This window comes from Tripterygium wilfordii, chromosome 2 (genome assembly GCF_013401445.1).
Source record: "Tripterygium wilfordii isolate XIE 37 chromosome 2, ASM1340144v1, whole genome shotgun sequence".
NCBI classification, from domain to species: domain Eukaryota; kingdom Viridiplantae; phylum Streptophyta; class Magnoliopsida; order Celastrales; family Celastraceae; genus Tripterygium; species Tripterygium wilfordii.
In genome coordinates this window covers 7151550-7221666 of record NC_052233.1, presented here as the reverse complement: position 1 = coordinate 7221666, position 70117 = coordinate 7151550, and the positions used below count along the sequence as shown (strand labels likewise).

The window sequence follows — 70117 nt, the reverse complement described above, 5'->3', positions numbered from 1 at the left end:
CTAATTTGGATTAGAGTCCGGATAAGTAAATCAAATAAGATTTTTTGTGTTTAGATCCGATTTTAAATCAAATAAATTTTTTGTGTTTGGACCCAGATTTCATACGTATAATTTATGTTCAAACTTGATTTAATCTGGATCGGACAAATTCGATCATCCCAAATTGACATAATTTTGTCATCCCTAGATAAAGGTAGCAAATGTCACGCGCAAATGACAACAGGAATTGGGTAAGGTAAGAAGCGAGGACCGCGTGATTTCAACACCCCCCATGTGCACTCCACTACAACAATGTTAAATACGTGGGCCAATGCTTTTTACGCCACGTATTGCGTAATACGTGGCTGTGGCCTCTGTGGGGGAGGTACTTGGGCCTGACAGAGGGCTCATAAATCATAATGCCCTCTGACTATAGGGCGTGCGTCTCACGGGAGTTCTCATCATTTTTCCCTACCGAAGTCAAAATGCCGAAAATTACCATTTTACCCCACCATGTTTGGTGTATCGTATTCGTATGTTACTGCTACTTCAAGCAAAGCTATGGACACAAATTTGGTCCCGTGTGTGTACTCAACAAGACGACTAGTGTATGATCTTTTAAATTAAGTAGTCTACACCGTAAAAATATGGACATATACATATATAGATTTGATGATGTACAAAACAGGTCTTCCATCCTGGTAACATATTAGGCGGTAAAATTGATGTTAGATGTTGTATTCAATGTTGTGAAGGATAGTCTGCATAAGAATACGAGTGATCTAAAAGGGGGCTTAAGGGTGTCCTCGGGGCACCTCTCCAACTGTCAAATTAGTAAACTATCAACTGAGAAGTGCTCGATACTCAAAACTCTCTATCTTTATTTCTAGTAGCAAGTAAAGTGAAGGTTTTAGAGTCATTTACTTGTAGTAGGAGATCCCCTTTTATATGGTGTGAATGAGTTCTAGTTTTGATAAGAGTAAATCTCATTTCCGTCATCTCAGGCGGATTTATAGGAAGGTATCCTTTTGAACTCTTGATTTCCTTGAGTTGTTTGGTCATCTCTATGATGCTTGGTAATACGCTGAGGGGTGTCTTGGTCTTGCCGAGATGCTCTCTCCTCGGTGACCATGTCCTATATATGTGGACTCCTAAGATTCATTCTCTTCAGTGGGAGTCCTCGACTCTACCTTGGTCGGTAGCCAATCAAACTCTCCGACAGATGTATTAGCTCGGTTTTATACGTCACATGTCCAGATCCCAATAGAGGTTATTTTGATACTATCAAGATTAAAAAAAGATACTTTTGTCCTAATTAAGTCGAGCAGAACATAAACAAAATACATTTGATAGGGCCATCAACCCTTCCCTAATTAACACGACTCTTGGAACATGTTCTGTTTGGCAATTTATAGGGTTTGAGCATTTTTTACTTATCAGGCTTGTGAATCGATTTGTTATTTTCCTTATGTGTCATTGATTCATCTGACATCATTTGTTAATGCAAAGACGAATTGAATTAGAAAAGCGATTATGCATAAGACACTCACAAAAGGTTCAAATTTTACTTTGCTTCTCTAGGTGATAGATAGTTAAGTATATAATTAATTAGTCAAAGCATCAGTGAAACTGTGAAAGGGAACAAGTTGATACGTCTCAATAAGTATGACAAAATTAATTAACGAGTCAAAAGGACCTTTCATGTTTGTATATTGAATTTTGCAAATACTGGGTGGTCCAAAGTTAACTACAACTTTAGTTAATTAGCCGACAATTAATTAATTAGTTAGACATATATAAAGTGGTATATATATCTAACGTGTAATACATTCAAAATTAACTGCTTCTTTGCAAGTTGACTTTAATAATACTATATACGTGAATAAATTAGCATGCAAAATTTGCACATAATTAGTATTTGAGTTCCATCATTACCCTAACTAAAGTTCAAAGAATAACAAAAACACATGAGTGGTCAGTAATAATCGATATCCACTTTGTTTGATGCAAATAAGTCTGCTTCCATATACATACTAGTAGTAGTAGTTGTGGGTGGTCATCGACTTTTTTTTTTGGCAATCGAGAACGACCCCGCTCATCGTGTCATTTGGATAATTTAGTGGGTCTAATTGAGGCCATCAAACCAGCACACCACTCTGTTCACAGTTAAAACTGGGCCGAAATCTTTGTGCATAAACCTCACAGGTGGAATAAGCCCACGATGCGGATGCCACTAGAAAAATACTCTGGATGTCCGCACATACGAAACACCTAACAACAAGATAATCAACTGGGTTATCGCCACCGTGATTGTTGTCATGAAATTGGTCCACATAAAGTATGAAGTACCTAACTCATGACTGTTTTTAGGTGATGGCTGTGTTTGGCATCTGACCATTTATTTGATGACTTGTTTTAAATATTGGTTAAAAATAAAACTTCTCATTCTTGGCAGATGACTTTACGCAACTCTTCTTTTATTTCCACAACCACCAATATCCCAACTCTTGTTCGAGCGCGAATGTTTCTCAGTTTCTGGTCGCCTGATGGCACTAATTGAGGCTTGATTGCTGGAAAGTAGTCTTCATATAAAAACTCCATTGACTTCTTTTAAAAAATGATTTGTCTGTGTGAAATATGTTTAGGCTAGGTGAATGTTTATCTTCAGTCAACAACGAGTCATTTGCTTGGTATGGTGAATTTGACCGTGGTATTCGTCGCACAAGTGAGAGGTCGTGAGTTCAAATTTCATGAGTATTTTCATTATCGTAATTTGCAAGGTGAGTCATTGCTTAGCCCAACATGTACGAATGTCAACTTACATTACCTTCCTGTACTAAGACTCGAGCCACGTCTAACGTCTCAACTGGTCGATGAGGATTGCGGGTCTTCCATGTGATATGGGAATCGATTATTCGATAGAAAGTTAAGTGGGTTCCACGTTTAAATTTTTTTTTGTTTATCTTCAGTGGCGCAATATCGATCTATATGGCGTTGATTGTTGGTCACATGGGATGTAAATAAGTTCCTTGGGAAACTTTGTTTGAAAGAATGACATCACATGTAGTGTCACATATGAGAGAGAGAGAGATGAAGGTGAAGTTAGGATGAAGGCTGCAAATGCATGTGATAGAGAAAGAAAGGAAGATAGCGCAGCCTATTTGCATGTGGAAGGAGAGACCTTGCTAAAGAGGACAAGTTAAATGTTGCCCCCCACAACCATTTCCCACATCTCTCTCGTCATTCTTCCATGTGATAGATACATATATAGTCAAATATAAAATAAGAGACCCTTTATTACTTCACCTGCTTTTGTCAATTTTTGAGGGCTAAAGGAAGCATAGAATATGTGTAGGTGTGAAGTGTTTGAAAATTGAACATTAAATGGCAGTGGATAAGGTTATTTGAACGGTATAGATGACTATAAATTAAAGTATGCAAGTTGGAGAATTCCACATTGATGAAGCAAAAAGACCACATTATGCGGTTGTTGAGGTATTGGGCTACAAAAGCCAACCCCAGTGACTGAATTTCTGGGGCAGAAGTCCCTACTTTGTTAATAAATGGAGAGAGACTGAGACACACACATTGGGTAATAAATGGAGAGAGACAACACTACTGCCATACAGCTTATTGTTAAAAGGAGGGATTGTTATGTTAAAACTTTAAATCAAACCCACAACAAAAGATTGACTAAACCAATAAAAATATTCAAGCAAATCATCGATGTAGAGTCGAACAAAAGCGGTAAAGAACACAAGAGATTTACGTGGTTCTACAATAGCCTATGTCCACGGATAGAAGAGATCGAATTTCACTATGTTGGAGAAGATTACAATGAGAAAACAAAGTCTCTCTAAAGGGTTTGCTCTCACAAACTCTAACTCTCTCTCTATATCTCGCAGCTCTTACTGTTACAAATTAGAAACCCAAGCAACTTTTATTTATAACAACCGTAAAAATCCCGCCAGTTACATTTCTGCTCGAGCGACAATCTCCCCGATCTCTATGTGATGCTGCACTGATACCTCGCTCGAGCGACAAACCTGTTGTCGCAATTCGAGCACCTAGTTTGAGTCGATTTTCCTACAGGGACATGGTAGTCCATCATGGAAACTATTATTTGCTGCATTAATCATGCATTCCAATAATGCGGCTGGAACTTGGCCTGCAATTCTGTCGTGGTAAGGACAGATTTTATTTATGTGGTCAGAATGAAAATGTCCTAATATACACACTTTGGGTTGGGGACAAGGAAATTGATTTGATAAGTCTTGTATCATAACTAATAGTTCCTTACCCTTTTTTGGTTTAATGGACGACCATGTGCATGCTAAGATCAGTAATTAGTGTATCAAAATTGCTATGCAATGCAATGCGACATGATCATCTACGTCTCAGGCTGTTCTTAATCAGACCAATGTGATGAGTGTGGAGACTAATTTTTTACTACATCAGGCATGATGCACCCTACTTTAACAATACTCTGCATGCCTGCAGAGATGTTTTTCAGCTTTACGCCATCTCAATGAAGCAAAAAAAAAAAAAGTTTCCAAGTTTCTCAGGCAAGTAAACAAGGCATCATGATATCTAGCAACACCACCATTACTGTATAACAGTCCTTGCTTAATTGAAGAGTAGCTTCTCTCTTATTTCTCTTTCTGGGTTTCTTTATAAAAGTCTAAAGTACTCATACTCTTCCTTTTAATATTCCTACACTAGCTAAGTAATAGAGTAAAGACAACTACCACAACAACCGGCCTAACTACCTTCCATAATACTCAAAAGAGTCGAGAATATTCGTAGCCCCAAAAGCACAATATAAAACAAGGCAAGGCATAGCACACAGTTGAAAGAAATTATGGTTCAACCTCACCAATATCATTTATCTTCTATCTTCAACATATGACTTGATGGCAACCATTCATTTGCAAATCTTTATGAATAATCACAAAATATTTGTTCCACACCAACATTCCGACATTGCCAGGTGGGCATGTTATGCTTCTCACAAAATTCTATAACTAAGAATCCCTGCTTATTTCTAACCCATTTGTTTTCAAAAAGCAAGTACTTGATTAGAAACAAGAAGAAAACAAAAAGTTACTTGATTAGAAACAAGAAGGAAAAAAAAAAGTAATTGATTTGAAAAATGGTTTCAGCAGAACAATTTTCTGTTTTAAAAAAAAAAAGATCAAGAAAGATTATATACCATAGTCAACGGAGTCATTGAATATTCAAACTATAAATAGAGACTCTCGATGATCCATAGATCATTTGAAAAAACTAATTGACGAGCCAAGAGAAAATTGTTAGCGCCATGAGGCTAATTCAAAGCTAATATAACTCCACTATCACCCAGGTCTTTTAATTTAAAGATTGTGTAGTAAAGAAGAACAAAGCTGATGACTTATTGTCCTTATAAAAATCCTCAAGATCAAGGTGTACAAAATAATTTCTGAAGGAATGAAAGTTAAGATTACCTTGTGACAAAGAAGAATGCTCTCTACAGAACAATATGTATCATTTACAGCTGTCATATGGCAGCTGAGAACATAGTTGCTCAACCTGGGACGAGCTATGTTCTGACAGCATATACATGTTGCTTTTCTCGTAGCTTTTGCATGTCAAGTTCAGTTGACTCTCAAGTTCACTCGACTGCAACAACAATGGTTGACACATAAATATGTTTAAAGTAACCAATCTAGGGTAAAGCAGAAATGCTGATACATGTTATTATGTATGCTGCACCAACTTGTGATTACTTTGGGTTGCATCAGGTTCACCACCATGCCCCTCATTCCCTCTAGATTCCATATTCAGGATAAAAATTAGATGGGTGATTCTATCTGGAAAATACAAATTAGAAACTCCCAGAAAGAGAAACTGAGTTGAGTTCAGGTTCAGACTGCACACTCTCTCACCTCCTTATACTTGGACAAATAGTGGTTTTCATTATGATTTTTGATAGATGAAGTATCATCTAACTTAAGTGGAGATACAAGATATTACAAGTAGCGACTCAAATCCAAGCAATGGGGAAGGTTTGCAACATGAAATTTCCATTAATGCCTTCAAAGAAACACAAGCAATGGAAATATTTCTAATCAGTTGAAGTTTTCATGACAAAAACTCTTCTCCTTTGGAATAGTAAAAATTGTGCACAAGCTTTGTCTGTGCTTTCGACTATGTTCTATGTTTATGTCGTAGTAACTGTCATACAGATTACTGTGGTGACAATTTCTTTGTTTAACACAGTGAGACTCCTATAAAAGATGGAATGGTAGCAGAGCATTTTTCGAAGTCAGATAGTAGGAGGTAATGAAGTCTTCGTTAAATTATAAAAGATACGCTTTGTAACCATTTAGAAAAGGGGTTCTTTTAACAGTGGGATGGTAAAAATAAAATTGTCATGAATAACTTTGTGACAAACTTCGGGGTTTGCTTAATACAATAGTTAGATAAATCGGACCCTTATGCTCCATGGTTCATACAGTGACGAATCAACATGAAATAGGGGATGAGAGAACTCTGGGGGAAACCCCATTTCTATCACAATTTTCAACTCCTTAAAAATTCACCCCACACTTCCTTTAGCCATGGATCAATTAGTCTTAAAGGGCATTCTCAACCTACGTCTTAAAGCAATGGGGCACCTATCCATCTTGCATGCTTTCTCTTCATCTTATGAATATGTTGGTACTGAGCCTGAGCTTGAGGAAACTCTGGAATTTCCCAGAGTCTATAATTCTCATCAAATGGTGGAGGCTCCCAAACCACTGGATGATAATTGTATGAGAATTATACACTCTGGGAATTGAAGAGCACCTTGATCCAATATCTAAAAAGCTAATTAAAGTCATGTCATACGTTTTCTCGACTTTCTTGACAACCACAACAAGATTTCAATGAATTAATTATTTCGCAAAACTGCCATGGACATCATCTACGAGGGACACAGCTCAAATAATGACACCAGGAACAGTGATCATTCAAATCGGACCCCTTGGAAAAGGAAAACTAGCCCAAGAGTAAAACTCCCAATATCAGAAATCAAAAATAGAAGCATCAATCGAACTATGCAAATTCTGAAGAAGTCTATCTCGACTGCGCCAATCATCCAAATATTTACACAAGGGAACAGTGAAGTCATTTGAATTCAAAAAATTAGAAAGAATCGTTGAAGGAGCTTACCCAACAATTAAAAGAATCAGTGACATAACCCACAGCACGTAATGGTATGCCTTGTGCTTAGATTTTAGCTGGAGGTGCAATGTATCCTGGAGGACAGCTCTTTTGGTTAACCCGTCCAAACCAGGGGCAGATTAAAAACACAAATCCAAGGAAGAAGCCAGAAAGAAATCCTCCAATATGAGCAAAGTTGTCCATCATTACCGCTTCCCACCATATCAATGGAGAAAAAAAAAGAAAAATATCTTGTTCGAATTAATCACAGAAGTTTGGCCAGTCTGTCGGCTGGTGCCTGCCTGGTAGTGCTTGCTTTCATTTGCGAAAGCAACCGAATAGGCTGTTATGAGACAGACAAGCCAGAGGCCGGGTGGATTGGCATACACAAGGCCCAATTTATGCTTTCGGTCTCATGGGCTGAAACTTCAAGCTACAATAACAGCCCAATTTTGTTTTCGGTTCGGTCAAGAAAAGAGAGGCCCAAACTTCTTTTCATTTAAAATGAAATTGAAAACAAATTATATTTAATGAAATTATGGGTAATAGGGTACATGCAATTTATTCGTCCAAAGGAAGAGGATTCAAGAGTATGCATAAACTAGTTGTAAACCCGCGTTTCGGATTACATATAATTGTCATTATCATTTATATTGTAGTGTTGCCATGCTATACCTATGTTATAGAAATTTTTTCACTATAAGAGCAACTCCAGTGATAAAAACTATATCAAGCACTTCAAAATAATTCTCTCTCTTCTACTCTCTCCTACATTGCATAACTTAATTGGGTGAGTGGGTCCCACAATATACACTATTCATCAACACTTCATACTTTTCAACACTTCATATTCGTCTTCTTTATTTTCTCTCTCTTACTTTTTATCATCTCTTTCTTATTTTTCATCATCTCTCTCTTCCTTTTCATCACCTCTCTCTTCCTTTTCATCATCTCTCTTCACTATTCATCAACTATATACATACTTCATATTTCAAGTGTCATTTTTAACAACAACCTATATTTCAAGTGTCATTATCAAGAAAGTGTGTTTTCAAGTGTTCATTTTCTTCCATTGTAGAACTCTAACACTCTAAATTTTCCATAAAGTTCACTTTTTAACACTTGAAAATGTGTTATCAAGTGTCCATTGGACATGCTCTAAAGGCTCGATCTTGGTATCATTCTTCGTGCATTTATTATCCTAAGATCAACTTTCAAAATACGAAAAAATAGTTGATCTTCTCTTCCCTTACTCTAATATTTTATGTAAGTGATTGAATTGTTAACAAATTTGTTTGAATGGAGAGAGGGGTCAAGAACCCTATGTATAGTGTTCTAAGTGACCTAATCCATCAAAAAGTCATGAAATGTATAAATGACACTTGTCTTGCTCTAAGGTGAATGTATATTTTATATTCATTTTGATTAGTGCGATACATTAACCAATGATGATTAATATTTATGATACATGACTAAAATGATACATGAATTTAGTCAATGAATTTGTTTTTCATTTATTTATGTATGTCAATGTGTAAACAAATAAAACTTATTAATTTATATTCATCTTGATTAATGTGATAATCTTAGTGATACATTAACCTTTACATGAATTTGATTTTATATCTATGATACATATATAGAAATATGTAAACAAATAAATTTATTAATTTTATATTCATCTTGATTAATGTGATACATTAATCTTTATTCATGCTTATGTGGTCTCCTAGAAAATTCACATTGCACTCAGTAAGCTTCCATGTGATTCATCTTTATTAATGTACTACATTAATCTTAATGACGCATTAATCTTTATGATATTGTTCGCTATCTTCTGCACTAGACAGGAGATATCTAAATTCTAGCTGCTAGGGGATAGGAGTGTTTGGGTTGTTGATGATTTGTATTCAAGTATGTCAGAACTTGTTGTTAGTATAAAGATTCTTGATTTGGATATTCTTGCACTGAATATGACATTTTCACGAAATGAGTTGTGTGCGACCTGAGAACACAAGGTTGCTGGTTCGAGGCTTGCCTTCATGAGAAAATAACTTAAAATTTATCCAATGCCAAACTAAGAAAAGCAGGAGATATAAGGCTAGCACTAGAATGAAATGACTTTTATAAACAAAATGAAAAACGACACATCACTGTAATGCATATGAGATTTCATTGATTGGGAATACATCCTGAAATGTATTGAGGCGTGCTTTACAAGCTAAAAAAAAAAACATAGCCGCAGAGACTAACTGGAGCCATTGCTAAGAAAGCAGTAAAGGTTTATGGACGCGGAGTATGTGTTTGTAGATTTCTCTTCTTCTTTCTTTTATAGTCTTCATGATGATCATGGTGGTCTTCATCTCTTCTTCCTCTGCCACTTCCTTGACATGTTCTATCATGGGAAATTCTTACTGGCCGCTTGAATTATTGGGTCAAAGTCCTTCATAATCGCAACTCCTTCATGGTAATGGGCATCATGTTGAGAATCTCAAGTCGTGCTCATTCTTTAAGGTGGATGTGAGAGTGCTAAGAACCTGCATCTTTCTCCACTCTCCTAGATTGTAGGCCTTGTGCTTGTGATTGAGGGTAAATGGCTAACAATCGTCATATTATCAGTGCTCCTGTATGCTTGAACGTGACAAGGCTTCTTCTTTTTCAAAGTGAAGGACAATCATGGCTCTAGACTCTGGTTGTCATGCAATCGTTGGAAACGTGTTTTGAGATATTTTAGGAACATACAAGCAACAAACTCTGAATCTCTTGGATTTCTTTGCGTTTATCCTGCTAAAATATCGATTTTCATCTAACAAATTATTTTAGAATTGAATAAAACAATTATGACAACAAGACCTTTGATTAACTTTTTAGACATCACTTTTAAGACAATCCTGATTTTTAGCAACTGCCTCTAGGATTTCAGCTCACTTAACACTAGATTTACCTGCAAAATGAACAAATATTAATCTAGAATCTATTTGCCCTTGCCATGTGTCCATTGGTGATTGGTTGACCATTGTTATCACATGTCAGCAGATGACTGGAGGCTTTTTTTTGATACAAACATATACATCAATTTGGTCAATAAATTTTATTTTATATTTAACATGATTCATAACTAAAAATACTAGTTCTGTAGTCACGCAGAACATTAAGAGTTAACGCTAGACTAATAAATCTCTCGTTCATATAATATTTCTTTGACTTTTTTGATGTAATAATTTGCAACATAACAAAAACTTTGATCTAATTTCACTTTATTATGGGACAGACTAATAGCAAGTTTGGTCCACTATAAAGGTATAAAATTTCTTACTATCATGGAGATTTGTTCCTGGTGTTCATATTTATTTAGCCTTCTAGAAAACTCCCATTGCTTTTCCAAACTTACATATTAGTATTGATCATATTGATATTAATGACGTATCTTTGTGAGGAAATAATAATCAACCAACCTGATTAGGTTTTGAAATGATAAACTTCTATAATAATTAGCTAAAAATATTTTGTTTCAAGAGCTTCTATGTGGGAACATTTTTTTTTGCTAGTTGCCCTCCATATTCACTAATTCCAATCCTGGCAGCCAATAGTCGTCTCATCATCTGTCTGCCGTCGTCTATTGACCTTTGTGGGAGCCACCGAAGATTCACATTGCCATCTTTAAAGCCATTAGATCAAACCCATCACAACAACTTTTTAAATCCGACGGTCATAAATAGCCGAATGCATGTACGGAGGACTTGGAAGACTTGAACGGCCAAAAGAGAATATATATATATATATATATATATATATCATCAGGCGGTTATGCGGAAGCGCATATGTAACATAGAATGGTTTTTAATAGAATCTTCTATCTTGAACTGGCAAAATATGAACGATTCAACACAATCTTTTTCCAGGAAATTTCGTCAATCAATTCTCATTTCTCGAACACCATTTAATTCTCATTCATTTTTAAGATTTCTTCAATATTCTCAATTCGTCATCAACACCTTCCATTGGTGGCTATTCATTTCATTTTTATGATTTCTTCAATATTCTCTATTCATCATCAACATCTTCCATCGGTGGCTGCGAGAGAGCTTGTCTTGCTCAAGGATTCTAGGCATGGCTTTCGAGGCTACGAAGGAAAGACAGATTAATGGGAAGTGCAGAATCCAACCCTGGTGCCTTGTTTTGACTGGTTTTCTTTTGTGGTTCTTATTGCTTTTCTTCTACCGTTCTGGGTCCGTAATTAGCCTGAACGATCTCCAAAACACCAATTTTGTTGATTCTAATTCTACTGATGTGCCTCTGAATTCCGATGAAACTTCTGGGTTATTGCCAATCAATAGGGATATTTCTGTTCTTTCAAAAACAGGGGATTTGGCAGACCCCGATAAGGATGTCAATGTTGCAGATAGTCCCATTGAAAATTTCTTCATCGGAGGTGATTGGGATACGGTGTTGGATGATTTAAAGGATCCGAAACTTGCAGAGTTTGAAGCTCAATCTGATAAGAAAACTCTAGATTTGAAAGAGGAAGAAAAATTGGGCAATATAGTGCCCGAGAAGCCTAATGAGACTAATGGGGCAAGGCTTGAATTGGCTTCTGATTCATGCAGGGGCAGATACATTTATGTACATGATATTCCTAGCAGGTTCAATGTGGACTTGTTAAAGAACTGCAAATCGCTTCGGGAGTGGACGGATATGTGTCCGTTGATGGTGAATTCAGGCCTTGGTCCCCATATTCCAGGCACTGCTGGTTGGTTCTCAACGGACCAATTCATGTTAGATGTCATTTTTCACAACAGAATGAAACAGTACAAGTGCTTAACAAATGACTCTTCCATGGCTTCTGCAACCTTTGTGCCTTATTACGCCGGCCTTGACGTTGCTAGGTATCTGTGGAATTTCAATGCATCGACTATAGATTCTAATGCTCTTGATCTTGTCAAGTGGTTGAGGGAAAAACCCGAGTGGAAGAAAATGTGGGGGAGAGACCATTTCTTTGTCGCCGGAAGGATAACTTGGGATTTCAGGAGACTTTCCGACCAGAATTCTCAATGGGGAAGCGAGCTTCTGTTAATGCCTGAATCAAAAAACATGACAGTGCTAGTCATTGAGTCGAGTCCGTGGCACAGTAATGATTTCGCAATACCATATCCAACATATTTCCACCCATCAAGTGATATGGAAGTGTTTCAATGGCAGAACAAGATGAGGAGGCAGAAAAGGAGATTCTTGTTCTCTTTTGCAGGTGGGTCTAGACCAAATCTTCAGAATTCTATTCGTGGTGACATTATCAACCAGTGTCGTGCCTCGCAGAGGAAATGCAAACTACTCGAATGTGTTTCTGGTTCAAACCAGTGCTACAAACCACTCAATGTAATGAAGATGTTTCAGAACTCTATATTCTGCTTGCAGCCTCAAGGGGATTCATATACCAGGAGATCGGCTTTCGATTCAATCTTGGCTGGGTGCATTCCAGTTTTCTTTCATCCTGGTTCCGCTTATGTGCAATATATATGGCATCTACCAAAGGATTACACAAAGTATTCCGTGTTCATATCAGAAGACAAGGTTAAAGAAAAGAAAATCAGCATTGAGAGAGTACTATCAAGGATTCCGAAACGGAAAATGTTAGCGATGAGAGAAGAAGTAATAAGGCTGATTCCTAGGGTAGTGTATGCAAATCCAAAGTCCAGATTGGAGACCCTTGAAGATGCATTTGATGTCACAATCAATGGAGTTGTTGAACGGATCGAAACGACAAGGAAGGAGGTTAGGGAAGGGAAGAATTTTACTTCAGAACATAAAGAAGAGTTGAGTTGGAAGTATAATTTGCTTGGGAGATACGAGGAACATGAATGGGATCCCTTCTTTGCAAGAATATAGAGAGGACAATGACATCAAGGCAATTGTGTAGGAGTAATTAATAAGAAATAGGACTAGATCAAAGAAGATAGTTGAAGAAACATAGAAGATTTCATTTTTGGATGTATAGAGGAACATTTGATCTTGTGATTGTTTTATGTCAATATGCAGTGATTGTTCTCTAACCTATTGATTGTTCTTATGCCAATGTATGGCTGTACATTCTGTGCAGCCTTTGTTTTGAACTTTTGAGCCTGTAAAATGTTGTAGTTATTTAAAGCAAATTCATCACATGCTCCTCTGCCCAAGTTATAATTACTGGAGCAAATCTTATAATGCTTCTGCTCTGCACAGGTGATACTTCTGGGAAAACAAGTACCATCTGCAGCAATTAAAATCCTAAGCAGTGTAACTGGAGATGGCAATTGTACATTCTCGTCAAACCAAGCCACCAGAATACGACGTCGCGTGGAACCAAATCCTACCGTTCGTTAGATATTAAACGCGCCAAAACCAATCTGAACCTCGAGGGGCATTCTCGTCAAACCAAGCCACTTGTTTAAACGATTTTGTGGCCAGAATAGTCGAGTCGACTCGCTTTTCTAACCGAATCATGCCAGTTCAACGTCATATTACAACGATACCGACCTGTTGTGTTGTACTGATCCTTCTCAGTTCATGGCCGGCACGCACGGGCTCTATCACGCATCACGTGGTTGGATCTGCGGTTTTTAAGCTGCCGAGGAGTAACCGGGGAGCAGCTCGTTCTCGGCGAAGAACAACGGAGCGCGCGATGACCTGGCTCTCGCGGAAGGTCCGTCCTGCATATTCGTCGGCCCTCGGGAGTCCGCCAGCAGAGAAACCCTAGAAGCTCTCCATCCCCAAGTAAGTTAATTATATTTTTTTTCTATGTTTTGGTACATTAATTTACCTCCTGTTAGGTTTCATTCCATTGTTCGTTCAAGGAATTATCGATATGATTTTTTTGCTAATTGCATCGATTCCATGGTAACATAAGTTGGTTTAAGGTTTTTCTAGTCAATTTTTGGGACTCGATGTCTTAATTAGGAAGAGGAAAGCATGTGTTAAATGCGAAATACAACCTTTACTGTGTTAAATTTTAGACCATTACTGTGTTGAATCAATGGTTTGGACTTTGGAGGTTCAATCGTGTTTGGTTACTTGTTGGGCAAGGGATGCTTATTTCCGAGGCAAGCCGTTGATATTGGATGACATTTTTGATAGAGTAGAGGTAACTTCATATTACAGTTTTAAGATTTTTGATTTGTGTTAAGTGTTAGTTCTATATTCTTTGCATAGTACATTTGATAAACAACAAAGCACTTAAAATTGCGGTCATATGGTTCAAAATCCGTTGTCAAGTATGCACGATGCAGTCTTAGGCGGCAATCTACGGATACGGATGCGGATGCTGAGGTAATTTTCCTTTGAGATGTTATATTGTTTGTTCTTGTAGAACAATACTTTGGAACTATCGTTTCACCCATCAAAGTTTGCCTCTTCCAAAACTAATCGTTGAAATCCACTGTTGTTTTGGTTGGCATCATTTATTTCCTTTCTCCTTGTTTTTGAAATTAAAGAGGGGAAGAAAGGGAGAAAGAAAATGAATCAGCAAACATCAATTCTTTCTCCAACAAAAAGAAACTCAACACCTATGTTTAAAGCTGCCCCCTCTTACTGGTATGGAAAGTAATGCTATCCAAGTTATAATTGACTGAAATGAACTAGTTATGGATGGTAATCTATTTTAGTTGGCGCGTTAGAGCACTGATTATTTCATTACTTGAAGATTGAGTGACATGGATGTAGGGCAGGAAGATCTATCACTGGCTTTTGCATTGGCGATAATATGGATCCTGTTTTTAGCGATTGGCTGTTCAGATTCAGCATGTATTGTGCCCATCATCTACACAGTGGGTCTAGCTTTTATCATGATTCATTCAATTCAGTATTTTTGCACGATAGACAAGCATCTGTGTTAGCGTTTCTTTCCATGGTGAATGGTGTTCTCTTTGTTGCAGTTAGATCTGTGATTGGCTACACATATCATATGATTGGATGTCCTTGTAAGAATTTGAAAAATATATGATTATATATCTTGTGGTCAAACAGGAAGTGTCATTTACTTAAGTGCTTAATTGTTATAGTAAGGTGCTTCAAAGATTGTGGAAAAACGATTTGGTGGCACTCAAGGGGGCATGCCCAAATTCCTAGCACACATTTTGTGGGTTTTAAGACTCCCAGTAAATATAATTTTTGTATTGTTATTCAACTGATTAATGAATTTAATTTGTTTAATTGTAGAAGAAAGACGATTCAACTTCTGATTCTTCCTCTTAGTGGCTGAAATTTGCACTTCTGTGCAGGTGTTTGCATTTGTGAGACCCGATTAACCTAATGACTCCTCTCATCGAGCAAATTGTCACGTATGTGAATCCTTATTAGTATTCCGCACCAAGGTTGAGGTATACTATTCGTCTGTCTATAATATATGGTAATTGTCCTGATCATGGTAATTGAAAATGAATCAGTAAAAAGAGGACAATGCTAGAGACCCCAAAATATCACCCCTAAATCTATGTGACATTAAAATAACCATTGATTAAAAACACACATGTAGAGCCCATTTCACATCCAACACTCCACATTAAATGAGGTTCTTTCGGGGATCACTTTTTGAGGATTTCAAGCATTATTCGTAAAAAGATACGTTAAACACACAAGCCCAACGCTTTTTACGTTAGACACACAAGCAAGCACAGCGCGAAGTAGGAATATACATTAAATGCGCTTCACTTCATGTTCATAAGGGTAAAATGATCTGTCATCTTTTTCATACAATCGCCGGATCTTCTGATCAATATCTTTGGTTCTAACGAAGCACGAATATGAACAATAGGTGTAGGAACATCAGGTGCGTGCCATATTTATGTGGATTGTTTATTGAGCTGCTCGATTATGAACCCTGCTTCCAAGTAAACAAGTAGAGCCAGTATGTTCATGCTTTCCAAAATCGATGGATTGCATGATCAAAATGTAGAAGACAAATAATTGCGAGCATGAATTCAATTAATCCATCAATTCCAATCTTTCTAACATAAGATATGAAGGTCAAGGACTTCGTGCGCTCATCCAATCAAAAGTGAACCAAGCTGTATACTAGAATCCATGCCAACTGAACAACAAAAGAGAATGGATTAGTTGTAAGACCAAAGTCTTCTTTTTATAGTTCTACACAAGAAAGCCGGACTGTACAATATGGAAGAAATGATATATATTAACATACCAGAAAAAGAGTAAAAGAAGCAAAAAGCCCCTCTTGGAGAAGCACTCCATGGCCGCCAAAATCTTCTTCGTCAATCTTCAATACCATTGCATAATAACCGTAAACAATGCCAGTGGAGATTGCTAAAAAGCTGCAAATCAGCACCAGAACAATAAAATTCGTGGGAACTTAGTATTGGGGAAAAAAAATAGAAAGAAATAAAAATTCAGCTATTCTGTCTGTTAGCATAGCTAATCCTCATAGTTGCAAGCATAAAGATATACAGTAGGTAGAAACCAGATTATCAGTACGGAAAATAAACACAAAATTTGAATGATGCCAACCAGTTATTTCTGAAGAAACTTCACCAGAAAGGGGTCACCTCCAACATTCACAAAGCATATGCCCCAAAAGCAAAGGAAAAGAAAACGAAGTTTGTCAGGAGCCTAACTATTATTTGTATCTCTGTCTTTCGGACGCCAACAAACAGCATGTGGTGGATAACATACAGATAATATGCAAGTGTGGCATGACTGACCTTGTTACCTTCATTGAATTGTTAAAAATTGTAATACCTATCTCCTGCAGCACTTTATAAACTAAACATGAATCCCATTTATTGAGATATACACTGTCCCTATGCCTCCAAAGCATGCTTTACGTCTAAAACTCATATTTTCCAACTTATAAACAGCAGCAGACCTAAATGTAATCTAGGGAAGAATATGGGCCGACAAAAGGAAAGGTAAAATAAAATGACTATATGTCGTTAGGGTAAACAGAAACGTAAAGAAGGTAAACCCACCCCAAAATATCAAGCAAGTTTTAAGAATCCGTTAAATTTCCTTTTTGGTACGTTCCCTTGCACTATAAGCCTTTGGACATTCTTTATTCCTGCAATTTTTTTCACATCTTTAAACTCCCTGTTCCTGATAAATAGCAAAATTCTATCACCATAAATCCTATGCGGGCAATTGTGACTATTTCAACCAAAAAATATTCTTACTTTTAAGTTTTAAGGGCCTTTTCTTTTTGAGGGGTTGGGGTGATGGGGAATCATCTGCCAATCGGCATCTTTTAACTGCTCCAGATAGGCTTCCTTTCCCTCCTCATCTCCAAAGTATTTAAAAAGATCATAAGAAGAACAACAAACTCCAAATCTATAAATAGACTGCTACTTTAGCAGCTTTTCTCCGCATTCAATCAACAAAAAATACATGATTCACTCTCAAACTGCAAATATATAATTTAAGTTCTAACCATGTGACTCCGCATTAGTTAAATGTTGTTAGAATCACATTACTCCATTATTTGTATATATGTGATGAGTGGAGCTCCCCAATGGAGTAATATGTCAGTCAATTCAATAATTCATCTCCAATCAAGTAAGTGCAAACACGTCTCATTGAAAGCACATCAAGAATCGTGAAGAAAGGAATACCCACCATGATTCTCATTAGCATATAGAGTGCAAAAATAAAATGATTAAAACAATAATGGCTCTATAGAAGTCCCATCATTGAAACAAAACCCCATGGCTCAATGAATTGTAAATTTGGCTCCTAGTTAGCATTCCACTAAATACCAGACAAATATCTAAACCTCAAATAACCTATCAATCAGTCTGATGATTCCAAAAAAGAAACACCTCCAAGCCAAAGCGCAAAATACATTCCAGGGTTTAATTATTAACGGGACAACTTATCAAATTCATAAAGAAACAGAATATTCTAATGGGAAATGAAGAGAGAAAACATTAAGAATAGCATAACAAGAAAACTTGAAGAGCCCTCTTAACTTTAAAAAAAATAAAAATTAACTATATGGTTACGGACACAGCATGTCAACATACAGGCAACCCCAATGCTTACAAGACATCTGCTGAAGGCCAGCCCACCACAGAATCTCAGGGGCAAATATGGTAACCTTTCCTCAAATTACAGCAAGGTAGTTTCTATTGTTTCGCACACATGACATCAAGGAGCAACCTTATTGGAGCGTGAAAACTTGCCATCCATTAAACACTCCATATAAAATAATGCACGATAACATCATTCATGGATATTGCTCTTATAATAAGAACTAATCGCTATCTGCTGCAGTACATTCAAAAAATCTCTATTCAACAAGCATAGATTTGCACAGTGCAGATAGGTCTAAAAGATAAAAGCGAAAAGCATCCAAAGGGGGGCCTGTAAATGGCTAGTACTTCAAGTTGTATTTTGATTGAACTTCCGACACTTCCGTATATTTTAAGTCCTCTAACTCAAGCTATACATAAACAGACACTTCTCCTGATTTTGCTCACTTTTCTTGTTTTGCAATAAGAACATAACCCTGTCATGAACAACCCCTTAACCAATTGATTTAATGATGTTGCATTCCAATTATGTCTGTCCATTATGAGAGATTGGTTTCCAATGCTTGGTCCACTCAAAAGACTCCTAAGACTCATAGTGCAACCAGCAAGACAAATAGCAACAACACTTCCAATCCAACACAAACAAGCACATAAAAAATATAATGAAAACCGATCAAAGAGTTATGCAAATAAAATGTAATGAAAACCGATCAAAAAGTAATGCAAGCGAGGAGCGCCAACTTACACGACAATCCATATACCCCCGACCAAAGGTATGGTACCCCATAGCAAACCGCAAACTAGGGCCACCACTTGCCGTATCCAATGCAAAACATCTCCCAATTGATCCTGTTGCCAAATAATGAATAAAATGATCCAAAAGTAAAATTCTAATTACATTACTACACCACTATCTAAATCCAAAATCCAGGCATTAATTGCTTGAAACTGAATGGTATAACTCATTAGTGTAAGTGCCTTAATGACTACGAAACTGCTCTTCCTTTTAAGGTTCGTATACAGCTGCAGTAACAAACCGCGTTTCATTAAAATTACCTTTTCCCATACAACAAAAAAGTTCCAGACTTTCAGTAGCAACCTAAACGTTTCATTTGATTGTTTGAAACTGAAACTGATTCGGGTTCAGTAGACAACTCCAAATCAAATTAGACTTGATTTCAATTTATTACAACAGTGGAAAAGAGTAAGCAATCAAGATCCAGAACACCAACCTTATCCCACGACGCCTCTGGATCAAACAATTTGGCGAACTTGAACGGAGACAAGTGGCCGTTCTGGTGCTGCTGTTGCTGATAATTCACTTTGACCGATTTCCCTTCTTTCATTATTTGAAGGAGAAATCGAGACTTTCAACGAGTACTGCAAATCTCAGATCGAGCTCTGATTTGTCTGTTCGGCCTGCAACCGGTCAAGGAGCGGCGACTTCACAAAGACAACTAGGATTAAAAGTAGTTGGGCTTTTCGATGGGATTGAGGGGAGCATAGAAAAAATTGGACTGTAGATCTAAAACGATTGAATGTGAGAGACGATTATGGTCTCCGTCTCTGTTATTCGCACAGATTCCTGCTTCGTCGTCGATGCGCACGTGATGTTTTCAGTGTTATCATAGCCAGCACAGAATTAACTAAACAAGAATATTTCTTTATCCCTCTTAAATTCCAGCATAAACCATAAATGGGCCGAGATTAAGACCGTGGGCCCAGTCCAATTCAGTGACTATACAACACTCGCCAGGCTTTCAATTGTCCAAAAATAAATAAAAATTAATCAAAGGAAAAAAAAAACTTAAATAAATAAAAATATAAATTATCTATTCAAAGTAAATTAAAGTACAAAATTAGAAATAAATTATGAAAGTAATTTTTAAATTTAAAAAATACCTCAAATGACAGAAAATAAACATCTCTTAAAATAATGCTAACTAACATAGATTTATTCCTCAACAGTACCATGTGGGCAATTAGCACCATTGGTCCATTGCAGAATTTGAATTGAAAGTTGTAAGGTCTACGTGGGTTTTCAAGCATCATTTGCCATGAAGCCCATCTAATCAAATTGGGCCTAGATATGGGCTCAAAATTGGATTTCGAAAGACCATTGGTCCTATAACAGCCCATCCATCACTAAAAAAAAAAAGCACACTGAAGGAATTTGATCAGATAAATTGTACCCTATCGTGTTTCTACTAGTACTAGCTATAATAAAATGCTGTTGCAGTTGCTAGTTGTTGTTCAGGCCAATATAAGTAAAAGCTTATTGGCTTCATATTTGTCTCACAAGCACCCATTTGAAACAGGACATAGTTCGCCCTGCCTTTTTTCCTTTCACTGGACATTACTATGTACTGAATCATCTATTTTACGTAACTGATATGAATTTAATTGTAAACGCACAAATCACATAAATAATAAATGATGAGTAAATTATCGTTCTCACGAGTATGTATTGACAATCAAAATTTATGTCAAACAAGCAACAACTATGTAAATTGGGTGAAAATGATGAGTGGTTGGTTTTTTTTTTTACTAAACTAAAAAAAAGAACAAAAAGAACAATTAAATAAACACAAATGTAATAAAAAATGAGAAGTACTAGGGTACTTAATTTCATCTCACCTATCCAATTCAACTCTATCCCTTAATCTGACAATCGGTCTCCCTAACCTATCCAATGCTCTATGTCTAGTCACTTCGGAAGTGTATCTATCTCTAACCCCTGTTATTCCTAACATTCGAGTTCAAGAGACAAAAACCCATTAAGATTTGTGGATTAATCGTGTAACGATTGCATAGGTCATGCCCCTATATTTATATGGTTCATGCAACCTATGATATATATGGTAAGAGACAAATTCTATATATCGCCTTCCAATCTCAATCTAGGCAATAAATCAATTGAATGATGGTCAAGCATCCAAAAGCATTAAGCACACCCATAAACAATCAATAAAATAGAGAAATCAATAAATAAGGAAACCAAGTTATTGAATCTTCAAGATTTGGTTACATTAAGACCCTAGTAAAGAAATCTAGCCACTCATAGAGTCAAGATACATCATCAAACAATGGAAATCAACCATAAAAATTAAGATAAAAGAAAAGAGGATAGAGAAAATCCCCTTGTGAACCCTCTTCTCCTCCAAGCTCCAATGGTGGCCTCCAAGGTAGAGAATGAATCCCAGCTCCAAGAACACCACCAAAACCCTATTTTATGTCATTTTATACTTCCCTAAACTCTTACGTCGTTTCCCAAACAAGTTGGGGCTGTTTTGACTCAAAAACACATGAATTCAGAACTTTTTAGCGAAATTGCGATTGTTGTGAATAGTAACTCTGATTGATCGGAAATAATTCCGATCAATCAGAAATGGCCTCTGTCTTTACGAATTAAAGGGTATTTTGGCAAGTCCGATCGATCGGAATTCGCTTCTGAAATTTTTTTTTTTTCATTTTACACTTTTTTCCTCCATTTCTTTCCTTAGCACCTACAATATGTAAATATAACTTTCTTAAACAATATCAACTCTTAATCGACTCAAATGAGATGAACTTACATATAAAATATATATAAATATATGTATATATTTAGCACATCAGGAACCACTCCAATTGCCAATGTCTTCTTGTTGGCACAAGTCACTCATTTCGTCTTTTTGTAGGACATATGACCCAATATCCAATTACCCATGCCATGCCTGCAAACTCTTTAAGAAAAAAAAAAAAAAAAAAAACTCTTCTCCATATATTACGAATTTCTTATTGGTTATCTTTAAAATAATAAAAAGCAGGCCATGAAAATTTTGTCAAACCCATCGTCATCTACCCAATCAGAAGACTCTATCTTTCTCTGTGACTGTCTATCTACCACGCAGACTCTGCCGCCAATAGAAAACAAGTAATTAGGTAAATGGTCCCCACATTTCTCCTCATGCCATCTAAATTATGGACATATAATATTTTCGTTAAGTAAATAATGGAGTAAAGAATGGACATTGCTAGTTACCTTACTCATAAATAGTCCCCACACTTCTCCTCATGCCATTTAGATTATAGACATATAATACTTCCGTTAAGTAAATAATGGAGTACAGAACGGACATTGCTGGTTACCTTACTCTTATTTAATTCAAAGAGGAACAGTTATTAATTTTAGTTCACCTTCTGTTTTTTTTTAAATCCAATCCCAAACAGATAAGAGAGGGGGGGGGGGGTAAATTTGTTGCAAGGTGTATGTTGAAGAAAGGTGGCGTGGAACAGAGAGATGCAGATGAGTTGTTTATGATATCTTCCAACTCACACCAAGTAGTCCATTGACCATTATAATCCCAACCTTAAACAAGTGAATGACCTCTCCTTGTCCCTTACACGACAAGAAATCTCAAATTTCCTTCAAATGCAAACTCCCTTCTTCCTTTCCCCATAACTACTATATCTATGTGGTGTGATCTGTGCGCTTTTGTAATTCCTTAGTTCCAAATTTTAGACGCATTTTACGTCTCAAAAGATTTTTTTCCAAGGTCAAAAACCTATGTCGCAGTCTTTCATTCCTAAAAAGAGTCAAAACCTATAAATATATTTATTTTTTTATAAATCCGTTTGGTAGAGCTTACATTTGAAAAAAAAGAGTTAACTTTAACGACATAAAAATAGTTAATGTTTAATGATTTTTTTAAAGCTTGCTCTAGCTTACACTTCTACCATAAGCAAGCGTATTTTTGAAATAAACTTGTTGGGGGAGTTCATATTTTTTAGCGTCTGTGATGCATTCGATAAGCGATCTAAGCTAGCATATACTCATTATACACACATATATACGATATACGGTTCAACAAACATATGTTACATGTGTGGTTACTAAACTTTGATATATAAAGCAAGTAGAGTAATTAATGATGAAATTTATAATTGGATGGGAAAGACAATAGAATAGTAGGGTTTTAACACTTAGTCAACTTCTACTCGTTGAAACGCTTAATGACTACATATTTGTATTGTTTGATTTCTATTATACAAGATTTCCCTATTTATAGGATTGTGCGGGTGAGAAAATCAATCAATCATATCTGTAATTGACTTTAGGATTTTTGATTGATATTACAAATATCATGACTGATTACATCAATCAATATTAATTACAGTATATTCTATTAATATTGTATAATAATTAAGAATGTTAACACCATAAAACACGAGCCCAAAAGGCTTGTTATCTTATTGAAAAGGGTAACAACCATTGCTGGCAATAATAGCGTTACATAATTGAAAAGTAAACAACGAGTTTCAAGCTGCACAACTAATGTTGGAATTTTTTTGAAACAGCAAGGGGGATTCGAATGCTGATTATAAAGTGATACACACTATTTTTATCACTCCAACTAATAATTCGGGTGTAACTAATGATGAAATTGGGTGAAGATAATTCTTAATATTGAGAACCCAAATTCGACCTCATAATGTTATCTTACAACTTACCATTTAGCATATATGCAAGTAGCCGGAATTTAGTAATTCCTCCAACCTGGCAGTGAAGGAGCCACATGTCACGATCTGGCATCACGTGCATTAACGAACAAATGATTTAGATTTAGATATAGCAGTAATTTGAATTGAGTGACGCCTTATAATAATGCCGCCCTACCCTTTCCAGCTTTCTTGGGAAGAATTTTTTATTTTTGCCTTGCATAAACGCACTCTCTCCCCACCTCATCCCTCTCATCTCATGCGCACGCCAGCTAAGCTGAAACCTAAGTTGCCAACGCAAACCAGCACTCTGTCCACGCAAGGGCCTGTTCTAAGGTGTCCAGTATGAGCTGGTAACACATGCATCTATGTTGACGTAACCATTCTCATTTCCAAGTTTATTCACACGCACTGTGCATGTGCATGTGCATGTGCATGTGCTTCAATTCCAGCAATTTATAACCAGCCTCACCAAGTCATGTCACATATGACCATATGGTTGTCAATGTTTTAAATATCGCTACCAAAATCATACAAGTCGGGCGATTGATATACGGTATAACTGATTAAACTGGTTTAATCAGCCAAACAATATAAAGATAAATAAATAAATACAACCATGATTCTTATAAATAAAGCATTAATTAGGTTCTAATAAAAGTCATTATTAACAAATCCACCCGAGAATTTCTTTGGAAATCTAGGGTATTAATTAAATTTTTATTATTTATAATCACGCGATTCAACTTGGTATTTTAGATTGATTCATACTTTGGTATGCGATTTTATCGAACCAGTAAGTATGGGTCGGCCGGCATTTAAAATATTGTATTGGTTGATGGAGGTATTTTGGTAAGTACCATAAACCTTTTCCACATAAAGAGTGTCATTATTTGGTGAGCTATAGTATAATGTACGTACGGAAAACGTACTTGCAGCTCATTTGCCGTTTAAGCAAAGTTGCTGTGAACAGTGAACCACCCCCAGTATTTCTTTCTTTCTTTCTTCTTCTTAGTTTACGGAACAGAAACACAACATTCGACTCTTGTAAACTTAACCAAAAAAGAAAAATGCTTGAAAATAATTATGCGGTCTTTATTCTTTGTCCACTCAAATTACATTACCCCACTTCGTTAGGTTCAGTTTGACAGAGCGGAAAGCTGGATTTTCCATGCTAACTGAAATGTTGTGAGAAATATATTGAACTTAAAGCTGTAAAATATGCTGTGAGGTGTATGACGAACTAAAAATTGATGCTAGAGGAAATACTATTGAATTAAAGTATTATAATATTAGATTGTATAATTTTTATGTCAAATTTTGTTATTAAATTTAATATAATAAATATAATTTTGTTAATAAAACTAATAAAATAATTATTTTTATTAAATATTAAATATAATGATTTATAATAATTTTTTATTTTTATTAATCTTGCATTTAATTTATTAAATAAAATTTACTAATAAAATTAATGTTAAGTATAAATTTTAAATATTATAATAATTACTTATGTAAAATTAATTAAGATAACGTGTTAAGTTAAAAATGTTTAAAATAAAAAAAAAATGTTGTAAATATTAATAAAAAAGTAAAAAAATTAATATTGTAATGCATGTGGGGCCCAATCTTTATTAAAAAAAATACAAATGTAATCATTATGTGGGATCCTCATAAAAATTTTGAAACAAAAAAATTGTACAGCATTTCCGCTGTATAAGCTTTCAATGGGAGCTTATAAAACTCTAACGGGTCCGTTGTGCCAAACATGTAGTTGTATCGGTAACTATCTTTACTAAAGAAACGGCGACGAAATAGAAGCTCTGTAATTAGAGCCGTTCCTTCACCTCCACGTGTCCCGATAACCCCCAAGCCTCAAGTAAAAGGTAATAGAAACTTGAGTAATTTACGTACACGGTACACCCACATTGACCATATCCTTTATCTCTTGGCCACCCGACCCTCTCGCTCGCCACGTGTCAATCTTACACCGCCCTATTTGACCCTCTTTAACCATCAAAATTTTAACTCCATTTTGTTCTTTAAATTTTTTTAGGACAACGAATTTTGAGATGATCTTCAAAATAATTTAATAGTAGGACCCACCATACCCCACGGTAACTTTCGTTTTATCGGATTCACGAGCTTAAATATATATTTTTATCCCAAATAAAATCAAATTGATATTAAGAGATATTTAATATTTCCGCTTTTATGATACTTTTCATGCTTTATTCTGTTTTTCATGTTTAATTTAATTTTTATTTGATACAAAAATATATAGTTCTGATCAAAAATATTTTGAAACTTTCTATTTTAAAAAAATTGTGGAAACTGTAATTTAACTACAGCAGATCCTATCCACTGGACAAACCCCACACGGCCACACCTCTTATCCACCGAACCCAACGGCGTTGTCTATATTGGCTCTTCATCCGCCACGTCATTTCGTCGTTACCCTTTACTCCAACGGAGATTCCCTTCTGGCCGTCACCCCATGGCGTAGTCCACTCCCCACGGTTCAAAATTTTTTAAGGCAACCGAATAATTGAAATATTTTTTGTATGATAATTGTGACCAAAAAGTAACCAATAGGAGCCTGGGATCTTGTCACGTTGGATTGGAGGCTCTAGTCCGACGTGGCATTAGAGTAGGAAAATAGACAGCCACAATTTAAAACAAATTGGAAAAAAGTGCGTAACAGGGATAACTGCTCGAATACAATATACGTGTTTGCAATGACGACTACGTCCTTTGTCAAATCATGTGAGGACCCTTTTAGATCCGATTATCCGAAGAATCTACGCCATCCGATCGAATAAATAGAGATAATTTTAAAAAATTATTGGTCTTTGATCTGTCAGCCACGTGTTGGTAAGGATCTGTTTGGTTTGTTTTTCGCTTTCTGTTTTTGTGTCATTTCCTGTTTTACTTATTTTTATAAAATGGACAATCAAATATATTCTTAAGGTTATTTTCTTTTTACTGAAAAAATGAAAACAAAAATACCAAATAAATCAACTGATTTGTTGACTTCCTGTTAAAATTGGATGCATAGTAAGGCAAACTGAGTGGTAAACAATATCCACCACCAGTTGGGTATCCAGGGGAAGATCGACAAAAAAAAAAAAATTAAATATATATATATATATATATTTATAGAGAGAGAAAGTGAGAGGGATGTTCTAAAGAAAAATATTTTTTCAAGCAAGTGAACATTAGTTATCTATATGTAGGAAATCACTGTCGCAGTTATCTAAAATATGTAACATTTAGGTAATCTGATACAATACAAACCCTAATTTTTACTAATCTCTATATTTGTTCTCTAAAATAGATAAATAATCATATTTAGATAATATGATGTGGATATTCTTAATAGTGAATTTCATAAAATTGGGTACGAAATCCGTTTTTTGGTAGGTAACCTCAAAGTGCCCTAACCAGCATCAATGTGAATGTGACAAAATAAAGAAAAACAAAATTTAAATAAATTGTTCCGGGAATTCCCTAACCCCTACAATAATTATCCACCTCAAAATAATTTTAGAAAAAAAGTTTAGAAATACATAAAAAAAAGAAAAACAAAACTTAAATAAATTGTTCCTTGGAATTCCCTAACCCCTACAATAATTATCCACCTCAAAATAATTTTAGACAAAAGGTCTAGAAATACATAAAAAAAGGAAAAAATAAAACTTAAATAAATTGTTCCTTGGAACTTCCTTACCCCTACCATGGTTAATCAGTTATCCACCTCAAAATAATTTAAGGAAAAAAAGAAATACATAAAAAATTTTATTCACTTCGTGACCCAACGTTTTTCTCGATCGTGCGGGTCACAGGCAGCCACAGGATCTGAATATCTTCCACGTGTAACCATCAAAAGCGCATTCAAATGCATTGTTGGATCACCCTATCAGCAAGAACCGGTCTTTAGGTGGTTTCAAAAACCGGTTATAGTCGGTACATTCTCGAGCACTTACCGATAGATCCGGTGGGCAGGAGTCAATGGTATAAGAACTGGGGGTTTAAGCAAGGTTGGGTGGGTGGTTGTTAGAGGGTTTTGGCGATCAGAGAGAGAGAGAGAGAGATGGGTAGCGTTTAAAACAACGTTTTATGGGGTAAGAATTCGGGATAGAAGATGAGAGAGTGAGAGGGAAGAATGAGAGTGTTTGTGTTTATGGGAAAAGGAGAGAATTGTGATTTGTTTCATCTCCGATCTTACATTTGCTTGAAAATCCTGTGAAATTGGCTGGAGCAGAAAGGTTTGCACTTTTAGCGAGAAATCGTCACCAAGAGGTGGGAATCGAATTTTGTTCGGTTTTGGGTCGTGAATTCTGTTAAAGTGGATGGATTTTTTTTTATCTTGGATTTACCTTGTTCAGGTGTATTTGATTCATCAGTTTTGATAGGGAATGAAGAAAAGTTATTCCATTTTCCTTGAATTTAACAAGTGTATTTTGATCGCAAGACCCTGTGATTTGTATGCTTGAGAATTCTTGTTGATCAATTGTATTCTCACTTTTGTGGCTTTGATTTGACCTTTCTTAAAAAAAGAAAAGAAATTACTTGCAAAAATGAATTTTTTGGTATTTTGTACTTCGATTCGGCCTTTTGTCAAAAATTCGGTTTGTCATGGACTGGATCTGAGATTTTGGGTCTGATTCATCTCCATAAAGACCATTTTTCTCAAAATATAGAATTCGGCCCCAGAACTCTGAGGTGTGATCGAGGTTCTATTTTTTAATGTCGAATTTTGGGTCTATCGTCCGTTTGTTTGGTTTTTGGAAATCGTTTATATTTTTGTCGTAAATTACAGGGTTTTCTGTGTGGATGTCTAAAAATGTCGATTTGGTTTCTTGCTTTGATCCTCTGTTTCAGGATTTTGTTGTGGTTTTAGTTTTCCTTACTTTTTTTCTTTTTTGGGGGCCGTGAAAGGAATATCTTTGTTTTTTAATTCGAAATTAACATAAATTACAGGGGAAGGATGTGTAAGCTTTAATTGTTCTTTTTATTTGGGTGTTATACCAGATCATGTGCCATCAAGTAGTTTATAATTGAAAGGTTAAGGTTTGTTTCCATCATTTTGATATGCTTCTATGTGGTGCGATTGATACTGAAATTTTGTGGATGTTTACTACATTCTGTTAAATTATGGAAATTTTATGCACTTTTCTCTTGTGATGCTCTATCTGATTGATTATTTGATCCGAGCTGCTATTAGTTTCTTTGCCCTTCGTTGAATTATCCAGAGACTCTGTAAGTTACAGAATCAAGTTTTTGGCATTCTGAATGTTTTGTTCACTAGTTACTGGGCCTTCGATTTTACTGTTACTGGCCTGACTTAATGGAATAACTTTAGTTTAGGGACACTTGTAGTATTGAAAACGTAGGGTTTGTTACATAATTTTGCAATATTGTGTTCTTGTTCTTTCAATCTATAATTACTACTGCTATATGTATGAATCTCATTAATTATGTTCCTTGTTTCGCAGAATATTACTATCAGGTTTCATTGGCTGAAGCGTTTGGAGGAGTGCCTAGTTATTGGATCTTGGATCTAGAAGCAGCTGTACCTGTGTATGATGTGTCCTGGGTGTAATATATGAGACATGGTAATGCAGAAGAGGTTGGATTATGGATTCAATGGCTATAAGGTTCCCTTTATGCCTCGAGCTGCCAGATCAGCCAGGGTAAAAGTGCTCTATAGCAAATGTGTCTTTTTTTTTTCTTCTTTTTCTTTCAAATAACCTTGTTTGCTGTTTTTTATAGACTTTCCAGAAATTGATGGATATGGATAAATGTTTTTTTTGTTTCTCTCAGAGAAGGGGCTCATTTGGAAGGAGAGTTGAAGACAAGCAAATGTGTGCATTTGACTTACTGGCTAGTGTAGCTGGGAAGTTGTTACTTGAGAAAGAAACTACTCCTACTTCTAGTAATATATCAACTGACAAAGTCCAATTTGCAGCAGTTAATAGTAGTGTAAATGAAGAATGTCCCGATGATGGAAAATCTTTTAAAGGAGTAACTTGTGATGAAAGAAGCTGTGGCAAGAGCTTCTTTGTTTCTGAGATTCTCTCGTTAGGTCATGGTCATGATGACCTTAGGTGTACGGAAGATCTGCATATGCTCAATGAAATAAATTCAGGAGTTACTTCAGTAATAACTAGTGTTGATTGCTCAAAGACATTTGATGCTGAGAAATTAGGGGAATGCAGAAGCAAGAATTCCCTGGGAAGGATCGCTAACAAAGTAGATGTGGGCTCTTATTGGAAGCCTGACAAATGTAAACTAGAGTCTGAAACTAGACAAGTAGCAAATGGTAGTGGGATTGATATGTGCGGTTTGGAGAATAAAATGGCTAGGGATGGAAAACCTGTACTGGCCAGTTCAGATAGTAGTACTAAGGTGCCTTTGTGTGGGAACCAAATTCCTTGTAGTTCCTTTCCCGCTAGTAGGGATTATGTAAATTTACTTTGTAACGATGATGACGAAAAATCCTCTGGGTGCACTCACCCTTTTACCTCAAAAAAGTTCTTTAGGCCGACACCACGTATTGCAGACCGAAAAATAAGGAAGATACTGGCTTCTAGACATTGGAAAGTGACTCCAAAATCTAAAAATGCGACACATTATAATGCTGGTAAGTGCATTCTTTGTAATCTAAAATTTTAACTAATTCCTAGTCGATCATGTTACTATCCAATTTTTGATTCAGGGATCTGAAGCCCTTTTGATTCAGGGATCTTAAATTATTTGTATTTTGGTGTTTACAGATAAGGATATGAAGCCCTTTTTTCGTTATAGGAAGGAATCTTACAAACGCCAAAGATCTGAGAGGATTTATCCTTTCAAGAAAAGGAAACATTTTGATTGTAGTTCAGCATCAAATTCAGATGGAGGAATTTGTAGCGAGTTCCTTTCAGATTCCCCGGAACATGAAAATAATGTTGATGTTTCTGGTTCATACCTAAAGATGCATGGAGGTCTTACACTTGCATTTTCCCCCAAATTGTTGTTTTGCCTATGTTTCTGAGATTTGTCCCCAAATGAGGTCTTTTACTAAATGGTTAGAAGTTGTAATGCAGCTACAGGGGCATCATCGACTGTAGCAGGTCAAAAATCATCGTTCCAATCTAGGGATTCTCATGGTATGAAAACCTTTGATGGAGTGATTGATATGTTCTCCTTTGACATGATTGATCAGCAACATTCAATGAGGTTCTGAGTTGAAGTTGTGTTTCCTTTTGCTCAGTGAAACTAAGGATCAGATCATTCAGGGTGCCGGAGCTTTTTATTGAGATTCCCGAAAGTGCAACTGTTGGTTCACTGAAGGTAATGATCTTTGATTGTTTTGTTGATCGCATTGAAGTAAAGGAAATTTCTTTGACTTGCATTTAAGTTTCATATTCTGTATGCTTCTTGCATATTTTGAGACAAGTTTGATTTTTCTGCTTTTTTGTGGGACGAATCACATTATCTAGTATGCTTCTTCATAGTTCAATCCTGCGATGGACAATATATGCAATTAGCTTGATATGTTAATATTAATGTGTAGAGGACTGTAATGGAGGCAGTGACTGCTATTCTTGGAGGTGGATTGCGTGTTGGTGTACTTCTTCAGGGAAAGAAGGTCAGGGATGACAACAAAACTCTGCTGCAGACCGGAATTTCTCAAGATAACCACTTGGATGCTTTGGGATTTAGCCTGGAGCCACACTCTTCACAAAGTCCCGCACCTTTGTGCCCTGGAGATACACCTCTTCTGCTTCCGGGTGACATATCTCAGCCTCTTACCAGGTAACTGTAATGTTCTCCAACGTCTTGAACTTAACCTTCTTTAGTCTTCCTTCCATATGCATGCTAATCTTCTGCTTACATTTGGGTTGGTAAAATCACAATATTCTATATAATATCTTACATTCTTCTGAAGTCAAATTCACTTTTGATAAACATATAATTACAGAATTAAGTGAATAACCAAGCAGAATGAAGAGCGGAAACTTCGTGGCCAGTAAAACTTTTGTACATTGTGAAATCATATAGCTTTTCCATTTTGACTTGTGGATTAGGTAATCCTTGGACGAGGCGGGGAGTGACTTTCATATTTGTAGCAAATTATATTTGTAATCTTTGCATTTGATGTTTGGATATCATTGGGCCTCGTAGAACTTGTACTGATTATGTAATGTCTCCGTTTTTGCTGGGAAAGCAATAGTGTTTGCTGGGGTATACTGGGATTGGGATTCACATCTCTATAAAATTTATATTGTAAATTTTTGGGACTTTGAAACTTGTTTTAGTTGCTGTGATTATATTCTTATCGAATGTTATATGCCGAGGCATTCTCCCTATACAAATGAGTTTCAGTCCTTGCTTTCAACTAATGAATTAACACCTTTTTTCTAGGTATCCTCCCAGTCCAGGTGTGATTCATAACAGCATTTGCGGTCCTTCAAGTGAGCCCCATGTGGCCAATATTGTTAGCCACATTGAAAGTGATCATGATTCTGCACCATCCCCAACTGACATGTCAGTTGACAAAAGCACAATGGATTCCAAAGCACTGGTTCCTGTACCAGCTTTGAGTGTGGAGGCACTAGCTGTGGTTCCAGTACACCGGAAATTGAGGTGTTCTGAGACAGTGCAGCGCCGAATTCGTCGACCTTTCTCTGTTGCTGAAGTCGAAGCCCTTGTTCAAGCGGTTGAGAAACTGGGTACTGGAAGGTATATTTTGATAATGCCCAAGTAAGGAAACAATTTTAACTGTTTGGGATACAGGCACTTCTGGACCTATGAATATTGTTTGAATTTGTCAACTGTGAGAGTTGAGCAAAGTTCGATTTAAAGCATATCCTTCGTTAATGGCCATTGCATTATGCTGCCATTCTGTTTCTGCTGCATAGGGCTAGCAGTCGGTGTTATTTGTGTACTGCTGCTCAAATTCTGTGGTTCTCACCAGTCCACTGAAAGTTTTAAAGGGTTTTTGTCGGTTTTCAGATGGCGTGATGTTAAGCTACGAGCATTTGACAATGCAAAGCATCGAACTTATGTGGATTTGAAGGTAAGTTGTTTTATTGCCTCTTGCATTCATTTTTGCCACAGATGTCATGTTCATCAGTTTATGTCTTGCAAAAGATTTACTCTGCCTTTTCGTCTCTAATATTTGTTAGAATGTAGGGTTTTAGTGGGAGTGTTTGATTGCTGTGCGCATTTGATGTTAATATCTTCTTTTACAATACAAAGAGTTGGTACTTTATGGCAAGGGGGGGACTGCAAATGCACCTAAGTTGGTTGAATCTGTTCAGACAAACCGTTGCATTACTGGCAAATGATTAGGTGGACTTTGCTAGCTTTATTATTTTGTGCAAGCTTTAGCTATCTGCAGAATAACAGCTGTCTTACATGGAATCTCGAGAACTCTAATCTTACGCAATACTTTTATTCCACATGCCTCCCTTATACTATCATATATTATAACACTAATTGAATCTTTCCACTTGATCAGCTTTATTGGTAAGGAGAAAGCAAAATAGACTTAAATGAGTTTGTGATTTTGTACTCTCTTGAATGAACATTGCCCTTAAAGTTTCCTTCCACGTGATGGGTTTTGCAGGACAAATGGAAAACACTGGTGCACACGGCAGGAATATCCCCGCAGCAAAGGAGGGGAGAGCCTGTCCCCCAGGAACTCCTGGACCGAGTCCTCACCGCCCACGGTTACTGGTCTCAACAGCAAGCCAAGCATCAACTCAAGCAGAAGCCCGGAGACTTGCATTCTCCTCGGAAGACAATGATCTCAAGAGCTTTTGCTGCAGTGTGATGAAGAAACTTCAATTAGACTTTAGTGGGTTTTAGAGATGGATATGTCTAATTATCATTTGAATTATTTTTTTTATGTGCATTCTTGTTCAATGATTTACGTAAAAAGTTGTAAGAAATAGAAATCTCGTAAGTCTCCCATGTAATATTTCTCCCCCCTGGATCTCCCATGTAAATGATTTGGTTGAATAAGAGCTTTCTAACTGCATTCTCTTTGGAGAATCAATATGGGTTTCCAATAACATTTGCTCATCTCCCTCATCATAAAAAGGAAATTATGGTCAAACCAGTAGGCAAGAGCCAAGTTGGGTTGTGTTAGGAAACACCCATTAGTAAAGTGGAGCACATGGTTTCATGTGTTGGCAAATGCCCGTGCTTCTTAGGTTAACCAGACTCAAATACTCAACTCTCTGAATCATTGAAGGCAAGGCTGCTTTAGGATTGTGTATGTCTAATCACATTCAGGGGATATATAATATTACTTTCCCACCGGCCAAACAAAATAATTCTATAAGCAGGCTTATCTAAAGAATATATAATAATGTTAGTTTGACTCTCCAGCATCTTGAGAATGAGATGCTCTTCCCTTTTATTATGGCAATCAAAGTTCCTTATCCATGAGGATATTCCCCTCCTCTTATTGGCTATTTGCCTATTAGTGTTTTTATACGTCACTCCTTGTTTCTTTCATGGAAAAAAGGAAATGATTCCTTTCTGTTCTTGTGGCTACAATTTTATCGGCTGTCCCTTTTCTTTTCTTTTTTTTGTTCTCACTTACTGGTTGATTTATGAACGATGAACATTAACATGCTGTGAAGAGGGCAGGATTATGTAAATTTACATTATTTTTGGGACCGAAATAGAATAACAAATGTGTTGTAAATCTACACCTTCATACAAACCAATAATATTTATCTGTTTTGGGTTATCTAGTTTCCGTCGATACATTAAGTTTGTGCGGCTTTGTTTCTCTTAAACCTATCAAGTAGACTAAGCCCCAACCTTAGGAAAATGTGGGATCTTTTATTAAGAAAATGTGAGGTGGAGAATTATATTTGTATTATCTTTTCCCCGATTTTATAATTCAGTAAGATGGAATAAGGCTAATTTGTTTGTGGTTGAGATGGTTAGACCTTTTTTGAGTAGGTTGGGTGACAGCATCACAGGACAGGGGGAGTCGTGGAATGTGCACACTGCACAGTATAACCATGGGCTTGGGCTCTAAACAGCACTTGAAGGCTTAAGTGGTACCAAGTTTCAGAGCTTTTGCTATTGGAGATGGAGAGGGCAAAAAGACAAAATGGGCCAAGCTAAGCCCGAAGATAAAATATCCATTCTGGTTTGTTGAAGTCCATTCAGACAATTTCCAAATCCGCCCGGTTAAATTGACAGCCCCCGCTGATGTCAATCAATGCAAAACTATGACGGCTTATTTAGACATATGGGCTAGGTCCATTAGCTGGGCTCAGTTTAAGCCCATTAAAATTGTCTCATGCGCACCGGCCTGTGCGTTATAGTCGGGGATGATTGGTCGTGGCAGCCTGACAGGCAACCTATAAACCTCATTTGAGCATTCTTTCAACTAGGTGGCATGCCCGCGCTTTGCACGGTGTGTAATTTTATTTTTTAATTATAATGTAATATAATTGTTGTGTTTGTCTTTCAATAAATGATTGTAAATTTAATCAAATTTAGGTTATTTATGGAAACTTTTTTTTTTTTTTGTAATTATATTGTTTCGTAAATATAGTGTTTATTTTTTAATTTTCGTATTTTTAGATTGTGGATGAAAGCATATGCAATCATGATTGTTTTTTTTTAAAAGAAATTGTTTCCTTTTTTAGTAATTTTAATCATGAAAAACATTTAAATTGCAGTTAGATTACTTTGATAGAAATTTCAAATTTCATTTTTCAAACCAGGAAATATGGTTATATTGATTGATTTGGTTTTTTTATTTTGGTGGCGGTTTTCTAGCTCCGGTTCTCATTGTGAATAAACGGTATGCATGAATTTTGTGTCTATATTAGAGGCATATTTTGAGGAGTATTTTTTTTTTGTTGTGAATATTTTGCATGGCTTTCGCACCAATATTTATTTTCTTTGTTTTTTTAATTATTTTAGAATTTTTTGTTTAGTTTTTAGATGTTGTTTTTATTTTAATTATTCATTTTTTTTGTTTTTTATGTAATTGTTTATTGGTAAACAACTTAATGGAAGTAAATAAATTTTTGCCAATGTTTGCAATTAATTTGACAGACTTGTTTGTGAATAAGAAATATCTGTATGTCATACTTCATACTTGAATAAAGCAAAGATTATGAGGACTATAAGCAATACCTATTCCTATTTGTATGAATATAATAAACTTGTTCATTTACCATCAATTTTTACTTTTAATAATACCGACACGTGAGCCTTAGTTGGATTCTTTGCGTTTGGGGTGGGCCGGCTGGCGTCGTTCCTCCGGGTCAAGTGTGGGCTATGTCACCTCTATTTTTTAATTAATTTATTACATTGGGCTTGCACATCTGTTTCTCTCTTCTTGTTCGTTTCCTCAGCCATAGATTTTTGGATTCCATCAATGTATAGCTCCTCTTCGCATCTCTCGGTTTTTTCATGTCCGATTGTTCCGCTATCGCTGCACGCCTCTTTTTCGTTGGTGAGCATGTTCATCATCCCCTTTTCCTATTTGTCGATTGTTTATGCTTTAAGATATGGATTACTTTTTTCAATTCAATAATGGCATCTGTAGTATTGCTTTCATGCATAAAACTGCTTGGATATTGTAGAAAGGGCTTAGTTATGGGCTTAATTGAATGTATGAAGGAAAGATTCAAGTACAGAGTAATAGTAAAATGCCAACCTTTTTGAATTGTATTTTCATATAGATTTTCCATGTTCTTTGGTCATCTATTTTGTTTCCAGTATACTTTATTCCATTTTGTGATTTTTGTAGTTTTATTTTGTTTCTATGCTCCTGCTTTTTCTCTGTTTTTGGTGTTGAGGTTGTCCCTGAAGATTTTTGTGCCAGTGGATAATTCGATGCCCATTTGTTATTTAACAGGTTTCTGCTTGTGATAACTTCTTCAAGAGTCTTAGTTGCCATGAAATCTCAGTATGATTTTAGTATTTATATTATTATTAATCTTGTTTAAGAACTAAATTAGCCTCATACAATACAAAATTCTTCCCCCCCAATAGTGATATAATATCATCAATTCAAATTGTAACATAGGTGTTTTGGATTAAATGATGTTATGATTCCCGGAACAAAAAGAAATGCATTTACTTATTGTTTGAAAATCATTGTTTGTCAAAATGTCATTATTGCAATCGAATTTTGGTTGCATGTAAAGCATGAAATTTGCGTTCCAACTACGTGTTAGAATTTGAGTTCAACAATGCATCGACACTATTGGTACATACTTTGCATATGTTGCATTTGATTAGTCAAAGATCTCTTTGTATACAATATTTTTAGCAACATCATTACCTTTACAGTCTTTGTCGTCTTGTAAAATCTTGAGGCCCTTCTTGCTGGTGACTCTTGAGACAGCTACGTATAATTGTCCGTGAGAGAAAACTTGTCGTGAAAGATAAATCCCAACATTTTTAAGTGACTGGCCCTGACTCTTGTTTATTGTCATTGCAAAACATACGGCCACTGGGAATTGTCTCCTTCGTAGCGTGAAAGGCAATTTTGTATCAGATGATGACAGTATTATTCTTGGAATGAACAACTTTCCCCCCACGTTTGTGCCTGCGATTATTTCAGCTTGAATGAACCATTTTCCAAGTTGGGTAATGATAAGCCGTGTACCATTACACAAACCTTCAGTTTGATTAATGTTGCGTAACAACATTATCGGTAAACCCACTTTCAAAACCAACTTGTGTTTAGGCATCCCTGGGATCTCCAAACTGTTGAGAAATTCAACCGGGTATAAAACATCTTGGTTGCTTATATCCGAAGTCTGGTTACATATGCTGTCTGAACTTCTGTAGCAAAATTCTTCTGCTCTTACTTTTTCAATTATGTAGTCATTTAGGCTACATACCACATCATTTGTAGGAGCCAGGATAGCTCTTTCTTTCAAATATGTTGGGTCGTTGTATTTTGTTTCCAAATCAGGGTACAAATTTTCGACTATTGTTCTAATAGAATTCTCTCCAGGTGGCAGCATTATGTCAGAAGTTATTTTAACCCACTCATTGTCAGCATCATTAGCAGACTTTCCATCTCCAATCTCAATCATCCATTTAGCAAAGTCACATATTTCTTCATCTGTTTCATTTTGACCACTTGTTGACAACCTCATATTTGTCTCCAATGTTAGAACTTCAATGTGACTCCATAGATAAGAACGCTTTATAGAGGCGTTAATTATATTTTCTCGACGGCCTTTGGGTACAACAGGTAGAATCTGCCTGAAATCTCCTCCCAAAACAGTTGTAATGCCTCCAAATGGCTTGCTTGAACTATTTTCAAAAGTATTCCGCAGAATATCTCTTAGAGTTTTATCCAAACTTTCAAAACAAAATTTGCTTGCCATTGGTGCTTCATCCCAAATTATTACGGATGCTTTGCAAATTAACTCTGCTAACTGTGAACCTTGTTTGATGTCGCAAGTTGAATCTTCAGATGAATCTATTGGAATGCGAAAGGGTGAGTGTGCAGTTCTTCCTCCAGGTAACAATAAAGCTGCAATTCCCGATGATGCCACTGCTAAGCCAATTCTACCTTCACTTCTTATTTTTGATAGTATTGTTCTCCATAGAAATGTCTTTCCAGTGCCTCCATAACCGCTAACGAAAAAAGTTTTCCCCTTTTTGTTCGTTATAGAATCAAAGATTGCATTGTAGGCTTTCAATTGTTCAGAGTTCAAGCATTTGTGTAGCTTTTTGAATTGATCTTCCATTTCATTTAAGCAATAATTTAACTCTTCACCAATAAGCTTGTTTTTGATTCCGGAAACCAAATTCATATCTGGAATAGGCATACTATCAAAATCAGCAAGTGACTTACCATGATTTCGCAGTACTTGGTCAATTTCTGTTAGAGCGTAACTTTGGACCTGCATCTTGTTAAGTTGTAAATCCGGTAAATTTAGTTCCTTGCGTCTTCTATAAAGAATGCCTTCTGAAAGTATTTCTTCATTGGACAACCACAATTCGCCAGGTCTTGAAACTTCACAAAACAACAACATGGTTGCAAATAATTGACGGATCTGTTCCCCACTCGCCCAATCCGAAACTTCCTTTAAACATTCAGACCATTCATTATCATCCCCTATTAATCCGAGTGCGTAACATGCATCTTTAAAGGTTGGGCAGATAATACCGTTTACCGTTCTTATATCTTCGTAACTTGTAGGCCCTTTCACAATGTTAAGTAGCATCCGTAAAAAATACCTCTCTCCACTTGTAGGGTGTGCATAGTATATGCGACCGATGCACTTGCCTTTTATTCGTCTTGTCCATTTTTTTTCTTCTTTGTGCCACACCCACTTTGTTGGAAACTCCAAATAGCTTAATGTCCGTGCATCTTGTTGATTTTTATTAGTATTCATCCATTCTGTGAAAATTGTCCTCTCTATGTTTTCATTGCTTAGCACGTTGGATAATAGTGAACCGTCTTTGAATACAACATTTTGTTGATCTGGCAGATGGAAGCTTAGCCTTTCAACCCCTGGTTCTCTGTAATTAATATCGAACTGAAAAATCCGCCAGCATGCTTCAGTAGCAGAAATATACCTATAAAAAGGTATGTACTGAGAGTTTGTACTTTTTGAAAGAATGCTTCATAATTATTTGCATTAGTCAAAATATAGATGTTGAAAATCCTCTTGTATTATTTGCTCCACTGCAGTGTTTAATAGCCATTAAATGGAGCCCACATACAATACTAACAATTCACCCTACCAACTTATAATGTTTTCACGTTAAAAATTATGCTAGTTGCTTCATTGCATATCTTTTTTGGTAAGTTGCTTCATATAATATCTATTCATGTCAGACTTAAGTTTCATTTTAAAAATATAATAAATACAACTAAAATTAACATATTTTTCATTTTCTCGTCATTGAGTAAAAAAAACCAAAGAATCAACATAGGAGAAAGAATCGGAGAGTTAAAATGTTGTTGGTCCAAAGGAACCATTGTCACATTGATATTGATGTCCAACCTAAGTTAATAGTCAGTAAGAAATGTAGGAAAGTAGGTTAAAGCACAAGAACATAAAAAATATACCTGCAATCTAGGTATTGTTTAACCTCATCAATGTTTGTGGAACATGACGGCTCATCTGTCTTCTTATGTCTACCCTCTACGTGTAATACAGCTGTAGCTCTGTCCGGCTGTTTATTAACATACTTGAAGAGGTATTTAATAGATCTTGAGTGGTTGCAGAGTTCGACATTCAAATGGGATTGGTATTTTACCAAAAGATCTCTGTTATAAGGCACCACATATTGGTTGTCAAGTTGAATGCCTTTCTTCACAACATAATGTGTTGTTTTTCGCCTTCTGTATATTGGGAACCCATCAACGTCTATTGAAGTTTCATCATAATACTTTTTTGGAAAATGTTTTGTGCATTTTTTGTCCTGCATGCATGGTGAGCCGTTGTTCAAATTTCCACATGGTCCATGTATCATGTAATTTTGCACGGCCAAGTATCCAGATGGGTCACAACTCTTATCTGGTATCTCTGCAGAAATAATTGCATCTATGCGTTCTGTTGTCGGTTTCTTGTATTCTGGGTGGAGGAAGACCAATATGTGTGCATGCGGGAGTCCTCTTTTTTGAAACTCTATTGTGTAAAGAACTGCATGAAAATATACAATTGTTACAATGATAACTTAATCATATCAGTCAGCTAATAGTGTTATTATAATTATATAAAGTTCTATTATAAAGTTTTTGAGTAATTATTTAATACCTGCCAATGTGGGTCCAAAATATTTGCGATGCTTAATGTCTTGTAAAAGCTCATGTAGTTTGATTTGAAAGACACGGTCGACCACATCCGGTCTCTTTGAAGGTTCTGATTGGCCAATGATGTCTAACATATCTCTGATTTCTTGCCATTTCGGGTTACAGGTAAATGTAATGAATAAATCTGGATAACCAGCCCACCGACAAATAGCCATTGCATCTTGGTAATTTTGCACCTTGTACCTTGGACTACCAGTATGTGAGGAAGGTAGTATGGTTCTCTTTCCGATTTCTGAAGCTATGGTGTCTCCACGAGAAACCGCATCTTGTAATCCAGAATATAGTTCTGATCTAAGTTTGTCTTGGTTACACCTGATGAATCTCAATCTTTGTTCTTCTATGCAAGTGTACGCATCAACCACATATTGGAGAAACAAACGTCCCCCGTTCAACAATGTTTTAGACTCTGTAAATCGCTGCTGCAATCTCCAAGCATAGTATTCTCGCATGGTAACAAAGTTTCTCTTGAAGTCTTTTATGCCGTTTTTTTTGGTGTATTCTATATCATCTGAGTAGCCATCCTCTCCGTAAGGAAACAAAAGCGGATATTGCATTGACATGAACTTTGGATGCATTTCTGTAATTCTTTTCAAACCGTTGCTCCGATGGTGGACAACAATATCTCTATGAGGATTTTCTGGGTTGAAATCTCCAACAATTAAAGCTGCAACTTCTGAGCTCGTCGGAGGATTATACTCTCTTTCGGTACGTTTTCTAGAACTGTATAAACATAAAGATACATTTTGCAGTTGATCTTTCTTGAACCGGTCTCTAGCTTTTCTGAAACTTATGGCTAGAACATTATGCTCATCTACCATCGCTAGTAGTGATTCCATCAATCCCGCATCAAGACTTTTTCGAGGTTCTCCATTAGTGATTGCTGTCATTCGATTTCTGATTTCATTTTCGGTGTCATAAATATACAATTGTGCAAAGCATGGTCTCTTTCCTTCTTCCGGTAATAGTGAACCAATAAGGTGATGATTTTGACCATTTAGCCTAAATACATAAGGAGCTGCGATTTCATTTATTTGTGTATCAATACGACCACCCATGGAGGTGAAAGCTAATGCTGAGTTGAAAGCCCTGATATTGTCCATGAAGTTCGATGCTTGAGTTCCATTGTTTGGGGTCATTAAAGATTCTAGCAATGGAGGTGCTGCTTTTAACAAAGGGAGAATGACTCTGCCAGACATGCAACAAATTGCAAATTTTGGGCATGATGGTTTTTGTGATTTAACTGTTTGTTCCTCGTACCAGACAATTGCTCCTCAACTTTCACATTCAATCGAAGGCGGGCCACAATAATGTATTTCTCCTGCAAATTAGAAGGAAATATGCATTTTAATCTTAGATAGATAGAAAGATAAAGTATATAGAAAAAATGCTGGACTTGGTGATCATATCAAATTAGTTGAGAAATCTTTTTTCACTGTTACACAATTCTCATTCCTGTCTTTCCAAGGCTAGACACACATATGAAGCTAGTACTTTTCATTCCCTAATTTGCTCTGATTGACTTTTTATTGATTAGATTGAATTTCTATTATTTTTCTGAATCATTTGACATCTTTAGATGGAGCAACTGAATAAATGAGGATTTTAATTTTTCTACATTGACTTATGCATACTCTTAGTGTTTTATTTTTTGGAAATTATGTTTTACGTATGAGATAACTTGTGGTGATAAGCTTAACAATATGTGTATGCCCTACATTGTTTTGAATTTTTTCCCCCTTATTTCAAAAAATGTTCTTATTTTCCTTAGGCATGCAGTAAAAGTATATGGTAGTTTTCTCCTATGAAAAACATAGTTAAGGATAAGGTGCAAAGGGTTTGTGTCGCCCAAGGCACTTGTCTACCTCCCTCTGGTAACTTATATGTAGTCCGGCCTCTTTTTTGGCTCAAGATATATTTTCGGTATATGCGAGCCTCCTTCTGTTTCAATTTTTTGATGAAATTTTCATCATTAAATATTGATGCACCTGCAGAGTTTTTTTTTACAAACATGTCAGTCTTTAAACATACATATAATGATTTAATTTACATGTGTGGTGTTGTGGAAATAAAATACCTGGGCTGTTAGTATCTATATAGCCATATATTTGATGTTGGTTTGAACTTCTGGACAATCTCAACGCTCTTTTCTCATTCAACTTTATTACCCTCAGCATCCTTGCTTGTTTGTATTTTTGTTTGATGGAACCATGTGTTGCATGCTTTTTTGGATCAAAAGGAACCATTGTCTTTTTTTAATTTTTTTTTGAAGACACCTGTAATATGAAGCATGAACAATCATAGAGTCTTTGTGAAGGCCTTAAATTTATTTCATTTGTATAAGAACAACATCATTTGTGAAATGCAATTGGGTTGTGCTTTGAAAGTTCTAAGTGTTGTTTTTAATGGAGTTAGTGAAGAGAATGAGAAGTACCTTGTAGAAGGTAATTTTATCTGTAGTTGCTTTGAAACGTTGATACACTCGCTATCTGTTATGCAAAAATAGTTTTGATTTTAGTGCAATGGAGAATATTAAATAATAATTGCAAATATAAAAAGGAATTAGAAAGTTCAGAGTCATATTTTTTGGCCTAATTTTTTAAACAAACGTACAGAGATTATTGTTTGAAAGGTAAAATAATGACATCTAAACTTCAAGAAAGAAACAATTCGTTTAAATTGGATTCTTAAACAATACGGTGATGTAGTTTGAAGGTTTCAATATCTAGCTGACATGCTAAACATGAATATCGCATTTCTTTTTTCCCAATGATTGTGGAGTATCTTCGGTCCCAATGTAGATGACTGATTACTCTACAACAACGAATGACCTTTATTCTAGAACATGCTTCTTCCAAACAAATGTGTCGCAATGTGGCCCTATATCGTAATATTGTCTGCTTGTTGTCCTTGATGCCAAAGAAAATAGTTCGAAATAACTCTAGCGCCTGCTTTTTGTGTGCTCTAGATGCAGCTATTGCTAGAGCATAACCAGTAAACGGCCTTCCGGGCAATACAGCTTCTTTTAAATATTTCATCCCTGTGAATGTCATGTCCTTGTTGAAAAAATAATGAATCCCCAAAAGGATTTTAGCATCAATAACACCTAATGACATCATGTAGTTTAAAAAATCTTCTCCGCTGTTGTCGAGAAATGGAATGTGGTGTCTCATTTTCCACACATCGACACTCCTTGCGATTATAGTATTTTTTAATATCTTCCTGAAATTACGACAGCTATAGAAGAAATATATATTATGAAGGGCAAGGGTGAGGCATGTTCATAAATTGCAATGGCTTTGCATAAATATTGTATTCTAAATGTGGATTGTAAAAAAAAGTAGTCGAATGTTTACCTCATCCTCAATGAAGCAAATGTTACAGGGTTGTTGATCGTTCTTCCAAGGATATTTTCGATCAAATCTTTTGGAAGCCTCTCAAAATGGTTCATGATTTACTCTGTGAAATATGTATATGCTTTTATCTTACAGAGAAGAAGTATTCCCTTTGTATGTCTATATAAATAGTTTAAAAACGTCAGGTAGTTTAGTAGTCTGATATAGTTATTTGGATATTTAATAGTAGAAATGGAGGTTTTGAGGAAGAATAAGGGGCTTTTATGGTGTTTTTATTGCTCCATGTTTCATTTGAGTTTTTTATTTACGTTGTCTATTTTAAAAAACATAACCTATCATCAGCATAAATGCTCATGAGAACATTAGAGTTAATTGTAATAATTGCTATGATTTTTGTCTTTGAATTAATAAATATTTTGTATTAAAGATCATAAAATCAAACCAATAGAAATTACCAACTCAGAGAATTTAATGGGAGACGCTTTCATGCATTTCTTTCAAGATGTACTAATTTTAAGATTTGACCGTTACAAATGAGGCTAGTCTATCAAACATGACAATTAATGGATTAAATTATATGGTAGCCGTTAAGCAATTAAGTGTGAATAAGATCAATTGATAAATTTAAATAAGAATTAAAGCGTTAACCTTTTACATGTGTACAGCACCCAAAATGTTTTTGTTCTCAATGATTTTTTAAAAACTATAATTAATACATCTTATTTGCTCTTTGTGTGTGTGTAAAACATGAATCTTATTCAATATTAAAAAGAGGTTAATATATGAATCACCGTTGCATATGTTAGTGGTTTTAATGTTTTTTAGAAAAATTTTGATAAAGTTATTTACATGGTTATGAAAGAGTACGCTAGTGGGGTTGAAAATTTTAAATTTTAAATGAATGCATATGCATGATCATTGCATAATTGCTACTGATACTCATCATATAATTTTTAAAAATTAGTTGTATAAAAAGAGGTTATTAATACATTTAAAAGGTATGTTAATGGAGTTGAAAATTTAGAACTTTTAATAAATGTGTATGTATGATCGTTGCATTAAGAATTAATTGACTTGGTTATGTCTTTTGCTTGGTTTATATATTTAGTATGGTTGTGAATTTCAAATAGAGATGCTTTACATAATGTCAAATAGTTTCGTAAAACCAAATATTTCATTATATCATCATCAGCAAGTAGAGCCCTCAAAAAAATGTAAAGATGTTCCAACTATCAATTCCTTACACGAAATGGTCCATATATATGAGACAAAGTTCAATAGGCCAATGCGTAAGGGATTTAGGGAAATAAGTACATTAAAATCATAAAGACATTAAAAACAGCATGACTAATCCAAAGCAATTTTTGCCTTTTTTTTCTTATCTCCTGTGGCTGAAACTACATCATCCACTGATACACTGCTATTGTTAGTAGAAGCGTTTGGAGAAGCTTTTGTTGTCGCATCCGCAACCTATAAAATTCAAAATGAATCTGCCTCGTTAGTTTGTACTTGTGTAAATGACATTTTTTCATAGATGTAGTTAAAAAAAATACCTACGCAAACATCATCTTGCACAACACAAACAGTTTCCCCATTTTTCTCGTACAATTTTTCTGTATCTATGTGATTAATATCTTGCTGCATAAAATAAAATTTGAATTACATTAAGATCATTGATAGAGAATAAAATATTAAAAAAAATGAAGTGGAGAGTGATACCTGTGATGTACCAGAACTCATGGCCTCTTTTTTAATACCATCATTAGTTGCTTTGCCTCCCTTCTCTTTGTTCTCTGTATCGAACACCTTCGTGATTGTATATTCTTGATTGCCCAAGATCAAATTGTAATCTGTCAACCTAAGCTGGAATATGAATTTACGACCAATGAAATTATTCAACTGTGGAGGCAATTCACGAATTGATGCTCCATAGTGACTCATGAGTGTCGCAGCAGAAACCCCAATGATCTTTTGAACTTCATCATCAAACATAGTAAGGGTCGTCTCACCAGTCTCATCAACGACCAATAGTTCAACCTTGAAACTGCGGATTAAGTGTTTTTAAAAAAATAAAAGAATAAAATAAAAGCTTAATGTCAGAACATTAACGAATATTTAATAATTATTACCTCGTATTTGGGAAAATTGAATCTCGTTTACAACCATCACAATGTAACACTTTATCAGTGCGCTGCAATTTCTTCCTACAATTTTCACAGGAGGTGTAGCACCAACCATACTTATTTTGAACTTCTCTTATCATGGCAACGATAGTAACAATGATCGAATTTTTGCTTTCTTTAGTAGGCATCATCATAGATAATTCATATATTGTCTTTCTATTTTCAACCTTTTGCTCCTCTAATGGCATCGGAATTTTTGGATTCAACTTTATCACAGATATAACGGCATGCTGATCATTAGCACTGGGGAGCAAACAAAAAAAAAGCATTATGTATTTCAAGATACTACTATTTCGCATAATCTCAAATAAATTAGCAAATTCACAAAAGAGCATTACGTATCTAGCAAGAGTTTTGTAGCTGGATGATCCAAGTTGACAAATGTTTTGGTTGCTGGCATTGATGAAATACAAATATCCCCTACAAATAGAACCACAAGGTTAATATGGTTTATTTTTTTGGTATGAACGACGAAACAATGTTGGTGTTCATAAAACGTACCATAAAGTCTTTTAACAATTGTGGAAGTGATGATAACAACAAAAGGGCCTTTGTTCTTATCAGTCATTGACTCTTCAAATTCCATAGCCTTCTCAGCCCATAATGTAGTTTTCAACTTGAACTGCCTGACAGTTTGATCATGAAAAAAGTAATACATGTTAACTGTAGAATATATGTAGGGAATGAAACATTTTAAAACCAATATCAATTTAAAATAGAATGTAATTAACTTACCAAGAACATAGACATACAGTTCAAATAAAAAATAAAGAAACCAATAAAAAACAAAATTATAAATAATGCTAAGAGTGTCACCATTGTATACAAAATGAGAAGCAAAATAAACTCAGGAAAATTCAATACAAAATTAATGAGGGAAAAAACATTAATCCAATTAAACTAAGAAAATACAAAATCAGACGGATAATGTATTACCCTTCAATCTCTATCTCCAAGTCTAACTTTTCAACCAAAGAGTCATTTACAGTTATTTTGTCAATTTTACCCATTTCAGTGAGCAACCCAATAACATCTGCATTAACATTTGTGATAGATAGTCACAGACAATAGCGAAACAAAGACAAATGACATAGATAATAGAGTAGGGAAATGAAAACCTGTCAAATATGTGTGGTTGTTTAGCCGTTTGATTATCTCATCTTGATTTTGAAAATGAAATTCGTAGTGTTCAATGGGAGGACCATCATATCCCGATAGCTCTTTGAAGGAAGAAATGGGCAAAAAATTAATCGATACGTCTCCCCCTACAAGCTTGTATGCGTTATCACTATCAACAACCCTGAAATTTCTAATCACGTAGATATGTCCCTCTTTGATTTTGTTGCGAAACATTTCGACCTGGCGCTTTCGAATTTTTCCGTGAATTTGTGTTCCCTACATAGTCAAAGTTAAAAATTGATGCATCAAAAAAAGGGTTTTAGATATAATAAAATAAAACCAAAATCATGATGATGTGGTATGAATTTTACGATAAAATAGGAGAGTCTATCATCACCTCTGCATCCAAGAGAAGCATATCCAAACTCAGGAGATCATTGTTATTTCGGACGTTCTTAGAATCCCATAGTCGGCTGATGCGGGCAATCACCTCCCAATTCATCCTTGAACCATCAATTTTTTTCAGTGTATCAGACATAATGATACGTTATATGAGAAAGAATTAGTTTAGGCGTTGAGAAAGTTGAAGAGACACAAAGATTTTCTAATTTATATAGGTTAAGCAATCATAAAAATTAATAAATATTTTGTATTAAACATCATAAATTCAAACAAATAGAAAATCAATAATGTGAGAAAGGAAAGAAAATCAATTGAAAAATTGAAATAGGAATGAAGATTTAAGCTCTTATGTGTCAACAGCATGATTTCCTCTAATTAAAGACACACACTTTTATTGTTTATAAAAGGTAACAGAATTAATTAATCACATTAAATTGATTAAAAATTTGGAAAAATAATTAATACATGTTAATTGTGTGTTGGAATAAAATAATTAATATGTATTTTAATCATTTTTATTAATCCACATGGCAATTGTAAAATTCATCTAGAAGCTGATGTGGCTGCACCAAAGTCATTTTCTTATTCAGTAATCATATAATGTATATGATTGTTTAACTTTCTAAAGCTTGATTGATCTCTCTTCTTCGGGCTTTTCAGACCAAAATGAGTTTCAGACCAATTGGGATCAAATTGCCTGCTTATACGACACAATTTTAGGTCATAATTCGCGAAAAGATGTTCAATACTCGGTGAGCAAAATATGACTCAGAAACACAAAGGTGTTACTGGCCAAGTCGTTCACTTGTATGCAATTGTGAAAGTCAATTACGAATGTAAACCCAGATTGTAAAATCATGGGTTTACATTCGTAATTTGGATTTTATGTTTGGTTTATGAATTGTTTATTTGATTTGTTTATTGCTATAGGATTAATTAAGTAAATTTTTGTAAAAAAATTAAGATTCAATTGTAGTATTGTACACTGTACAGGTATGTATAGTTATATAGTATATATTATATAAGTATATAATTATTAAACTATAAATATTTATTATTTATTTAAAATCCGTGATTCAATCTCCATCATAACGGTTAAACTTCAAAACCGTTGACTCTTCAATCTTGACAGTTCGATGCGCGGGTCGGATTTAAAAATTATGCTTCAAACGGTTACAATGAGACAAGACATATATATATATATAAATAAAATAAGTGGATTTGAAATGAATATGTGAAAATATGTCGTATGCCTTATTGGATCTGATACTTGGGCTTGACAAATATTATTATCAGCCCAGTGTGAGAAAATACCCAAAGCATGCTAAGCCCGGCCATTCAAGGAGGACCGTCACGCTAGGTCATCAGCATTCTTACAAACATGCTCGAAGGTCAGCGGCGGATATATTTAAGAAGCTCTGCAGTGGCGATTCTAGGGCAACGACCAACGAAGTATCACTGTGAAGAACGCTGGAAGCGCAGCGGAGATCTTATCAGTATAGCTATTAGATGCATGTCTTGTGTTGTTTACTCGTCTTGGACTTGTAACTGATCACTGTGGGCAACAAGCTTGTATGTATATGGACTATGGTGGTTTGATTTTATATCTTGTGGAGTTTATGAGATATGATGTAATTTGCATGCATGGCAGGTGTTCGACGAAATACCTGAATGCCTGATCATGCATGTACATGTAGCCTTTTGAATTTACTGATTATTTTTTCTGTACCGATTAAATATTTGGTTTATTTTCTATAAGGTGTTTGTGATTGTTTGCTGAATAATTGGTTTCGTATTGATGACTGATTTTTAGTTGCTTTAAGTTTTCCTCTACATTCCATGGTAACAATGTTTTTGATCTGCTGATAGTAGCTCATGTTTGCAGCAGCGAAAATTTTAGTTGGCAATTCGTGGTGGGATAGGTCATAGGTGTAAAGAAGCTCTGGCAGAGAAAGAGCTCCCAAAAGCAGGTAAGAAATTCTCTCAGGCTTTCCCTCTATTCCACAAGCATATTATTGGTTTTCTACGTGTGTTAATACAATGAAGTTTACAGCAATTGCCGAAGCTCTGGAGGACCATAGGGAATTGATAAATCAAAAACTATACACACTCGAACTTCAATGGGGAGAGGAACTATAATGGCAAATTCTGAATCTGGGAAATATCAAAGCTTTGAGGGATCTAATACTGAAAGAAAATTGAATTTTAAATCAAAGATGGTGAAAGGAAAGAACAGTTTGAAGGGAAGGTCAAAAACAAAGTTTGAAGAGTTCCTTGAAATGGATATGAAAACTACGTCTATATCTGCTGAGGAGGATTTGAAATTGGAAAGAAAACTTGCTAAGAAACTCAAGGTGAAGGATGGAAAATTAAGGGAAGCAGATGATGATATAGATATGCTAATTCAAGATATTTCATCTGTTCTTGACTCATCGGGGAATGAAGCTACTTTGGATTCTGAAGACTTTCTTTATGCGAGCCATGAAAATCACCCTATTGTGAAAAAATGTAAGAGTTCCAAGTCATTAGAGAAAGAATCTAAAGGTAACACGAATGAAAACATTCTGGAAGGAGTTTATGATCCGGAGGAAACCAATGGTGCACACGTGGTGTTGGAAGAAATTGGTACCAAGAAGCCTTCACGGAAGAGACGTAGGAAGAGAAATTTGTTAGACCCAGGGCAAGAAGGCGACCCTTTAAATGTCGCACTTGATGGTGAATCAAACACAGTGAAGACTGTTATTGAAGGGATGGCATCAGGGGAAGCTACTGTCCATGTGCTTGCATCTGATCACGCTACAAAATATGTTGCTCCTCACTTGAGATCTCGTGCTGGAAATGAATCAGAAGAGCAGACTCAAATCCGTCGACGTGTTCGGGGTATGAAACTAATGTATGTGTAAAACTTTAGCATTTATAGACCATATTTTTTTTCTAATTCATTGGCCTTTTCATCATCATGTTCCAGGCCTTCTGAACAGGCTGTCGGAATCTAACATTGAATCAGTTACAGCTGAAATTGCCTCAATTTTTCATGTATGTGACCATACTTGTCATAGCTTACTGTTTTTATATTGTTTCTTTCATTTTTATCTTTTGAACACTTGGTGAAGGATCATTGCTGCTATTTTGTTGCTACTTGCTAGACTTATTCTGTACTCTTTTTATATTGTTTCTTCCATTTTTACCTTTTTGCAGTCTGTTAGTCGCAGTGTCAGTTCCCAGATTTTCAGCGAGGAGGTTTTGGCATCTTGTTCTAATGGTCCTCGCGGCAATGAGCAGTTAAGTTTAACTTATTTTTCTTATGTTTAAGTTTCAATTTACTTCTCTTCATAAAATAAATTCCCCTTTTCCCTAAATCAAGTCCGGTTAATAGGCTAGTATTATAATAGTAACTATGGGAGTAAATTGCTGAATGATGTTTAGTTGGCTCTTTTTTTCATTTCTGGAATTTTGATCAAAAAGACATGCCATTTGTAAACTTCAGAATTTATTTGTTCTGATTTTTGGTACGACAAAACAACATTAGGATGCTTCATGTGTGTGATCTGCAAGTATGTTCCCAGTTCCCTTACTTGACTTCACTCTAGCTTGCCTTTTCCGTTTGTTGAGAGGGGGAGAAGGGAGAAGTGGAGTAAGACTGTAAGAGTGATGGTAAATTGGCTTAAATTTAGTTTTCATGAGTTTGAAATCGTGTTCTAGTTTTTGTCTTTACCTTTACCTGTATGCAAGGTTGAAGTAAGGTTCATGAGCTTTCATGTCTTGTTGAACAGTTGAAGTCTTATAATATTTTGGTTAAGGAGTTAGTATACCCTAATAATGCCTATGCAAGGTTGAAGTAAGGTTCATGAGCTTTCATGTCTTGTTGAACAGTTGAAGTCTTATAATATTTTGGTTAAGGAGTTAGTATACCCTAATAATGCCTTTTAGGCCAATTAACTGATGGCCTGTTAATGGTTAGTTGTGCGCCCCACTTTAGGGCTTGGGTTGGCAAGGCTTGACTGTCCTTGAAGTCAATCAGTACCATGCACTGTAAATTCTTGAATAAATCAACTACCAAGCAACACTATTTTTATTTTCGGACCTTGTGGTGTTGCAATTTTAAAGACACCAGGATTTTAGTTCAATGCCTCAATGAAGTTGGATCCATAGTATATTTTTGTCGTCATCATCATCATCTGAGCCTTTATCCCAAAAGTTTGGGGTTGGTTACACGAGTCTATGACAACATCATTGGAAATCCACATGTATTTGTTTTCTCCATTCATTTCTATCATGAATCATACATTCATCTGCTCCTATTAAATTCATATAATTTCTTGTTACTTTAAGCCATGTCTTTTTAGGTCTACCTCCTACTCTCCCCTATAAAAATTCTCTCATTCCTCTTCACTGCCGCACCGCTATCTCTACGTTGGACATGTCAATACCATCGTAACCGATTTTCTCATAACTTATCTTTAATAGGTGCTACTCATACCTCAGATCTAATAATCTCATTTTTTATCCTATCTTTCTTAGTGCGACCACACATCCAACGAAACATTCACATTTCTGCTACATGCATTTTTTTCAATATGTTGTCTCTTGATAGCACAACACTCGGAACCATACATCATTGCAGGGCGAATTGCTGACGTATAGAATTTTCTTTTCAACTTTATCCGGTCGTATAACACCCTAGATGCACTCTTTCACTTATTTCACCCATTTTTTAATCCTATTAACTACATCATCACCTATGTCACCTTCTTCTTGGAAAATCGATCCAAAATATTTAAAAGCTTTACTTTTTGTAACTTCTTTCCCATCTACTTTAATTGCTCGTTCGTTACCTTGCCTACTCTTACTAAACTTACATTTCATATATTCTGTTTTAGTCCTACTTAGTTCAAATCCTTTAGACTCTAATGCTTGCCTCTATATTTCAAGTTTTGAGTTAACTCTCGATATTGTCTCATCCACTAGAACATATCATCTGCAAACAACATACACCAAAGTACCTCACCTTGGATATGTCGTGTGAGTTCATCGATCACTATAACGAACAAGAACGGACTTAGCGTCGACCTTTGATGTACTCCTATCGTGATGGGTAACTCCCCTCTCCTCCAATAGTCCTAACACAAGCTACGGCTCCTTCATTCATATCCCTAATCATTGTGATATAGCTAGTCGGGACTTCTCTCTTCTCTAAAAATCCACCACATTACTTCCCTAGGCATCCTATCATATGCCTTCTCCAAATTTACAAATACTAAATGGAGGTCTTTTTCCTTTTGTCTATATTTTTCTACAAGTCCTCTTAGTAGAAATATCGCATCCGTTGTGGACCGACTTGGCATAAAACCAAATTGATTTTCGGATATCGTGGATACTAATCTCAATCTCCTTTCCACAACTCTCTCCCAAAGTTTTAAAGAGTGGCTATAATTATTACAACATTGGATATCACCCTTGTTCTTGTATATGGGTACTATAGTGCTTCTCCACTCATCAAGCATCCTACAGGTCTTAATAATTTGATTAAATAACCTGGTGAGTCATACTATGCCTACATCACCTAAGCACTTCCATACTTCAATTGGAATTCCATCCGGTCCCATGGCTTGACCCTTTTTCATTTTCCTTAAGGCTTCACTTCAGTCTCCCTAATGAGTCTTACATACCATGGATTCCTATTTTCCCGAGAGCTATGAAGATTTTCAATGCTTCCTTTGTGCCTGCCATTGAGCAAATCATTGAAGTATTGTCTCCACCTCTCATTAATTTCTACATCTTTCATTAAAACTCTATCATCTATATCCTTGATGCATTTTACGTGATTTAGGTCCCTAGTTTTCCTTTCGCGTGTTTTAGCTAACTCAATATATGCTTTATGATGTGCCTCTCCTATAATCTTCTTAGCTTCTTGTTTAGCCGCTTTGTACGTTTCATAACTATTCCCATTCCTATCAGTTTTTAACTTCCTATAACATTCTCTCTTAGTCCTAATTGCTTCTTTAACATCCTCATTCCTCCACCATGTTTCTTTGCCATTAGGGATAGGGCCTTTCAACTCACCGAGCACCGCTTTTGCTACTTGTTTGATACAAGTTGCCATCTCTCCCCACATAGAGTTTGTTTCCCTAACTAAACCTCAATTTGTATTAGTAAGTAATTTTTCTCTAAAAACTATATACTTATCCCCATTTAGATTCCACCACCTAATTTTACGCTCTTGTGTTAATTTACTTCCAAAACCTTTCTTAAAACATGTTAGCCACTACCATCCTATGTTGTGAAGTTGGTCTCTCTCTTGGGATCACTTTACAGTTACAGTTCTTACATAGTCCGATCTAACTTTCACATAAGAATGAAATCTATCTGACTAGAATTATGCCCACTCTTAAATGTAATTCAATGTGACACTCTTTTCTTAAACCAAGTGTTTACTAGACACAAGTCATATGAAATGGCAAACTCTAAAATAGTTTCTCCAGCCTCATTTATATCCCCAAACCTCACTATCACTCCCTACATGTCCATTTAGGTCTCCTCCTAAGAAAATTTTCTCCCTACTTGGAATGCCCTGGACAATTGCATCAAGGTCCTCCCAAAATTGTTTCTTAATGTTTTCATCTAATCCTATTTGTGGGGTGTAAGCACTAATGACATTAACTACCTCCTCCCCTAGCAATAGTTTGGCCAATAAGATCCTATCTCCTTTTCGTTTTATCTCCACAACATTTTCTTTTAGTTCGCTATCTATTACTATACCTACACCATTTTTATTTCAATCAATTCCAGTGTACCATAACTTATAACCTGTGTTTTTTTCATCTCTCTAGATTTCTCCCCAACCCATTTAGTCTCCTGTAGACACATTATGTTAACCCTACGTCTAATAATGGTGTCAACTAGTTCAGTTAATCTCCCTGTAAGTGACCCTATGTTCCAAGTGCCTATCCTAATCCTATGATTATGGACTAGCTTCTTTACCCTCGCCCGTCCAAAGCGGGGCAACCCTTGCCCATTTCTTACTGCATCCGGGTGCTGATGTGGCGTGTCGCTTATGGGGGATGCCCTAGCATGCCCTTGGTCATTTATCAGTACACCTAGGGTCCGTTGTAGCACGGGAGTATGGAGGCATGCCCGTGCCGGCCGTCGCTCATTTTTTGATGCACCCGGGTTCCGATGCAACGTGTCGCAAGTAGGGAATGCCCCAACGATATTTTTGTGCGTTACCTAAAAAGGAAATGGTCTTTTTTATACTAATGATTTTGGTTTTTTTTTCCGGCTGTCTAAATGTTTGACGATTTATATATTCGTTGTGAAGGTATGCTGCTGTTTTTGCTGCTTTTGTTGCTGGTATAGCTTGTTCAGTTGGGATTGACTTCGGTGCAAAGCTTATTGCTTCACTTGCTACAACTTTTGAGGTACTCGTACTCATTCACGTCTTCTTCCAAAGTTGTTTAATTAACTTATTTGGAGGTGATAGGCCATTTACTAATGCTTTACTTCTCCTTTTCTTCTCATTCTCTCTTTTTTAGGGCATGTTTGGTAACTTTTTCGGTCCTGTTTTAAGTTTTCTGGAAACTGAAAAACATGTTTGTTTGCATCTATTAAACGATTTTTGATAAAAAAAACTGAAACGCATTTTTTGTTCTCTGAAACCAAAATTTGAAAACATATTCTACGTGCTTTGATGTTTCTGTATCTAGAAAACATCTAAACACTACAAAATGCACGCTTATTTTTCTTGAAGAGCCAAATAGCATTTTCTTCTCTCAAACAGTTTTCTAGAGACAATTTTTGAAAACTATTCTCAAAAACTGGTTTTAGAAAGCAAAGTGATACAAATCCTTTACCATCTGTGGGTGAGATAGTGCACCTATTCCCCTTTCTACATCATGGTTCAAAACTCGTGAATTATTTAGAACTTTTTGTGATGATCTTTTCATTATTGATCTTAATAATTGTATGGTTCACGTTCTGTGGTGAGCCTAACGTAGCTAGGTCAAGTGATAATGTATTTCTTCTCCTTTAGCTTTAATATGCATTATTGATTAAATTTCGATTTTCTCAGGACACAAATGGTTTATGTTGACTTGTATCACTTTTAAAGTTTCTGTAGTTTTTCTTATATGTCAACTTTCTTGTGTGTGAATGTAGGCCGAGTACCTCAAAGAAGACAATCTTTCCTTAAGGAATCTTACTCTTTTGCTGTCCTATTTATGCATATTTGGAGTTTGCTCATGGTGGGTAACCTGCTGTCCTACTCACTTGACTTTTCTCTTGAAGAATAACAGATTCCCAAGTAAATAAAAACATTTACAAGCAGTTTTGAATGCACAAATTGAAACTCATTTTAGAACAGGATCCTCTTTTTTTTTTTCGTTGTATTACCAAAATGAAAGGTTACTTGACAATGCCCCAAGAGGGTGGTACCCCAACCTACAGAGATTAGCTACAAAGGGAAAAAATGATCTAAAGCATTTTATAACTTGTTTTCATTCAAGTACCAGTCAAGATTTGTGAAACCACTAGTGTGGCTTTAGGATGATATTTTAATCATATGCACTATTACGGAATTCTATTAATCATGCTATTAGTCTCTCATTGTCAGCAGCAGGGTTAGTATCACATCTCAGGATCTCGAGGAAGGTTCAGCAATTCATTTGCCATCTTCCCTGATTGATGGTTCTCCTTAGTTGGACAACCTGGTATTAGTTGTCTGTTGACCCCCTCGTTGGCTATCACCTAGGAGCTCTATCAATTTTTTTTTTGCCTCTTCCTGGTTCAAGTTTCATCATTTTTTCTATTGGCAAATGTCTAGCAATTTTTCATTCTCAAAAAGAAAAGAAAAGTTCCTGTGATGATTGTAGCTGGAGGGCCAACTTGACCTTCCTTTAATGCAAACTACTTGCATAATATGTGCTTCATCTCTTAACTTTGATTTTATTTAACTTGCTTCTACATATGTTAGATACCCTTTCTGATAGCTTTATTTCTTGGCAATTTTTTCAGCGACTTGATATACGATTTCCTGATCGTGTTGAGCAAGCGGTTGACAGAAATTGATGTCTCTACTATCCTGACAGTTTTACAGTGTAAGCTTTGTTTCAACCTATATGGTGTTTGGTCTTAATGTGTTTTGTTGCGAGCTCTATGAAAAATAATGTGGTATAAGATTATATGGGTAAGATTTACCCAAGTAACATTTAAGGGGAAATCAGGTTCTTGTTAACTATGTTAAAATAAAAAGGGTAACTGTTACCCTGTTTTGAATAAACTATATTTGATATAATCCCAACTGTAAATGGTTCTGGGCGTAACTGTAAATGGTGGTGTAGAAAGTGAGAGGTAGATAGGGTTATAGGAGGCTATAATTTGTTTTACAGCCCTTTTGCCCTACCCACCCTAGAGTACAAGCTACCCTCATTTTTGAAGGTGATGGAGTTACTCCCCTGTGTTAGACACACTTAACTGGTGTGAAAAGTTATTGGGATGACCTTTTACCCCATTATGCCAGGAAACATAATCACGTGTATACTTTTTAACTGGAAGGTTGTCCACCAACATACTTATTGAAACCTGAGTCTGTTTAATATGACATCACTGACCGCAGGCTGTGGAATGAAAATAAGAGTTGATGATCCTGCTGCCATGATAAATTTCATTCAGAGCGTTCAGAGTAGGGTGAATCAGCTGAAGGCATGCTTTGAAGAAGGGCAGACAAAAATAAATGGCAAACGAGTAAGTTGCTGCTTGAGTTCGGGTTCTGTTTTGAAAACTTGGATATTGTTTTTGCTTCTGATTGAAAATTCTAAAACATGCTGTGTTTTTGCAGATGGAATTCATGCTTGAAACCATTTGTGACATCAAAAACAACAAGAAAAGGTCTAGGGAGGATACAGTACAGCACACAAGAATTAAAAAATGGTTACAGAAGGTCGTGTCAGTTGATTCTTTTCTTCAAAGTTCTTTTCCTTAGGTTTCATCACTTGCATCATTCAGGTCTAGAATATCTTTCGGTCTAAATACAAGATGTTTTTAGCTTACTAAGGAGATCGAGTTGCTGATAGTTGGGATAGGAAACCAAAAGTATTAGTCAACATTTTTGTCAATTAATTTCATTGAATGGTATAATATCTTCAGTTTTCTACTTTACCTTCTGCGGGTTTTCTAAAAACGTGAGACATATTTGATTGCTTCGGTATTTGAAGTAGCAGAAGTCAACATTCTTGTCAACTTAGTTTCATTGAATGGTATAGTTTTCTACTTTACCTTCCACTGGTTTCTAAAAAAGTGAGACATGTCTATATTTGATTGCTTCGGTATTTGGAACCAATGTTTTGTTAGATGATGTTTACTTAATGAAGTTCTTTGTCATTCTAGTGCATGTGAGGTTTTGTGTGTCTCTTATTAGACACTAAATACATATAAAAGGATTTCTTGATGCTCCAGTTAAGAGTTGAAGACATTTTACTTAGAGGGCTCAAATGGAGCAAGCTGCTTGATCCCAACAAGAAAGGCCAGTGGTGGTTGTCTGGGGATATGGCTGCAAACAGAGATAATATTGAAGAGGTTGCCAGCACAATTGACAAAGAGGTTCTCGAAGCTCAGAAAATGCTACAGCTTGCTGCTGCGCAGAGGATGAACACAGATGCCAGAAGGGCAATCTTTTGCATTATAATGAGTGGAGAGGACTACATTGATGCATTTGAGAAGCTTCTGAGGTTGGATTTGCCTGGGAAACAGGTAGGCGTGTGCTGATTTGTCGTTAACTGCTTTCATTATATACTACCCAAGCGCATGTGCATATTTCTGGTTCTATCTCCTTTGTCAATGATTATTTCTACATGTTTACAGGACAGGGAAATCATGCGGGTTCTTGTAGAGTGCTGTTTACAGGGAAAGGTGTTTAACAAGTATTACACAGTTTTGGCTTCCAAGTTGTGTGAACATGATAAAAACCACAAGTTTACCTTACAGGTATTCCTTTTTCTCCATTTTTGGTTAACTAGATGAAACTATCAGTATGAAAGTTATCTCTGGTAGAATCACAAGTTATGTGCATTTAGCAGAACAAAGTATTCACCTATTTTTAGACTGTTGGTGTGAAAGGAAGATTATTTTTTTTGGGGGGAAATTGGGGGTGTTGGTGCGAAAGGTACATCTTTCACTATATGTATAACAGTATAAGTATTATTATTTGTTTACTCTATACTTCAAAATTAGCTCCTTTGAGTATTTATAATCTACAATTGCAAAGTTTTCCCCCTCCGTTTTGGAATGAGATGTACCTTTTCAATTGAATTAATTTGGTATTTTTTTTTTCGGACAATCTTTATTTACTTGGTACTGTAATTTGACACACACAATCACCACTGATTTGGCAATAGTCATGTTTCTGTTGCCAGTGTTTCAGTTGATTTGTATAATCATATTGTTGAGCTTGCAAGTAGTAGTGTATGACCTTTGGCATCACGTTGAAGGATTGTAGTTGTGTTGCTGAAACTATCTTCATTGAACTTGGTCCATATTACTAGATAGATACAATTTTCAGGTTTCTCTGACATCATAGAGAAGAGAATGGTTCTTTCATTCATTTGAAGGTGCAATAAAAGTATTCTCTTACGACTGTCACACTGATGGTGCTAACTTTGAGTTTCTGAGCAATGCTTATTGTTTAGTTTTCCTGTCTGGGTACGATATCAGTCACACTAAGATTCTGTTAATTACGTGTATTGACCATTTGTACGCTTAAGTCGAATGGAACTCCATTTGCACCAAAAGAAATTTCTGGTTTTACTTTCTTTCCATATGGACTATTGATAATTGGAGATTAATAGTGTCATTGTCAATTTCATTTGCTGGTGGACTTTTTGAATGAAAATGTTTTATCTGTTTCATATGTTATGATGATGAACTCAGTGTGACGTACCGAAGAATTTTTTAGGAAGCAAAAGTTTTCCTCTTGGATAGACATAAAAATTGCACCAATGCTTATTGTTTTACGGCATACCACGTTGATTAATACGTCATGTTTCTATATCATTTGGTGCAAAACAACTGGGGTGGGATTGTGCCCATAATCTTTGAATTCTCCTCTTATATTCTTTCATTTTCTATTATTGTTTTTAGTAGGGTAACATTTTTCGTTTGTTATCTTTCTATCAACAACTCAAAATTGAGATCCTTTTTTTTTTTTTTCCCTTATTTAATGTTTGTATCTTTTAAGTTTATTTGACTCTATTCATGTGGTGCGGTTTTGCAGTATTGCGTCTGGGATCACTTTAAAGAGCTGGATTCCATGCAACTTTTAAGATCAATGCATCTGGCAAAGTTTGTAGCAGAAATGGTTGGCTCTTTCACCCTCTCTCTTGCAGTCCTGAAAACCGTAGACTTGATTGATCCCAAGATTCTTACTCCAAAAAGGATCATGCATTTTCGGATGCTCTTCGAGACCATCTTTAGCTACCCGGACAAGCTCATATGGAACGTATTCACTCGTGTTGCTGCTACTCCTGAACTCGAAACTCTACGTAGTGGGGTTGAGTTTTTTGTCAGGGAGTATGTTTTGAAAACTAACAATGCCTTCTCTGGCAAATTCAAGATTGCAAAGAAAGCACTCACTAATATGGAAGGAGTGCTGATGTGACTTTCAATACACCAGGTCGTGGTTTCTTGCGACGCTGAATTTTGTTCTAGACCCTGTAGTTTCCAAATTTATTTTGAAATGTTTAAGTGGTACTTTGCTGTACAATCTGATTTCCATTAACCTTCCGGACAAAGAAAAAAAAGAAAAAGAAAAAAGAAACAGGCTAGCGGGCGGGTTCGGGGTGGATGATATATACACAGTTTTACAGCGCATGATATGAGGTTATCCAGACGGTGTTGTAAGAGTGATGCTCTCCTCTGAACGCTTCAAAAAAGAAATGGTAATGTGCTAACAAATCTGTCCTTAGGATGACATCAAAGTTCGAAAATTCCATGACTAATAAATGAGTTTAGAGCTCGTGTTCGTCAAAATGTAGTATACACTCCTTACACACTCTGTCTATGTATAGCATATGTCCCATCGGAGATTCTACATTCAACCCTATATTAATGGGTTCCATTTGCAATCCCAATACAATAACAAAAAAAAATTGCAATGGAGGAATTTGTGCATATGAGCCGAGTAAAAACAATACGTACATACCATCGATGAAGTCCGGCTCCATCGGTGCTGCCCCATGCCCTAAGGCGAGTACCCTACCCTGTGTCATAGGTCGTCCTCCCTAACATGTAGGATGGGTGCTATATGCTGCCCTGTAGTCGGTGGAATAGGTGGCAAAGCTGGTCATAATGGCAGAGTTGGTAATGACTGAATCTGTGCTCATGCCGCCTCCAACGGACACTCAAACATTTTGTGGCCTAGCTCCTCCATATCTATAACATCCTTCTCCAGTCGACCCTCTAGAAGAACGACTCATGTCCCTCAGTCTATCATCTCGTCCCCAATAACCACCTTTAGTGGTCTGCCCAAATTTCTTGTTATCAGTTCTAGTCCTCCTCTATCCACTCTTGTCTCCAGCTAAATTGGTCTTCCTCTTTTGCTTCACTACATCCCAATGCTTCTTTCCATCATTCACAATCTATTACATTATCAATGCCTTGTTTCACCACCTTTTTGTAGTCTCGAGGCTCGAACATTAAAACTCGTTGAGAGATTGGTGGAAGTAATCCCAAAACAAACTTTCATGCAAGAGATGCCTCATCCGCATTCGAAGCTCTAACATAATGCAATAGCTCCTCAAACTTTGCCTCATAAGCAGTCACTTTGTGTCCCGAAACTCGCTTCAAATCAGGAAACTCTTTCAACTTCCCTTGCCTAACTACAAGTGGAGTATACTTCACTGGGAAAGCCTTCTCAAAAGTCTTCCAGTCATAGGCACCATCGCCCTACATCCTCAAATACAACTCCCATCATCTATCTGCTGACCCCCACTAGAAAGTGTGAAGCCAAATGAACTCTTCAGTTATCCGCTAACCTCATTTTATCATGACGTTTCTTTATCTTCCTAATCCAGTCCTCAGCAACCATCGGGTAGATGTCACCTTTGAAAGTAGGTGCTCCAATCTTTCGAAGTTCACCCAATTCCTTAAACCAATTGTTCACTCTAGGAGACTCTGTCACAACCACTTATGCGCTTAAGGTCTATCCCTCACCACTGTCATGAACTATCACTAGCGTAAGTGGACTCGACATTGGTGGCGTCACAGCCTGAATAGCCTCCATAATCATCTATCGAATAGCCTGAATTATTTTTGGTGTTAGCACCCCTACTGTTGTTGAAACTGGTGCGTTAGGTACCCCAGATACTGGTACTGTTGTATAGATTGTAAAATAATGAATAGACATGAATATACCCCCAATAGTCATGACTCTAATATGTATAAACAGTTTTGAATTTGTTTTAAAACAGTTATTAAAATAACTTCCTAAAGAAGTTATTTTTGGAGGGACATGTTGGTTCAAGATGTCTGATGGTAATAGACATCTATATAAACACAAGTCCAGAACTGTCTCTGTACTTTTATTTTTTAGTTCCCCTTCTTTCCTTTGAAAATTCTTGTGAGAGTGTATGCTTTGTTGAATCCTGTAAGGCTGATTATTGTTCAAAGTGTAGTGGCAATAATTTGTCTTAAGGACAGTGTATTCACGCCTCAAAGCTTCTATTTAGTTAATCTATTCTCAACAATCTTAAGACAAATTATTGATGGAGAATACTACGACCCGATCATCCTTTAGTTTCATGCAACCAGATCATGTGAAGTTGGATCGTTTTGATGGCACCAATTTCACTCGCTGGCAAGATAAGATGATGTTTCTTTTTACTGCTTTGAAGATTTCATACATATTGGATCCAGAACTTCAACCATTCCCTGAACCATCCGAGAATGATACTGATCAGATTAAGGCCGATCGCAAGAAAAGAGAAGAAGATGAATTGATGTGTCGTGGACACATTTTGAACACTCTATCCGACCGGCTTTATGATCTCTACACACCATTGAAGTCACCAAAGGAGATTTGGCACACCCTGGAGTTCAAGTACAAAACGGAGAAGATTGGTATAGATAAGTTTCTTATTATGAAGTATTTTGATTTTAAGATGATTGATACACTCTCTGTCTTGGACCAAGTTCATGATCTACAAATTCTTGTTAGCAAACTTCGTGATTTGAGTGTAAAAATTCCTTAAGCTCTCCAAGTTGGTGCGATAATTACAAAATTACCACCTTCTTGGAATGACTACAGGAAGAAGTTATTGCATCGAACCAAAGAGATGTCTTTGGAAAAACTTGGACAACATCTTCGCATTGAAGAGGAAAACCGGATTCGTGATGGTGTCGGTCCAAGTTCATTTGCTAATGTGAATGCCGTGGATCAAGATGAGTCCAAAAAGTATGACAAGCATTTGAAACCCAAGAAAAACAAAGGTTTCAAAAAGAAAGGTTCTACCAACAAAGACAATGAGAAGAAGAATCGGTCTTGCTATAATTGTGGCATAAAAGGCCATTATATCAAGGACTGTAAGAAGCCATTAAAAAAGAAGTATACCAAGTCCAACATAGCCAATAATATTGAAGATGACATAACCGAGATTGTGGCTATGGTTTCAGACATGCAAATTGGCATGATAACCGAAGTACACATGGCTACAACTACTAAATCTACGGATTGGTGGTATGATTCAGGTGCTACAGTGCATATTTGCAATGACAAAACCATGATGAAGGACTTCAAAGTTGTTGAAGACGAAGTGGTAATAATGGGGAATCAAAACACGGCTATTGTGCGTGGCAAAGGAACAGTTGATCTCCTATTTACTTCGGGCAAAAAGCTTGTTCTTACAAATGTATTTTATGTACCCGAAGTACGGAAAAATCTGGTTTCTGCTAGCCATGTGTGCAAGAGTGGAGTCAAGGCTGTATTAGAGTCTGATAAGGTTATCTTTTCAAAGAATGGTGTATTTGTTGGGAAGGGATATGTTTGTAATGGAATGTTCAAATTAAGTATTAATAATAATAATGCTTCTTGTGCTTATATTGTTGAGTATTCTGTATGGCATAAACGATTAGCACATTTGAATCATAGTTCTCTAATAAATATGTCAAAACAAAAAGTGATCTCTTTTGTGCATGAAACAAAGGACAAATGTGAAATATGTATTCAAGCAAAATTGACTAGACAACCTTTTCCTAAAGTTGAAAGAACTACACAATTGTTAGAACTTATACATTCAGATATTTGTGAATTAAATGGAGTTCTAACAAGAGGAGGAAAAAGATACTTTATTACATTTGTTGATGATTTCTCCCGATTTACGTATATTTATTTATTGAAAACTAAAGATGAAGCTTTTAAAATGTTCAAAATATACAAGACTGAAGTTGAAAATCAAAAGGAGAAAAAAGTTAAAATTCTCCGAAGTGATAGAGGTGGAGAATACTTCTCTACAGAATTTTCACAATTTTGTGAAGAACATGGCATTATACATGAGTCTACTGCTCCTTATACGCCCCAACAGAATGGACTTGCGGAAAGGAAAAATAGAACTCTAGTTGATATGGTTAATGCCATGATGTTACAAGCTAAGTTGCCTCTTAATCTTTGGGGTGAGGCATTACTAACAGCTTGTCATGTGCATAATAGAATCATTTCAAGAAAAACAAATATTTCTCCTTATGAACGTTGGAAAGGTAGAAAGCCAAATCTTGAATACTTAAAGGTGTGGGGGTGTTTGGCTTTTTATAGAATTACCGATCCTAACAGGTCAAAGTTAGGACCAAGAGCAATCAAGAGTGTATTTGTTGGATATGCTGAAAATTCTAAAGCATATCGATTGTTGGATTTAAGTTCCAATGTAATAGTCGAATCAAGGGATGTGATTTTCTTAGAAAATCAGTTTGCCAATGATTCAGAAGCTTCACAAGAGAATACTTCCAACAAAGATACGATGCTTGATTGTCTATTCCCTAACTCAGCATTACCTAGTCCAAATTCTCTAAGTGAGAAAAGAAAATTATCTAATGAGTTTGATGAGCCAAGAAGAAGTCAGCGGGCTAGGAAAGAAAAATCTTTTGGATCTGATTTTATTTCTTCTCAAGCTATTGCTTTTCTTATCGAGGGCAGTAGAGAGATGGTATTAAATAAAATACCAATTGTGTTGAATATAGAAGATAGTGATCCGAAAAGTTTTAAGGAGGCCATGACATCAAGAGATGCAGCTTTTTGGAAAGAGGCTATCGATATTGAAATGGACTCAATAGTATCCAACAAGACGTGGGTACTTGTAGACTTACCCCCAGGTTCTAAACCTATAGGTTGCAAATGGGTTTTTAGAAGAAAATTGAACACAGATGGTTCAATTCAAATGTTCAAAGCAAGATTAGTTGCTAAAGGTTTCAAACAAATACATGGTATTGACTATTTTGATACGTATGCTCCTGTAGCACGTATCACTTCCATTCGAGTTCTTATGGCTTTAGCGTCGATATATGATTTACATGTACATCAAATGGATGTAAAGACGGCATTTTTAAATGGTGATCTCGATGAGGAAGTTTATATGGAACAACCAGAAGGGTTTGTTCTATCAGGAAATGAAATGAAAGTATGCAAATTAGTCAAGTCTTTGTATGGTTTGAAACAAGCGCCAAAACAATGGCATGAAAAATTTGATTCCGTTATTTTAAGTAATGGATTCAAACATAATAATGCTGATAAGTGTATATATTCCAAGTTCACAAAAGAATATGGACTAATAGTATGTCTCTATGTGGATGACATGCTAATTTTTGGTACCAATTTGTATGGTATATGTGAAACTAAGAAGTATTTGACTTCTGCTTTCCAAATGTAAGACTTAAATGAAGTGGATACTATCTTGGGAATCAAGGTGACAAAACATAGTGGGGGTTATGCTTTGAACCAAACTCATTATGTTGAGAAAATGCTTACAAAGTTCTCACATCTTAGATTCAAAGAAGCTAACACTCCATATGATTCAAGTATCAAATTAGTTGAGAATTCGGGTAGAGCTGTTGCTCAACTTGAATATGCAAGTGTAATAGGAAGTTTAATGTATGTCATGCATTGTACAAGACCGGATATTGCTTTTGCAGTTTGTAAATTGTCAGGATATACTAGTAATCCTAGTATAGACCATTGGAAAGCAATTAAACGAGTTCTTGGATATCTTAAACGATCTATTATGGTAGGTCTACATTATACAAAAACTCCGACTATCTTAGAAGGATATTCGGATGCTAGCTGGATTACAAGTGAACATAGAAACAAGGCAACAACTGGTTGGATATTTTTACTCGGTGGTGGTGCTGTTTCATGGGCTTCTAAGAAGCAAACATGCATCTCTCACTCCACCATGGAATCCGAATTTATTGCCTTAGCCGCTGCAGGAAGAGAAGCCGAATGGTTAAGAAATATGTTGTATGAAATTGAGTTGTGGTCACAACCAATGCCGGCTATCTCTCTCTATTGTGATAGTGAAGCAACGATGTCTAGAGCGTATAATAAAGTATACAATGGCAAGTCTAGACATATAAGTCTAAGGCATGAATATGTACGTCAATTGATTTCGGATGGAGTTATATCAATTGTTTTTGTACGTACATTTAAGAATCTTGCCGATCCTTTCACCAAAGGTTTGTCTCGAGACATGGTGAAAAATACATCTATAGGAATGGGACTAAAACCCATAGAAAAATCACCAATAATGGAAACCCAATCCTAGACTTTTGACAAAATAGGATTTAATGGGTAATAACAAGTTCTTGTGTGATTAGTCGAAGCACTAACTTAATTCTAGTGTCTCATTCAGTTTGGATTAGTGCTATTTGCTACAAGTCGAGAGGTTGAGTTATAACCTTAATGCATTCCATGAAAAGATGTGTCTTAGTAGCAAAGACTTAAGGGAATGTCACCTATATGAACATAGAAGTGGTGCCGCTTCTATCAAAGAATTGGGTTGTTTTTTGAGCATGTTCATGAAATCAGGAGAGAGCACAAGGCCATAAAAGTGCTACTATGTAATTCTCAAAAGAAATATTGGCATGTGTGTTATTTCCGGTTCATATTAACAAAGTTATGGTTTAAGATTGCTCACCATTTACTTTAATGAACTTTGAGATAATTACACTAAAATGGTTTAATACTTGATACCGTTGATTCATGCTGATACAAAGGAATACAACTAAAGGAACTGGAGATTCTTTACAGTCTAGTGGGGGATTGTTGTATAGATTGTAAAATAATGAATAGACATGAATATACCCCAATAGTCATGACTCTAATATGTATAAACAGTTTTGAATTTGTTTTAAAACAGTTATTAAAATAACTTCCTAAAGAAGTTATTTTTGGAGGGACATGTTGGTTCAAGATGTCTGATGGTAATAGACATCTATATAAACACAAGTCCAGAACTGTCTCTGTACTTTTATTTTTTAGTTCCCCTTCTTTCCTTTGAAAATTCTTGTGAGAGTGTATGCTTTGTTGAATCCTGTAAGGCTGATTATTGTTCAAAGTGTAGTGGCAATAATTTGTCTTAAGGACAGTGTATTCACGCCTCAAAGCTTCTATTTAGTTAATTTATTCTCAACAGGTACCTCATGTGCTGATGGATCTGGCGATGTCTCACCTCTTACGAGTATCAAGTGTCTACCCATCCATTCGTTGAGACCCCTCTCCGTGCGGCCAAAGGCGTAGCACGTGGTCTAGCATTCTGCCGGGTACGATCCATCTGAAAGCTAATATGTACCACACTAGACTTAGATATTAATTGAAGAAAAATCAACGCTAAATGGAAAAATCATACCTAAGCAGCCGCCGCATGTGAAGCGTAATCCATAACATCATAAAAGAATAGGAAACTAGAAAGGATACTAGAACTTGCCTCTGATATCAAGCTGTCACGCCATGATTTCCACAAGGAAAGGAGACGCGAGAAAATGATGAAAATAACCTGGGATCAAATAACAGACATGGCACAATATTGCATAGTAATGGCACCAGCCTGTCAAACCAATCTCAGACATGAAAAATTGCCTAAAAGTGGCCCAAATTTTTTTCTCAAAAGCATAATCAAAATGCAAACCTTGCACCTTGTATAATCCATGCATAACACACATCCGAACATCCAAATCTGAAAATATCTCATCTGAAATCTAAACACCCAAATAACATAAAACATAATCCAAAGACACGTGCAGAAATACCATGCCAAACATCATAATATGTTTAAGAGCATAATTAACTAAAATCCTAGTAAACAAGGTAATTCTACTAAAAATTTAGAGTGCAAATAGAACAAAATGGACCATGCCCGGCAACTACTCGTCTACCTGCTCACCTAAAAACAAAGGAAAACAAAAACAAGAAAAGAGAATAGGATGAGCCAAATGCCTAGTAGAATATAGAAAGTTAATGACCTGTGTTGGAAAGAAAATAAAAATATAACTCGAAGACAACATGAATAAATCGAATATGACAATCCATAAACAATGCCCATGCAACAAATGATAGAATATCTCAACAAGGTATGCTCAAGTCCAATGTAATTATTTAAATAAAATAAATGCATTCCAACCATTGCTAATCATCGAAGATAATAATAATAATCTTGTCTGTCAACCATTCTTTAAGTCCTACCATAATCCTTTACAGTCTTTCACTGAAAACTGCTTACCAGTTCTTGCTTAACTAGGTTGTAAGTACGCTTAGCATGACATACGAAGCCTTAGTTTAGGTATTGGAGCGTATAATTCCAATATTTTACTGCCTTGACTAAAGACTAACAATAGATGTGTAAAATTTCACAACCTACGCAGGACAATCATCCATCCTCGTTTTTAATACATATCTCATTAAAATCCATGATACATGTCTCCTTTTCAAGAGCTTAAAACATTTCCACCTTAACATTCCCCTATCTTCCATTTGTTGCAAAATTTAAGAACACTATGTAATACATACATACATATATATTAAAAACTACATATAACATACGTTTATATATATATATATATGATGATGATGTGTGTTAAGGTGTGTCAAGTAGGTGATAGAAGATTGATACTGGAATGAGAGCACTTCTATTAATGAAATGAAAAAAACACATCACTGTAATACATCCTAAAATATATTAAAAAACGTGCTTTACAAGGTAAAACAAACATAGCCATGAAGGTTTGAAAGTAAATAAATGGGCTAAAGATAATTGACCGGAGTTACACTAAGAAAGCGGTTAAGTCTGTAGACGTAGAGTCTATGTTTGACACGTGATACTTTTGAATCTCTCTTCTTCTTCTTCTTATAGTCTTCATGATGGTCATGGTGGTATTCTTCTCCTATTTCCTTGACATGATCTATCATGGTAGATTGTGGGAAACTACCCTCTTGCTTGTTGATTGAATTGCTAGGTCAAAACTTTTCATAACCAAAACATCTTCAAAGTAATAGGGAGAAGTAGAAACATGTAGCTTACTCCACTCTCCTAGAATGTAGGGCTCACGTTTGCTATTGAGAGAGGAAGATTGACTATTGGCATTCTTAATTTCTTCTAGTGAACTAAACGTGGAAAAGTGTCTTCTTGCTCAAAGTGCAGGACGAAATCAACTCTAGTATCTGGTTGTCGTGCAATTGCTGGAGATGTGTTTCGGACAAGTTAGGGATGTGTAGGCTACAAACTTCATATTTTTTTGAACTTTGTTGAGCTTATACAGTTAAAATCTCTCGCATTGGATAAGAAACCACTTAACAAGAGAAACGGCCGTAACATGAAATCCCCTTTTTTAGCCTTTTCGGACATGCTTCTTAAGACAATCCTAATTTTCAACAACTAATCCCTGGATTTTAGTTTAAAGAATACCAGATTACTTGCGAAATGAACAAACATTAAGATAAAAATCATCTTGTCCTCGCCACATGTCAGTTGAAGATTGGATGAACGTGGCCATTGGTGGGCCCAATGTCGCCATGTGTCATAAGTTGATTGAATGTCATTTTTGGTACAAATAATAGCATATCTTAATCAAGATCAATAACATAACCTAACACGAAGCTCAGAGAACACAATTGAGTTTTATTTTGAGGCCATGCAATCTCTCTTCTACATTCCAATGATGTCACGAGTCTACTATTCAATAATTTTTGTTTAGCATTAACCTGTTCAATAAGGATTACAATAGTGTAATGACAACATTCATCGAACTATTCATGTTTCATATAAATGAAAAATCATTCTTTAACATCATGTTTTCATTCATTCATTCATATCAACAAACCAAAGAGATTAACGTAAGGATTAAAGTAATTAATCAATCCAATGGCAACATTTATTGCATGTATTCATTCATGCATACCAACAAACTAATGATATTAAAGTATATGGGAAAGACAATAAAAATTGAATGCTTCAAAAGATCAATGATATATATATATATATTCATCAACTCAAAGCAACAAATAATTAATTAGACCAATATATGTATCTGGGAAGACGACCATTGTCAACATTCATTGAA

The 70117-nt window shown here is 35.8% G+C and overlaps 7 protein-coding genes and 1 long non-coding RNA gene across 13 annotated transcripts; 4 read left to right on the top strand and 4 right to left on the bottom strand.

The window, feature by feature from the left end:
• Positions 1 to 5378: 5378 nt before the first annotated feature.
• Positions 5379 to 7580, bottom strand: LOC120015695. The gene is made up of 2 exons (XR_005471806.1): positions 7174 to 7580; positions 5379 to 5637 (listed from the first exon to the last, which is right to left on the bottom strand). It is a non-coding gene; the product is annotated as an uncharacterized LOC120015695 (long non-coding RNA).
• Positions 7581 to 11160: 3580 nt separating this feature from the next.
• On the top strand, positions 11161 to 13319 carry LOC119981094 (probable xyloglucan galactosyltransferase GT11). Its single transcript, XM_038824097.1, has one exon. It carries the CDS (start codon positions 11275 to 11277, stop codon positions 13045 to 13047), a length of 1773 nt encoding a protein of 590 aa, XP_038680025.1. The 5' UTR covers positions 11161 to 11274; the 3' UTR covers positions 13048 to 13319.
• A 321-nt stretch (positions 13320 to 13640) lies between these two features.
• On the top strand, positions 13641 to 15581 carry LOC119980818. Of its 5 annotated transcripts, none has more exons than XR_005463940.1 (3): positions 13641 to 13911; positions 14857 to 14960; positions 15414 to 15581. XR_005463940.1 is itself a non-coding variant. In XM_038823621.1 (3 exons), exons 1-3 carry the CDS (start codon positions 14387 to 14389, stop codon positions 15438 to 15440), a joined length of 228 nt encoding a protein of 75 aa, XP_038679549.1. In that variant the 5' UTR covers positions 14222 to 14386; the 3' UTR covers positions 15441 to 15581. The 5 variants fall into 5 exon arrangements, 2 of the variants coding, with proteins under 2 accessions (XP_038679549.1, XP_038679544.1); XR_005463937.1 differs by lacking the exon at positions 13641 to 13911 and adding an exon at positions 14222 to 14727; XM_038823621.1 differs by lacking the exon at positions 13641 to 13911 and adding an exon at positions 14222 to 14463 and having other exon boundaries at positions 14837 to 14960.
• A 381-nt stretch (positions 15582 to 15962) lies between these two features.
• LOC120006196 (respirasome Complex Assembly Factor 1-like) lies at positions 15963 to 19819 on the bottom strand. Its single transcript, XM_038856144.1, has 4 exons — positions 19406 to 19819; positions 18919 to 19022; positions 16334 to 16463; positions 15963 to 16222 (listed from the first exon to the last, which is right to left on the bottom strand). The coding sequence occupies exons 1-4, from the start codon at positions 19517 to 19519 to the stop codon at positions 16184 to 16186; spliced, it is 387 nt and encodes a 128-aa protein (XP_038712072.1). The 5' UTR covers positions 19520 to 19819; the 3' UTR covers positions 15963 to 16183.
• A 7880-nt stretch (positions 19820 to 27699) lies between these two features.
• LOC120014870 (telomere repeat-binding protein 5-like) lies at positions 27700 to 33719 on the top strand. The gene is made up of 10 exons (XM_038866978.1): positions 27700 to 27956; positions 29153 to 29350; positions 29481 to 30300; positions 30434 to 30643; positions 30746 to 30808; positions 30913 to 30992; positions 31216 to 31457; positions 32067 to 32384; positions 32658 to 32721; positions 33274 to 33719. Exons 2-10 carry the CDS (start codon positions 29270 to 29272, stop codon positions 33478 to 33480), a joined length of 2085 nt encoding a protein of 694 aa, XP_038722906.1. The 5' UTR covers positions 27700 to 27956; positions 29153 to 29269; the 3' UTR covers positions 33481 to 33719.
• A 3209-nt stretch (positions 33720 to 36928) lies between these two features.
• Positions 36929 to 42722, bottom strand: LOC120010695. Its single transcript, XM_038861489.1, has 6 exons — positions 42554 to 42722; positions 42334 to 42464; positions 41737 to 41797; positions 40424 to 41638; positions 39733 to 40309; positions 36929 to 39236 (listed from the first exon to the last, which is right to left on the bottom strand). The coding sequence occupies exons 1-6, from the start codon at positions 42720 to 42722 to the stop codon at positions 36929 to 36931; spliced, it is 4461 nt and encodes a 1486-aa protein (XP_038717417.1).
• A 2457-nt stretch (positions 42723 to 45179) lies between these two features.
• Positions 45180 to 47672, bottom strand: LOC120010684 (replication protein A 70 kDa DNA-binding subunit D-like). Its single transcript, XM_038861479.1, has 9 exons — positions 47532 to 47672; positions 47134 to 47410; positions 46952 to 47048; positions 46517 to 46641; positions 46354 to 46435; positions 45962 to 46258; positions 45552 to 45876; positions 45390 to 45470; positions 45180 to 45302 (listed from the first exon to the last, which is right to left on the bottom strand). Exons 1-9 carry the CDS (start codon positions 47670 to 47672, stop codon positions 45180 to 45182), a joined length of 1548 nt encoding a protein of 515 aa, XP_038717407.1.
• Positions 47673 to 48905: 1233 nt separating this feature from the next.
• Positions 48906 to 60287, top strand: LOC120006029 (nucleolar MIF4G domain-containing protein 1). Of its 2 annotated transcripts, none has more exons than XM_038855916.1 (13): positions 48906 to 49108; positions 49425 to 49506; positions 49590 to 50416; positions 50505 to 50572; positions 50735 to 50817; positions 54855 to 54954; positions 55691 to 55776; positions 56546 to 56628; positions 57147 to 57274; positions 57369 to 57470; positions 57986 to 58279; positions 58391 to 58513; positions 59799 to 60287. In XM_038855916.1, exons 3-13 carry the CDS (start codon positions 49657 to 49659, stop codon positions 60180 to 60182), a joined length of 2211 nt encoding a protein of 736 aa, XP_038711844.1. In that variant the 5' UTR covers positions 48906 to 49108; positions 49425 to 49506; positions 49590 to 49656; the 3' UTR covers positions 60183 to 60287. The 2 variants fall into 2 exon arrangements, with proteins under 2 accessions (XP_038711844.1, XP_038711839.1); XM_038855911.1 differs by having other exon boundaries at positions 49422 to 49506.
• The last annotated feature ends 9830 nt before the right edge of the window (positions 60288 to 70117 follow it).

What these genes read in the sequence shown, in the direction of transcription:
- LOC119981094 (XM_038824097.1), top strand. Translation starts at nt 11,275, where the DNA reads ATGGCTTTCGAGGCTACGAAGGAAAGACAGATTAATGGGAAGTGCAGA.
- LOC119980818 (XM_038823616.1), top strand. Translation starts at nt 14,651, where the DNA reads ATGAATCAGCAAACATCAATTCTTTCTCCAACAAAAAGAAACTCAACA. An exon ending in AAAGCTGCCCCCTCTTACTG is followed by an intron (nt 14,728 to 14,856) that starts GTATGGAAAGTA and finishes ACATGGATGTAG; the next exon opens with GGCAGGAAGATCTATCACTG.
- LOC120006196 (XM_038856144.1), bottom strand. Translation starts at nt 19,519, where the DNA reads ATGAAAGAAGGGAAATCGGTCAAAGTGAATTATCAGCAACAGCAGCAC. An exon ending in CAGAGGCGTCGTGGGATAAG is followed by an intron (nt 19,023 to 19,405) that starts GTTGGTGTTCTG and finishes ATTTGGCAACAG; the next exon opens with GATCAATTGGGAGATGTTTT. An exon ending in CTTCTTTTACTCTTTTTCTG is followed by an intron (nt 16,223 to 16,333) that starts GTATGTTAATAT and finishes TTTGTTGTTCAG; the next exon opens with TTGGCATGGATTCTAGTATA.
- LOC120014870 (XM_038866978.1), top strand. Translation starts at nt 29,270, where the DNA reads ATGGTAATGCAGAAGAGGTTGGATTATGGATTCAATGGCTATAAGGTT. An exon ending in ATACCTAAAGATGCATGGAG is followed by an intron (nt 30,644 to 30,745) that starts GTCTTACACTTG and finishes GTTGTAATGCAG; the next exon opens with CTACAGGGGCATCATCGACT. An exon ending in ATATCTCAGCCTCTTACCAG is followed by an intron (nt 31,458 to 32,066) that starts GTAACTGTAATG and finishes CCTTTTTTCTAG; the next exon opens with GTATCCTCCCAGTCCAGGTG.
- LOC120010695 (XM_038861489.1), bottom strand. Translation starts at nt 42,722, where the DNA reads ATGGTTCCTTTTGATCCAAAAAAGCATGCAACACATGGTTCCATCAAA. An exon ending in AGTTGAGGAGCAATTGTCTG is followed by an intron (nt 41,639 to 41,736) that starts GTACGAGGAACA and finishes TGTTAAAAGCAG; the next exon opens with CACCTCCATTGCTAGAATCT. An exon ending in AAACAATACCTAGATTGCAG is followed by an intron (nt 39,237 to 39,732) that starts GTATATTTTTTA and finishes ACCTTTTTATAG; the next exon opens with GTATATTTCTGCTACTGAAG.
- LOC120010684 (XM_038861479.1), bottom strand. Translation starts at nt 47,672, where the DNA reads ATGTCTGATACACTGAAAAAAATTGATGGTTCAAGGATGAATTGGGAG. An exon ending in TGAGTTCTGGTACATCACAG is followed by an intron (nt 45,471 to 45,551) that starts GTATCACTCTCC and finishes TATTTTATGCAG; the next exon opens with CAAGATATTAATCACATAGA. An exon ending in TTGTGCAAGATGATGTTTGC is followed by an intron (nt 45,303 to 45,389) that starts GTAGGTATTTTT and finishes TGAATTTTATAG; the next exon opens with GTTGCGGATGCGACAACAAA.
- LOC120006029 (XM_038855916.1), top strand. Translation starts at nt 49,657, where the DNA reads ATGGGGAGAGGAACTATAATGGCAAATTCTGAATCTGGGAAATATCAA. An exon ending in CACTTGCTACAACTTTTGAG is followed by an intron (nt 54,955 to 55,690) that starts GTACTCGTACTC and finishes GTGTGAATGTAG; the next exon opens with GCCGAGTACCTCAAAGAAGA. An exon ending in TTAAAAAATGGTTACAGAAG is followed by an intron (nt 57,471 to 57,985) that starts GTCGTGTCAGTT and finishes TTGATGCTCCAG; the next exon opens with TTAAGAGTTGAAGACATTTT.